The following is a 72,089-nucleotide window of genomic DNA, read 5'->3' as shown; positions in this document are numbered from 1 at the left end:
ACAACCAGAATTACTATAATAGTTTGTTTGTACAATTATATACAGTCGGTGCCCAAGTGTGGTTTTAAGTGTTATTCCTATTTTAATTTAACCCAATAAAAGTTATATTTTAAATTTTTCTATTCTATCTGTTTTCTCCCCCATCCATTTATTCCTTCGGGAATAATTAGTGTTACCCATTTAGATTAAATTTATTCTGAGACCTAGGAGTGCTATAAGTGTATACTTTTTCTTTTTTGCTGCAAGATATTTGAAGCTGCTGGTGCCTCTGGAGTCCCACGGACATCAAGTTGTAGAGTCCTCCAGAGTCTTGCAACTGTGCATAAACCTTCCATTCAGCCACCACTAACCAATGCTCACAAGCAGAAACGGCTACATTGGGCAGAAAAATACATGAAGACTAATTTTCAAACAGTCCTGTTCACTGATGAGTGCCGTGCAACCCTGGATGGTCCAGATGGATGGAGTAGTGTATGGTTGGTGGAGGGCCACCCTGTTCCAACAAGGCTGCGACGTCAGCAAGGCGGTGGTGGAGTCATGTTTTGGGCCAGAATCATGGGAAGAAAGCTGGTCATCCTCGAAGGTGTAAAGATGACCTCTGTAAAGTATGTGGAGTTCCTGACTGACCACTTCTTTCCCTGGTACAGAAGGAAAAACTATGCTTTCCGTAATAAAATCATCTTCATGCATGACAATGCATCGTCTCATGCTGCAAAGAATACCTCTGCATCAATGGCTGATATGGGGATAAAAGGAGAGAAAGTCATGGTGTGGCCTCCATCCTCCCCTGACCTCAATCCTATTGAGAACCTTTGGAGCATCCTCAAGCAAAAGATCTATGAGGGTGGGAGGCAGTTTACATCCAAACAGCAGCTCTGGGAGGCTATTCTGACATCTTGCAAACAAATTCAAGCAGAAACTGTCCAAGAACTCACAAGTTCAAAGGATGCAAGACTTGTGAAGCTGCTATCAAATAAGGGGTCCTATGTTAAAATGTAACATGACCTGTTAAAATATTTAAAAAGGTAAAAGGTTGTTCAAAGTTTGATTGAAATAGCTTTTGATTTCAGTAAATATGCTGCAAACACAAAAAATGACAATTTTCAGTTCTTTACAACCTATAAAGTATCTTGAAACTTACTGTGCGTAATAATTTGGAACAGTGCATTGTAAGTTTTTTTTTTTTTTAAAAAAATACTGTTATCATTAGGAGGTTTGTTCAATAAAATTTAAATTGTACTCTTAATAGTTGATAACATGAGAATTATGCTGACTGTTGTTTACATCAATTATTTAGGTAAATGAGAAAGATATCATTGGCATAATAATTTGGAACAGGGTGTATATATATATATATATATATATATATATATATATATATATATATATATATATAATTGAAGAAGGCTCCCAAGAAAGCCGAAACGTTGACTCTGTCTTTGATGACCTGTTGTTACTCTCAATAAAAATCCTTTGTGTCTTCAAAAAACCCTGAGAGTGCCCTTCACTTAAAAAGTATTAATATATATATATATATATATATATATATATATATATATAATATATATATACACACATATATTATATATATATATATATATATACTGTATATATAAATAATATATATATATATATATATATATATATATATATATATATATATACACTGTATATATGTATTTATGAATAAATAGAACATATTCTATGTGAATAACATTGGAATGTGAAATAATATTTTCATGTCGGGTTAGCTCAATTGAGAAAATACCGGTGAGTAGGGTGTTTCTATGGCTTCTATGGGGGAATATGTTAATAAGGTCACAATATTCTAACTTTGGCTTTTTGCACGCGTTGGGTTAGCACACAAGCAAAAACTTTTTCCTTTCAACTCATAATACGCTTGCTGTCCGACGCATGTAAAAAGCTTACTTCTAAGGAAGTTATCAGGCGAACAGGAGCGATAAATAACACTCCACTCCAGCCCTTAACGTGTAAAAAAAAGAAAATTTACTCGGCTAGATTTAGAGTTTTGTCGGTAACGACCCGCGTAGCTAACGCATGCTTTTTTTTCCCCGCACCTTTTAAATACCGCTGGTATTTAGAGTTCACAGAATGGCTGCATTTTCAGTGCGTTAGGCTCCAAAAAGGGAGCGTAGAGCATAATTTACCGCCACTGCAACTCTAAATACCAGCGTTGCTTACGGACGCGGCCAGCTTCAAAAACATGCTCGTGCAAGATTCCCTTATGGGAAACAATGGGGCTGTTTGAGCTGAAAAAAACCTAACACCTGCAAAAAAGCAGCGTTCAGCTCCTAACGCAGCCCCATTGTTTCCTATGGGGAAACACTTCCTAAGTCTGCACCTTACACCCTAACATGTACCCCGAGTCTAAACACCCCTAACCTTACACTTATTAACCCCTAATCTGCCGCCCCCGCTATCGCTGACCCCTGCATATTATTATTAACCCCTAATCTGCCGCTCCGTACACCGCCGCAACCTACGTTATCCCTATGTACCCCTAATCTGCTGCCCCTAACACTGCCGACCCCTATATTATATTTATTAACCCCTAATCTGCCGCCCCCAACGTCGCCTCCACCTACCTACAATAATTAACCCCTAATCTGCCGACCGGACCGCACCGCTACTCTAATAAATGTATAAACCCCTAAAGCTAAGTCTAACCCTAACACTAACACCCCCCTAAGTTAAATATAATTTAAATCTAACGAAATAAATGAACTCTTATTAAATAAATTATTCCTATTTAAAGCTAAATACTTACCTGTAATATAATTCCTAATATAGCTACAATATAAATTATAATTATATTGTAGCTATTTTAGGATTAATATTTATTTTACAGGCAACTTTGTATTTATTTTAACCAGGTACAATAGCTATTAAATAGTTAAGAACTATTTAATAGCTACCTAGTTAAAATAATTACAAAATTACCTGTAAAATAAATCCTAACCTAAGTTACAATTAAACCTAACACTACACTATCAATAAATAAATTAAATAAACTACCTACAATTATCTACAATTAAACCTAACACTACACTATCAATAAATGAATTAAATACAATACCTACAAATAAATACAATGAAATAAACTAACTAAAGTACAAAAAATAAAAAAGAACTAAGTTACAAAAAATAAAGAAAATATTTACAAACATTAGAAAAATATTACAACAATTTTAAACTAATTACACCTACTCTGAGCCCCCTAATAAAATAACAAAGACCCCCAAAATTAAAAAATGCATTACCCTATTCTAAAAATAAAATAGAAAAGCTCTTTTACCTTACCAGCCCCGAAAAGTGCCCTTTGCGGGCATGCCCCAAAGAATTCAGCTCTTTTGCCTGTAAAAAAAAAACATACAATACCCCCCCCAACATTACAACCCACCACCCACATACCCCTAATCTAACCCAAACCCCCCTTAAATAAACCTAACACTAAGCCCCTGAAGATCTCCCTACCTTGTCTTCACCACGCTGGGTTCACCGATCGATCCAGAAGCGCCTCCGATGTCTTGATCCAAGCCCCAGCGGGCGGCTGAAGATGTCCATGATCCGGCTGAAGTCTTCATCCAAGCGGGAGCTGAAGAGGTCCATGATCCGACTGAAGTCTTCTATCAAGCGGCATCTTCAATCTTCTTTCTTCCGGATCCATGTAGTTCATCCCGCCGGTGCGGAACATCCATCTTCACCGACGACTTCCCGACGAATGACGGTTCCTTTAAGGGACGTCATCCAAGATCAGCCAATCAGATTCAAGTTCAATCTGATTGGCTGATCGGATCAGCCAATCAGATTGAGCTCGCATTCTATTGGCTGATCGGAACAGCCAATAGAATGCGAGCTCAATCTGATTGGCTGATCGGATCAGCCAATCAGATTGAACTTGAATCTGATTGGCTGATTCCATCAGCCAATCAGAATTTTCCTACCTTAATTCCGATTGGCTGATAGAATCCTATCAGCCTATAGGAATTCGAGGGACGCCATCTTGGATGACGTCCCTTAAAGGAACCGTCATTCGTCGGGAAGTCGTCGGTGAAGATGGATGTTCCGCGTCGGCGGGATGAACTACATGGATCCGGAAGAAAGAAGATTGAAGATGCCGCTTGATAGAAGACTTCAGTCGGATTAAGGACCTCTTCAGCTCCCGCTTGGATGAAGACTTCAGCCGGATCATGGACATCTTCAGCCCCCCGTTTGGGCTTGGATCAAGACATCGGAGGCTCTTCTGGATCGATCGGTGAACCCAGCGTGGTGAAGACAAGGTAGGGAGATCTTCAGGGGCTTAGTGTTAGGTTTATTTAAGGGGGGTTTGGGTTAGATTAGGGGTATGTGGGTGGTGGGTTGTAATGTTGGGGGGGTATTGTATGGTTTTTTTTACAGGCAAAAGAGCTGAATTCTTTGGGGCATGCCCCGCAAAGGGCCCTGTTCAGGGCTGGTAAGGTAAAAGAGCTTTGAACTATTGTAATTTAGAATAGGGTAGGGCATTTTTTTATTTTGGGGGTCTTTGTTATTTTATTAGGGGGCTTAGAGTAGGTGTAATTAGTTTAAAATTGTTGTAATATTTTTCTAATGTTTATAAATATTTTTTTTATTTTTTGTAACTTAGTTCTTTTTTATTTTTTGTACTTAAGTTAGTTTATTTCATTGTATTTATTTGTAGGTATTGTATTTAATTAATTTATTGATAGTGTAGTGTTAGGTTTAATTGTAGATAATTGTAGGTAGTTTATTTAATTTATTTATTGATAGTGTAGTGTTAGGTTTAATTGTAACTTAGGTTAGGATTTATTTTACAGGTAATTTTGTAATAATTTTAACTAGGTAACTATTAAATAGTTATTAACTATTTAATAGCTATTGTACCTGGTTAAAATAATTACAAAGTTGCCTGTAAAATAAATATTAATCCTAAAATAGCTACAATATAATAATAATTTATATTGTAGCTATATTAGGGTTTATTTTACAGGTATTTAGCTTTAAATAGGAATAATTTATTTAATAAGAGTTAATTTATTTTGTTAGATTTAAATTATATTTAAGTTAGGGGGGTGTTAGTGTTAGGGTTAGACTTAGCTTTAGGGGTTAATACATTTATTATAGTAGCGGTGTGGTCCGGTCGGCAGATTAGGGGTTAATAATTGTAGGTAGGTGGAGGCGACGTTGGGGGCGGCAGATTAGGGGTTAATAAATATAATATAGGGGTCGGCTGTGTTAGGAGCAGCAGATTAGGGGTACATAGGTATAATGTAGGTTGCGGCAGTGTACGGAGCGGCAGATTAGGGGTTAAAAAAAATATGCAGGTGTCAGCGATAGTGGCGGCGGCAGATTAGGGGTTAATAAATATTATGTAGGTGTCGGCGGTATTAGGGGCAGCAGATTAGGGGTACATAGGGATAACGTAGGTGGCGGCGGTGTGCGGTCGGCAGATTAGGGGTTAAAAATTTTTAATAGAGTGGCGGCGATGTGGGGGGGCCTCGGTTTAGGGGTACATAGGTAGTTTATGGGTGTTAGTGTACTTTAGAGCACAGTAGTTAAGAGCTTCATGAACCGGCGTTAGCCCAGAAAGCTCTTAACTCTTGTTTTTTTTCTGCGGCTGGAGTTTTGTCGTTAGATTTCTAACGCTCACTTCAGCCACGACTCTAAATACCGGCGTTAGAAAGATCCCATTGAAAAGATAGGATACGCAATTGACGTAAGGGGATCTGCAGTATGGAAAAGTCGCGTCTGCAAAGTGAGCGTTAGACCCTTACCTACAAGGCTCTAAGTACCAGCGGTAGCCCAAAACCAGCGTTAGGAGCCTCTAACGCTGGTTTTGACGGCTAACACCAAACTCTAAATCTAGCCGACTGAAAATAATCTTGACAATAAATAGTTCTGCAAACTACGAAATGCAATGCACTACTGCACCAAGTCCTTTTTTTAAGTTGATTTGCTACTGCTTAATTTCTAATTTACCTAAAGAATTTAATTTCCCTTTTACTCATAAAATAAATTGTAATGTGAATGATTTTTATTATGCAAAATGAAGAGAGTTGGTAGCCGCAAAACATTTAAAAAAATCCCTTTACTCATTAGACATAGGGATCCAGATGATCACATGATTAAGGGAACTTCCCCGAAACATTTTTGACTCTTCTTGATAAATTGGATTTGTATTTTGACTCTTGGCTTGACTGGGTTTTCCTTGAGACTTTACTCTGACAATTTGGATTCAAATTGTATTTGTCTGGGCTTTTTTGACCTTAATAATGTACCCTCTACTCCCCTTTCTGTTTATTTGTTATTGCCCTGCATGTTCTGTCCCTGTTTTGTTACCCTATTTAAATTCTAGTGTTCCTTCTGTGTGCAATATATATTCTCCATTTCATGAAAACAGCACACCAGTTCTCTTGAGCACTATAGAATTCATCTAAATTATTTAACCAAACTTACTTAAAGCTAATTAGTTATGCTCTAAGTATGTACAGTACCTTTTAATTTGTCTTTCTATAATCATCTGTTTAATTTGCATTGTCGGTTATTGATTTAAAGGTACAGTCAAGTCCAAAATGAACTTTCATGATGCAGATAGGGCATGCAATTTTAAACAACTTTCCAATTTCCTTTTATCACCAGTTTTGCTTTTTTTTTTCCTCTTGGTATTCTTAGTTGAAAGCTAAACCTAGGTAGACTCATATGCTAATTTCTTAGACCTAAAAGGCCGCCTCTTATGTGAATCCATTTTGTCAGTTTTTCACCACTAGAGGGTGTTAGTTTATGTGTCTCATATAGATAACATTGTGCTCACGCACGTGAAGCTACCTGAGTAAGCACTGATTGGCTAAAATGCAAATCTGTCAAAAGAACTGAAATAAGGGGGCAGTTTACAGAGGCTTAGATACAAGGTAATCACAGAGGTAAAAAGTGTATTTATATAACTGTGTTGGTTATGCAAAACTGGGGAATGGGTAATAAAGGGATTATCTATCTTTTAAAACAACAAAACTTCTGGTGTGACTGTCCCTTTAAGCAACTTTGAGAGAGAGTTTTACACTTTTTGAGGTATCACTCTCTTACTCTTGTCTCCTACTTTGCTACTGTGTGTTTAAACTTGCAGTATTTTGGTCAGAGTATTTGGTAAGCGGGGCCATATCCACTGATTCTAACCACACTAGCATTTGGGAAACAAGAGCATTTCCACCTGATGCTGGTGAAGACGTAAATGAAAACATTGGATTCTATTTTTCCCCTCTTTGGTATTATTATAAGTTTTACATTGTTGACATTTAACCCTTTCATGACAGGGTTAATTTGTCTACATCGGAACAACGTTCCGATGTAAACAAATTGAAATACTGCGATCGTGCACGCGATTGCGAGATTTTAATGATGGGATTGGGTCAGGGTTTTTTCCCTATGATGCTAGGCACACCCTACAGACCGCGATCACATCCTGGAAGCGCTGTTTAGTTAAATGTTCCTTTAAAGGGACAGCGTACTGTAAAAGAACAACTAGGTAAAAAGGAGAGAGATGTGTGCTAAGCTACTTAACCAAACTCCTAGGGCACTAATAGATCCTCTAACAATTAGGTAAAAATGAGTATAGTCAAAGAGAAATGCTTAGGAGCGCTAAATAGCTAAAGGTTAAAAAGACATTAGGAGGTGAACCAAAAAAGTTATACACCACAAGCTAGTAAAAGCAATAGTTTTATGTTTCTAAAATAAGCTAAAATAAGTTGTTAGCTTATTTTAGAAATATAAAACTATTGCTTTTACTAGCTTGTGGTGTATAACTTTTTTGGTTCACCTCCTAATGTCTTTTTAACCTTTAGCTATTTAGCGCTCCTAAGCATTTCTCTTTGACTGTACTGTAAAAGAACTTAGAGAGAGCAATTGGAAATTAACATTGTATTAATTTTCTCGCCTTCCATCTCACCTACCTCCCACTGGGAGTGTAATTTCTTCTGCTGGCTAAGTTTACACAAATTTTAGCCTATACTTTCAGTATAGGAAGGAATAGCAAAAGCAAAATCAGCTATTTCAATTGCTGAAATAAAGGTACATTGGATATTTGTAAACAATTGTAGGGCAAACTGTCCCTTTAAGTTTGGTACCATTTTAAATACAACATTGGGCCATTTACCTATTATTTCTGCTAAAAAATATCCAGTTTTTCTTAATGATATATTCGTGTATTTTCTGTACTATGTCTCAAAATATGTGGCCCTTCTGGTGTCACTCTCTTTTGTTTTTATTTTATATTTTTACTAATTTCTTTTTAATTTACCTACTTTTAATTGTTTCATTTATTTCTGTTTTGAAGCATTTTTTTTCTCTAAAAACTATTCTTCAAGATATCACCGTCAGTCATACTATTTATTTTATCATCTTGAAAATGAGCCTTTTGATATATTTGTGAATCACTGATAGTGATGGCAGCTAGAAGTATTTATAACATTATTTACATCAACATTTTTAAAGAAATTTGTACTTTTAATGTCATCATTCCCAATATATATGTAGGTTGAATTGTATTGTATTTTGTCTGTATTCCAAGGTAAACTTTATATTCTGTTTATTATTTTGTAAATATTGCATTAATTATAATTATTGGCTTATTTTCTGATCAAATCATATATAGGTCTTCAATGTAGAGACAATAGGCAACCAGGTTTCCCAATAGTAAATTGTTCTTCAAAATCTGCCAAGAATAGAGTGGCATAACTGCCAGCACGCCTGGTACCCATCACCATGTCACTAATTTGTAGAAAATACTGATTTTCAAACAAGAAATATTTTTAATTTACTATCCCTTGTTTTAAATCGTTAGTTGGATATTCCATCAGTTGTTTTATGTATTTAATTACTGGAAGAGAGAGGGTTTTTTAAAGAGTGGGTTGGTTATTTAATTCATGGTAACATTCCTCAAGGTAATCTCTTTTGATCACTATAACCTCCTTTATCTGCTGGTTTATGACTATATATTTATTGTTAACTAGTTATCTATCTATTTTTAGATTATTTATATATAATTCTATTAATGCAGAAAATAATTGTATGGGTGTAGATTTACATTGGACCAGATTAAATGAATCAAAAAAATTGAGCATGAACAAAACATTAAAGCATAATTGAACCACATAAACTGGATATTCTACATATAGTCAAATTGAAGAAGTAATCTCTGGTGGGTGCAAAGTGGTACAAAGCTCTAATACTACAAATGTGGCATCTGAAGTGATATCACTATGCCCTGGAAACCCACAAATCCCAGGCAGCAGCAAGGAGCTGGATAAAAGGAAGTATTTAAAACACTCAAAGTTTTTTTATTTAAAATGTGGGTTTTCTACCCCTTTAAATGACCATTAAACTCAATATTTCAACAATGCATAACATTTCATCATTAAAAGTGAAAAATTACTGCAATACACATTATTTGTTTTGCTACCTTTTGCTGTAAAATACATATGACATTTGTTCTTGTTCCACTTTCTCCCAGAGAGGCTTGGGTTAATACTTTAATCATAATAGGAAAAGCATTCTTAGCTATAGCAGTCACCATATTTGCTAGTTTAGGTGTTACAATTATTGTTCTTTTGTTCTGGGGAACAGGGAAATCAGTGAAAAGAATATAAAATAATATGCTTATTTGACAAAATAAATCTGCATTATTCATTGCAAAAATCTTTGTCTCTTTATGCCCTAAAAACTGTCAAGACCCACCATTTGAAAGTCATGTGTCTACTCTTAGAAGCAGTGTGCGTCATGGAGGTATAAAGTATAAGCATATTTTAAAACGATAAAATAAAAAGATATACTTATTTTTTAATGAGGAATTCTAGGCACTTATAACAGGCAATGAAAAAGGCTTAGAGACCAGAAGCCCCCTTTTAAATACAAGCTCCTATATAAAATTTAAATGGCCATGGGAGCCCCTATGTACTGATCAAATGTATATGAATATACCAATGACCCTTTTATATATATAAAAAAAGCTAGTTCTTAATGGAAGTTCCCACATGTAATCATAAATAGATAAAACAATATTTGAATTTGCGGAAAAAAATAATATATGTGTAGATTTCTCACTGAAAAATGACTATGATTTAAACATGGGCAGCATCTAAAAACTCTAGAAAAGCTCAGTACATGGTGTGGAAATGGATCAGAAGTTAAGGGGTTAACAAATATAATGCATAATTAACTTAACTTTTACTTTAAAATTATACATGTATCCGCAAAGTTGTGACCTGCCAATTGACTTCTGTGTTGGAAAAAGTCTGGTTTAACTGAGCCATGTCAAGTTGGCCAAAATTCCAGCTAACCTCAAGAATTTAAGCTGTTAAAAAATGAAAATGCCTTTAAAAGTAGCCAAACTTAGCTGAATTCTCGTCCAGCTTGTTTAAACCATTTTCTGATTGGCTGTTAAGCATTTTTTCTGTCTCAAAGGAATTTTGAATAGTCCTTTGAAATTGACTTAGTAGCAAGCACACAGCTAAGGACAAATATATGTATTAAATAATGGTGTATTAGAAAAATGCTAAAACCATTTTAAAACCATTTTAAAACGTAATACATTTAATTATTTTAAACATTAAACTGTAAACAACATGAAATTGAGAGTTCATTTTTTAATTTCATGTGCAATTCAGTAATATTTCAATTTAAATTTAATTATAATTTTTAGTATTGTATCTATATTCATATTCATATATCTGAATGTGTTTTTTTCTAAAACCAAGTCAATATGTTCATCAGAGGCTAAGTAAATTTGTAGTCGAAATTACCATCCTTTGTCAAAGACACAATGGAGGTTTTGCAGAGATTAGAAATCATTAGAAAACAAGAAGACACAATGGAGGTTTTGCAGAGATTAGAAATCATTTGAAAACAAGAAGACACATGCTTAATTATAGTAGATGTAGAATCTCTGTATGCCTCGGTTGAACATAAATTGTGTATGGAAGATTTCAAATATTTTCTTCATTGGAGCTCTATAGAGGATGGTTCACATGACATATTTATTCTCAAACTGTTGAAATTTGTTCCAGAACAAAAAATCTTTTGTTTTTGGTAATCAGTTTTTGATACAAGTAAGAGGAACGACAATAGGGAAGGCATGTGCCCCCACCTATGCCAACTTATATTTAGTATGGTGGGAGGCTGAAAAAAGTAAAATACCTGACAGTTAAAATTCCAATGTGGATAAGGTACATTGACGACGTGTTCTTCATTTGGGTAGGCACAAATGGTGAACTATCAATTTTTCTTAAACATTTAAGTAACAATAACCTTAAAGGGACACTCAAGTCAAAATTAAACTTTATTGATTCATTTAAAGCAGCAATTTTAAACAACTTTCCCATTTACTTCCATTAATAAAATGTGCAAAATATTTTTATATTTACACTTTTTGAGTCACCAGCTCCTACTGAGTATGTGCAAGAATTCATAGAATATACGTACATGCATTTGTGATTGGCTTATGGCTGCCACGTGATACAGGGGGGAGTGGCAATAGACATAACTTTGAAATTTGTCATAAAAAAATCTACTTCTCATTTGAAATTCAGACTAAGTGCTTTTTCATTGTCTCGCTTTCATGCATTTGTTGGTAATGCAAATACAGTTTTTTATAAAGGGGAGTGTTTACTATAACTTTAATAATATGAAAGGTATAGGGTGTTTTTGTGGCATGAATGCATAACATGTACAGTTTATTTAGGTTTTTAAGATTTGAAAGAGAACTACCCCCCCAACAAACAAACAAACAATGTGAAATGAATGCTGCATCCTCCGACAATTGTTTCAGGCTCGCCTGAAACGTAAGTTAAGAAGCAGCGGTCATAAGACCGCTGCTCCTTAACTTCTCCTTTTAGGTGGCGGACTGAAATCATCCCGATCCGAATGGGATGATTGACCGTCCCTGATAGCAGCCCATTGACCGCCACTGAGCAGGGGGCGGCATTGCACAAGCATTTTACCAGACATGCTTGTGCAATGTTAAATGTTAAATGCTGACAGCTCATGTCCGCTCAACCATTAATACATCTACCCCATAGACTTTGTTTTACCCAGTCTTTAACAAGTGAAATTATTTGAAATTGTTACAAGAAGGGCTGATCATCTTTGAGTTAAATACAAAGGTTTTATTCAATGGGGAAAGAATATTGACATATTCTAAGGCAAACTTATACATGACTCAAATATAGTACAAACATTATAATTATTTTCCTTAAGGGCTTCCGAAAAAAAAAACCCAAAAAAACATTTGTTTCCTTATTTTTGTGTAACTTATAATTTTATACATATTTGTAGTGTTCAAACAGTTTATATATTGCAAAATTTAGTCTAGTCGCACACACATGACTATAAAGATTCTGTACACATATCCATATACACACAAAATGTATACAGTAATACGGAACACATATCCATAGACGCATTTATACAGAGATATAAAAAAATGCCTTATACAAAGATCAAGTACATGTATCCATATACATAAAAAATATTAAGTACATGTATAAGTATTCCCACATTCACACATGTATCTTAAGATAAATGACACATTTATTGGAGTGTTACAAATCTGGCTAAAATAGTGTAGATGTGTATAGCTTTCCCATGAGAAAAACATTACTGTGATGTAAAATAGACATACACCCGTGCGTTCATGTCAAAGAAAGTGACATGCTATTACAGGGGTCAAGTCCTACAAAAATAAGTGTGGGAACTCATCAAGACTTCAACCCCCCTCACAATTAATATTGTTTTATATACACACACATCACACTGTATTTATCTGTATATCATCTATACACTTTGGTTAATGAAAGCAAATTAAATCCAATGAAGGGTTGAAAGGTTGCCTTTGGGCCTAAGGATCCTACTCTGTCACAGAGTCTTGCCCACTAAAGGTGCAATAGTCCTATTTCTGCTGAGGGGAGCTAAATAACCTCAGAACAAGCCACACAGAAATGTAAGCACCATGTGTTCCAAACATTGCGGAGTGATCTAACAGCAGGACCGCTGAAAGGCTTGCATTTACTGTATTGAAGGAAGTGTTATTGCCCATTACTAGAGGATCTCACTATCCCTCTAACAGACTGTGCTCCAGTCCCTACCACCAGTAGCAGTAGCAGAAGCAGCAGCAGTGTTTACTGAAGAGTTACTGTTCTCTTTCCAAAGGTAACTTAGTTCCACCTGCAAAAGTAGTGCATGAACTCTGTTCCTGCTCAACATGACCCCTGCGCTATTAACTCTTTTAATGTAATAGCTTATGTTCCGTTGTAGGTAATAAATACAAGAGACCTGTTAGGTCATAAAAGCTCATGAAATAAAAAAAACCCTGCATTTGTTTGTTCATTTAAAGGTATCACAATCTACTAAAGGAATATTATCTGTGGGACCAATACAGCAACAACCCTTTTTCTGTTTAAATTATGTTGGAACTCTGCAATTTATCAACATTCTTTTTTCACAAGGGCTGAAGCTTGGCCCGAAACATGTTTGGCGTTGGGTTCTGAACACCTTGTTGCAGGCCTGCGACTAGCTTACATGGCTTACATGTTTTTTTTAAATATTTTTGAAAATAAAATTTACTCTTGTTTTTAAGAAAAAAAGGATTCTTCACAGCATTTCTCTTTTCTTCTGGAGCTGCGGGATGACAAAAATGTCTTTCTATATATATATATATACACACTGTATATATATATATACATACAGTATACACAAACACCACCAGTCCTAGCACTCACAGTGAACATAAAGTACCGGGGTGCACAACAAGTATTCCACAGATCCAAAATAAAGGAAGGCACTCTCCGGATTTAACAGTGGATATTTTAATCCCAAGTGACGTTTCGAGGTTTTATCCCTGTCTGCAGACCAACATTTAAACCAAACAAAAAAGCAAACTTATACTCTACTCGCCTTCTATACACCTGGTTCACATATGAGGCATGGCAAGCGTGCGGCACTGTGCATGCATCATCAGGCGTCATCCGTTGCTTAGCAACCTGCCGTGTAAACTAATACAACAAAAATACAATGTGCTACCATAGTTACAGTGTTACAATTAAAAGCAAATCACAGTAAGAGCTATATAAAAGACTAGTTAAGATACTGGGAACGTTAATCACCTTATCAACTGCTAGGATACTGAAACCTCTGAAACCTAGTCTTTTATATAGCCCTTACTGTGATTTGCTTTTAATTATTTTAATTGCTTTTAATTATAACATTGTAACTATGGTAGCACAACGGGTGCCGCCTGATGATGCACGCAAAGTGCAGCGCGCCTGTCGTGTATAGGAGGTGAGTAAGGTATAAGTTTGCTCCTTTGTTTGGTTTAAATGTTGGTCTGAAGACAGGGATAAAACCCTGAAATGTCACTTGGGGTTAAAATTACCCACTGTTAAATCCGGAGAGTGCCTTCCTTTATTCTGGATCTATATATGTGCACACATACTTATGCAGCTAAAAGCAATGTGATATCAAAAGTAATAACATAATCTTTGTTCCAGCTTTTTTTCTTTGAATTATGTTTAATTTAAAACATTTGTTTTATATGAAGATCCATTGCAATGCAATTCTTAATTGCTGAAGTATACTATGCTATATAAAAATGTATTTCCATTTAAATGGACAGTGTACTTTAATAGGTTCTTACTTTAAAATGTTTCAAATGAGTTGCTAAGTATAACATTTATGAGAAATTACTCCTTTATGTTTATTTTTGCATTTTAAAGAAATGTTTTTGTTCTTTCAAACCACAACCCAAAGTGGGTTGAGCTTGCAGGGTAATCAGATCTCCTTATTTTATCACTTTCTGGGCACACACATGCCTCTTTATATTATCTCTGTCTGTAAACCAAATCCCAATATCAATGTAAAATTGACATTTTATTGCTTATCTATTCTAGCTCCAACTGGGAATGTAATTTCCTCTGCTATCTATATTAACATAGCTTTTTCTTTAGGCAATACTTAAGTACAGAAATTTTTAGTATAGGTAGGGATACCACAGGCAAAATCAGCTATTTCAAATGCTGAAATAAAAGTAAAATTAGCTATTTATAAACAATTAAATAAACTACAGCAAGTTTAATGAATCTGACATCAATAGTGGGGAAGATATTTGAAGGGATTATAAGGGATTATATTGATGATCATATTCGTGTAAACAAGATTATGAGTTCTAATCAGCATGGTTTTATGAGAAATAGATTTTGTCAAACTAATCTAATTAGATTCTATGAGGAAGTAAGTAAAAATATAGATAAAGGGGAATCAGTTGATGTGATATACTTAGATTTTGCAAAGGCGTTTGATACAGTTTCACATGAGAGATCAATGCACAAAATTAAGGGACTGGGAATAGCTGAAAATTTTATTTTATGGATAAATAACTGGATAAAAGATAGGGAGCAATGAGTAGTAGTAAATGGATCATTCTCAGATTGCACAAAGGTAATCAGTGGAGTCCCCCAGGGATCAGTACTGAGCCCTATTCTTTTTAATATTTTTATAAATGACTTGGAGCAAGAATTAAATTGCAACATCTCTATTTTTGCAGATGATACTAAGTTAAGTAAGGTCATTAGGTCAGCGCAGGAGGAACTTTCGTTACAAAGGGACCTGCAAAAATTAGAAGTATGGGCAGGTAAATGGAAAATAATATTTAATAGGGGAAAATGCAAGGTTCTACATTTTGGAAGTAAAAATAAGCAGGCAACGTATTATTTAAATGGGACAATACTTTGCCAAACACAGGAGGAAAGGGATTTGGGGGTAGTAATAGATAACAACAATGCAGGGCAGCAGCTTCAAAGGCTTATAAGATACTAGCATGTATTAAAACAGGCATTGACCCAAGGGAGGAAAGTATAATTCTGTCACTATATAAAGCCCTACTAAAACCTCACCTTGAGTATGGAGTGCAGTTCTGGGGACCAATCACAAAAAAAGATATTGCAGAACTAGAAAAAGTTCAGAGAAGGGCCACAAAGCTAATAAGGGGATTGGAGAATTTAGCCAAACTGGGTCTGTTATCTTTAGAAAAAAGGCGCTTAAGAGGTGACATGATTACTTTATATAAATATATTCAAGGCCCATATACAGAGATGGCAGAAGCTCTGTTTATTCCAAGAAAATTGTTTGTGACCAGAGGTCACAATTTAAGGTTGGAGGAAAAGAGATTTAATCTCCTGCAACGGAAACATTGTTTCACTGTAAGAGAAATAAAATTGTGGAACTCATTACCAAAGGAGGTAGTGAATGCCAATACCCTAGATACATTTAAACATTGTTTGGATACATTTCTGTCTATAAACAAAATTCATGGATATGATTGCTAGTATTAAATGGGTCACCTTTTAGTGGGATTATTTAAGCTTAACTGGAGCTTTTTGTATATATTCTAGATTTGTATAGGTTAAACTCGATGGACTTCGGTCTTTTTTCAACCTCATCTACTATGTTACATTACTGGGAACAAATTAAAGGGGATACACATTTAGGGTAAGCTGTCAATTTAAAGCAGGGGTGACCACATTACATTTTACTCAGAGTTATATGAAGAATGACACCTCAAAATATAAATATATTGCAATAACACGTTTTAGTTAAAAATATTGACTATTAATCAATGTAATGTAACTGTTTATACTGCTTAAATTTATAGTGTATTAGTTAGGTAATGAAGCATACATATGTGTACCAAATTTGCTAACAAATTATTGACATCTGTTTTATACGCAGTGGTGCTAAGGGTCTACTAGAAGGGGCCCTCAGGCTGTATTTTAGGGTGGCGCTGCTTTAAAGTGATGGAAACTTTAGCTAATCAAACACCATATATGTAATCTATGCCTTTAAAAAAGTATGTAAGTATGTACTTTTTTTTTTATACATCAGTGAAAGGGGTTAAATCCGTGCCTCTAGTAATGCTTCGATTACATTGTTATGGCGGTCCACCGGGATAAACTTTTTTTTATGACAATTCCAATGAACATCTAATCAGTGTGTGTCATATTAAAGGAACATTAAACCCAATTTTTTTCTTTCATAATTCAGATAGAGAATACAATTTTAAACAAAATTCCAATTTGCTTCTATTATTTAATTAGCTTCATTCTTTAGATATCCTTTGTTTAAGAAATAGCAATGCACATGGGTGAGCCAATCACATGAGGCATCTGTGTGCAGGCACCAATCAGCACCTTCTGCGCCTATCTAGATATGCTTTTCAGCAAAGAATATCAAGAGAATGAAGCAAATTAGATAATAGAAGTAAATTAGAAAGTTGTTTAAAATTGCATTCTCTTTCTAAATCATGAAAGAAAAAATTTGGGTTTAATGTCCCTTAACCCCTTAATGACCACAGCACTTTTCCATTTTCTGTCCGTTTGGGACCAAGGCTATTTTTACATTTTTGAGGTGTTTGTGTTTAGCTGTAATTTTCCTCTTACTCATTTATTGTACCCACACATATTATATACCGTTTTTCTCGCCATTAAATGGACTTTCTAAAGATACCATTATTTTCATCATATCTTATAATTTACTATAAAAAAAAATATAAAATATGAGGAAAAATTGAAAACAAATACACTTTTTCTAACTTTGACCCCCAAAATATGTTACACATCTACAACCACCAAAAAACACCCATGCTAAATAGTTTCTAAATTTTGTCCTGAGTTTAGAAATACCCAATGTTTACATGTTCTTTGCTTTTTTTGCAAGTTATAGGGCCATAAATACAAATAGCACTTTGCTATTTCCAAACCATTTTTTTTTTCAAAATTAGCGCTAGTTACATTGGAACACTGATATCTTTCAGGAATCTCTGAATATCCATTGACATGTATATATTTTTTTTTAGTAGACATCCCAAAGTATTGATCTAGGCCCATTTTGGTATATTTCATGCCACCATTTCACCGCCAAATGCGATCAAATAAAAAAAATTGTTCATTTTTTCACAAATCTTTTCACAAACTTTAGGTTTCTCACTGAAATTATTTACAAACAGCATGTGCAATTATGGCACAAATGGTTGTAAATTGTTCTCTGGGATCCCCTTTGTTCAGAAATAGCAGACTTATATGGCTTTGGTGTTGCTTTTTGGTAATTAGAAGGCTGCTAAATGCCACTGCACACCACACGTGTATTATGCCCAGCAGTGAAGGGGTTAATTAGGGAGCATGTAGGGAGCTTTTTGGGGTAATTTTAGCTTTAGTGTAGTGTAGTAGACAACCCCAAGTATTGATCTAGGCCCATTTTGGTATATTTCATGCCACCATTTCACCGCCAAATGCGATCAAATTAAAAAAAACGTAACATTTTTCACAATTTTAGGTTTCTCACTGAAATCATTTACAAACAGCTTGTGCAGTTATGGCACAAATAGTTGTAAATGCTTCTCTGGGATCCCCTTTGTTCAGAAATAGCAGACATATATGGCTTTGGCGTTGCTTTTTGGTATTTAGAAGGCCGCTAAATGCCGCTGCGCATCACACGTGTATTATGGCTAGTAGTGAAGGGGTTAATTAGGTAGCTTGTAGGGAGCTTGCAGGGTTAATATCACATTTAGTGTAGAGCTCAGCCTCCCACCTGAACATCAGACCCCCTGATCCCTCCCAAACAGCTCTCTTCCCTCCCCCACCCCACAATTGTCCCCGCCATCTTAAGTACTGGCAGAAAGTCTGCCAGTACTAAAATAAAAGCTATATTTGTTTTTTTTGTGTGTTTTTAAAAAAAGCATATTTACATATGCTGCTGTGTACTATCCCCCCTTAGCCCCCAACCTCACTGATCCCCCCCAAACAGCTCTATAACCCTCCCACTCTAACTTAATCTGCGCCATCTTGGGTACTGGCAGCTGTCTGCCAGTACCCAGTTTAGAAGAAAACATGCTTTTTTTTTCATTTTTACTAAACTTTTCTGTAGTGTAGCTTCCCCCTACACCAAACCAACCCCCCCACCCCTCCACGATCTCTTTTTGTGCTTTTGCACAAACAAGATTTGGGCATTTCTTACTAAAAATAATTTCCGTAGTGTAGCGGTTCCCACCCGCTCCCGCCCGTGCACGCGCCCGCCCGCCACCCTCCGTGCACGAGCCCGCGCACGCCCCCTAACGGTCCCGCCCCCGATCCCGCCCCCCTTGACATCACAGCGCACACCGATGGCCGCCCACCCGCCTCCCACCCACCAACGATACTGGCCATCGATGTCCGGTGCAGAGAGGGCCACAGAGTGGCTCTCTCTGCACCGGAAGGCCATGTAAGGTTATTGCAGGATGCCTCCATATCGAGGCATCACTGCAATAACCGGAAAGCAGCTGGAAGCGAGCAGGATCGCTTCCAGCTGCTTTCCACACCGAGGACGTGCAGGGTACGTCCTCAGGCGTTAACTGCCTTTTTTTTGAGGACGTACCCTGCACGTCCTCGGTCATTAAGGGGTTAAGGTGTTAAAGGGAAGTTTGTGCACTCATGATCCAGATAGAGTATGCCATTTTAAAAGGACATTCCAGTCAAAATTTAGTGGGGCCTGTATCATGTCAGCAGTTAACAAATTGAGTCATTACCAGATGGTATAATCACCTTAGGCTCTCTGAGTATAAAATGCTGGTGCACGGTGCATACTTAAATACACTTTTAAAACAGCTATAGCTTTTATTAGAAGCATTTTTGCTAATACGTGGATATTGCAAAAATGCTTCTATGCAAAACAGAAATGCATCCATGGGGATTCCAATTTTGGCTGGAATATCCCTCTAAGATACTTTTAAATGTACTTCTGTTATCAAATGTATTTTATTCTCTTGGCATTCTTTGTTACAAATGCATATCTAGGTAGACTAAGGAGCATTGTTCACTACCTGCTAGCTGCTGATTGGTGGCTGCACATATACGCCTGTTTATTGGCTCACCAAAAATGTTCAACTACAGCCCAGGAAGGCATTGGTACTCAGTTTATATGCAATAATAAATATTTTTTACACATTATTGCAGCATATTTGTGCATTTTTATATCCATTTAAATCTCCCAAACCTGTTGAGCTTTATTCCTATAGTTATAGCTTTTCTTTCATGATTCTGATAGAGAATACAATTTTAAACAATATTCCAATTTACTTCTAGTATTTAATTTGCTTCATTCTTAAGATATCCTTTATTGAAGAAATAGCAATGCACATGGGTGAGCCCATCATGAGGCATCAATGTGCAGCCACCAATTAGCAACTACTGAGCATATTTAGAGATAATTTTGAACAAAGAATATCAAGAGATTGAAGATACTTAGATAATAGAAGTAAATTTGAAAGTTGTTTAAAATTGCATAGTCTTTCTAAATCATAAAAGAGAAAAAAAAATTTTTTATCTAATTTTGTCATAGAGGACATACAAGGGTTGTTCTCTACAATTTATACAATTAACCACAATATCCACCAAGCTCCATGGCCAGTTAAGCCTTTTTCCTATGTTTTATTTTGAAGTAATTGGAGTTTTTGGGTTCCATATAGCTTTAAATGAAGTTTGTGCACCTTTTGCTAGAGTGACAGGTAATGGGTCGGAGCCCGACACATACTAGTAATGCAAACAAGAATTTCTCACGAGTATTTTAACCTATACTCCACCTTTTAGTCAAACTCTGCAACATTGGACACACTAAAAATGTCACTGGTCTCTACAATGTCGTCAGTCTATGTCCGTGATGTGGGTGCCAGTAACCACAGAGGCTGACCACAGTGACACACACATTGTAAAAGATTAAAGGATCATAATTTGCAAACCATGATTAGGTTTATTTGCTGAGTACCTTATGTCAATATACAATACAAAGCTAGGGGATTGCAGAAGCATAGAAAGAGAATTTACACCGATATTCACAGACACAAATTTCCAAGTAAATTTCAACATTACTGGGAGTGAAATCATGGTCTAGACAAAGTCAAACTCGTTTTAAGAAAATACTTCACATAACTTCACTGCTTGCAAATTGTGGAATTTATAGATGTGTAACCCTCCCTTGTCACAGCAAGTTCTGCTCCATTATAAATATAAATATATATATTTATTTATTATTATATATATATATATTTTATATATAGAAAAATAACATTTGAATATAGTCATTTATTTATTTTGCTCTTTTGTAACATACTTAGCTTTTGTGTAAAAAAATGATGTGTCCCTCATTTCCCAGTGAAACCAAAACACAAATTCATGCCCTAGGTTTTCTTCAAAATGTCCAAACTAGCTACATAACAGACTGAGATTGCTTAGAGCAGCGGACAAATTAATTTACTGCTAGCCCTGATTGACTGAGAGATAAGACAACCATACATAAACATGGTTTTGTAGAAGTTTTGCAAATCATTAATTCATTAATACAGCAACAGTTTTATTGTGAATACTATGAAAATACTGAGTATAATTGCATAATGGAAGTAAATTTGAAAGTCTCTATCAACTGCATACTCTAGCTAAGTCATGAAAGTTTAAAAGGGACATAAAACCCAAAATGTTTCTATCATGAGTCAGTTAAAGAATACAAATTTAAACAAATTTCCAAATTACTTTTTACCAAATTCTTACTCTTTGTATCCTTTGTTAAAAAAATGTGTTTTTTTTGTCCCTTTAATTTTGATTCTATTGTTCCTGGATGTCACATGTGCAACAATAATAAATAATTATGAAGTTGATTTCTTGAGAAATAGTGAAATCTTTCCAGGTTTAACATATGTTGGACATGTGACAGCCATTCTTGAAGTTTAGGGATGTCTACGCTCTTCCAACAGTGCAAAATCAATTGTATGGTGATATTGGTTGAAATACGAAATGGTTTATGTATAAGCTTACAATCCAAGTTAGGGGGCTAGTTTATAAAGTGACAACTTAATTACTTTTAAAACTTTTTTAATGTAGATATTCTATAGTTTAGTGTTTAATTGCTGATACATTCAATGCCCCTTTAAATGAGATATATAGGGTATTTAATAGGACAGTGTCACATTTTTCCTTAATGTGTTTCCAATTACTTGTTATACCAGCTGAAGAGTTTAAAATATATGGGAAACAGCACCATTTATTTTGTATATGAAATTGTTGTCTCTGATAATTCAAACCCCAACCCAATTAAATGGGCTGAGCTTTAAGGGAGGGCATATCTCATTAGCTTATGTATATATTAACACAATCCTAATTATCTTATCTTTCACTGTTTACACAGTGAGATCAACACTTAAGAAAAACAATAGGAATATGATTTTGTCTAAATCTTCTTGTTTACGAGGGGGTGGAGCTAGCTCTGGAACTGAATGGCCGCACATCACTGCAGCTCCGGCTATTTGATATAGAATATTTTTTTTGGCTGTTCAGACTCCTAAACTTTGTCAACATCGATAATCCAGAAGCTATGGAGGCCTAAATGCTAGATTTAAAAGAGCAGAATAAGATTCAGCGATACTACATGATTTTCTGATAGGCCGTGTCGCATATTACCTCCCAAACAACTGGGTTACTGAGTAATTCAACTAGATAATATTGACCAAATGGATATCGATGCAGTAATGCAAAAGTTTGAAGAGGACATCTGCGAAATTATAGAAGATAATTTCTTAGGTCTGAACGTCCTAATAGTGCAACTCTTAAAAAAAGTCTCCACTTCACATGGCTTTCAAGATGGCGGTGAAGCCCGGGGGCCATTAACAGCCAGGCAGAACCTCCTGTTACAACCCCAGGACTCCAAAGTCAAGTCACTTACTGCTGTACTGCAGAATTGACTGAATCTTTGGATTCCCATGAGCGAAGATTTCAAACTGAGACAGAAATGCACTTCTACTCAGGTGACAGAAATGATTGAACCTATAATGGCGGCCGCCTCTCAGATGTTAACTGATCCTTTATCTATTCCGATCATGGGTCTACCAGAGGTATGGAAGGCACAGAACACCCCGACAAATACCCGCCAAGAGATTACACGCCTGATCACGATCTGAAGGGCAAGAGACCGCAAAGCAGGCTAACAATGCCGGACCATGGGTATGTGGCGACGGGTCTGGAGGCAATCGGAATTGTGGAACTGGTCGCATCCGCAGATGGCTCAGGAGAAGCGTCTACATTCATGTCGACCTACTTTGCTGATTTGGTCTCTTTACTCCAATTCCGGGTAGACGGTTGGTATCCTGCAGGCCTAGGTCACAAAAGCGATATGTGGAGCCCTCACCTCAGTTTTTCTATGTCCCCTCATCAAACGCAGCTACTGGAGACCTGGGTATCGTATGCTATAGACATAGGCTGAAGACTTTGTTGCACGGCTATTGAAAACAGCCTTTAACCGCTCATAAGGAATATATTATGGGACTTCACTGTTTATCCTTAAGGGACAGTAAAAAGACTTCCACATAAGTTAACATGGCCTCACGGCTTCTAGCTTAAGGAATCTGTCATTTTTATAGTTGTTGGTCTTATATGAATGTTTTATGGTTCTGTCATGTTGACAGCCTTTTGTGTTACTTGTTCAGGATATAGCCTTGCTTTCAGTGTTATTAGGCATTTATAGCACAGTTATTTATATCAGTTTTATGCTCAGGGACTTGCTTTCCCAGTGTACCTGATAGAAGTGATTTTGTAAATGTTACTGCTGATACTATGCATAATGTCACTCACACTAGATTCTAGGAAGGTTTTTAACCTGTGTTTTATGTTATATATTTCCTTACATGTTTTTGTACATCCTGATAAGAAATACTAGAGTGTTTTCTGCCTACAGTTAGCTCTTTCTTCTAGATGTTTACACATATGGCAGTTCCATAGTCCAGCTGTGTATTTTACGCTGATCTACCACTGAACATATATTGAGGCCAAGTGCTATTCATAAATATATTTCTGGAGCTGGAACTGCTTAACTGTGATAATTGCTATGCTGTCTAATAGACCTACCTTGAGAGTGATACCCATATATCATTTACGTATTAGCCATAAGAGAACATCATACACCTAAAAATTTATACCAAAGGTTTAAGTAATTCTATAGTTACAATTTGGACTCTGCTCCACTTTTATTTTATATTATGCTATATCTACACAAGGGAATCCAGACATGGGTCTAATAGGTGGGGGAGATACGGTAGAGTAAATGGAATCCTATGTGACGATACACTGTCTTATTTTGCTTAAAGTACTTAGCAATGCCCCTAGTATAATTCATTCTATTAATATGAAATGGCTCCAGCCTTGAAGATTTGGTTTTATGAGACTATTTAGCTGCTACTAATACACCTATCCATTACCCACCTATGGAGAGAATGTACTTTATCATGTTATTGACTTTTAGAGTGGTCCCTGACTGTGATAGTATAATTGCCTGCCCTGCTTTCCGTGGCCAGGATGGTGGAGCATGTAGTTTTAATTGCTGACACTAATTAGGGGACACATTTTGAATACCAACTTTCACCATTGAAGGGGAGTCAGCAATTTGTCGTAGTTCTATCTTTCCAATAGTCATTAGTTTAATCCCTATGACTTAGGTCGATATTGGTTTATAGGATCTTTTCATGTCGAGATACGAAGTAGCCCTAGTAAAACCTTGTTTATATCCCTCTTACCTAGTATACTAGGACTAAAAGCTTCTAGATTCAGATTTAATACTAAAACGTCCAGGCATTGGATAGACTGAGGGAATAGTTACACACCAAAATAACTATCCTGAGTGGGACCTATATTACATAGTAGCTGCGAATGCAGGTTGTTATAACGTTGATAGTTTTCTATATACTATACTGCAGACACAATACTTTATGATGGTGTCTGATATGATAATCTTTTCAGCAAGTGTGTGTGTTAGTTTCATGATATATGCAGCATTTATCTTTTATTTCGTTGTGAGGAGGTGCAAGTAGGTTTTTATATTGTTTTCTATTTAAATTCTACCTTCTATACAAGTATTCTAAATATGGTACACTAAAGTTGTTAACCCCTGGATAAATGTAGATACACATATGTAAATTTCCATGCTACTGATATTATGTACAGCGCTACTCCCCCGCAAGGTTAAATGTGGAAGCACCATTTCCTATTATTACACTATTGCCACATACAATTGGTTGTAATATGTTGTATTGTTGATATTCCTTTGGATGCTAGCAACTTTAATATGCTTTGCTCCCTATATTGATTCCCTATATCGAAGAAGAATGTTTAGAAAATTATATTTGAAAAAAATAGGAGAAGTGTCTCCCCTCACCCTTTCCCACTCTGCTTGTCAGAGTGGGTCATATCCAACACCCCTTTTCCGTCCTGTCCAGTGGTGACAACAATCCCAGAGGGGAGATACAATTTCCATCCCTTCCCATATCAGTTTAGTGCCAATAAAATCCTGGAGAGGTGGTTTCTCTAACTGAGTATCTGCTGTGTCTAAGACTCCATGCCTGGCCTCTCTTCCTCCTTGCAATGTCATATATATATTCTCTGCTAACCCAGCCTGAAAAGTTTGTCTCTCGGCTCCGCCCCCCTCACGCCCTTTTCCCTTTCTCCCTTACACCTTTGAGCTTACTTTGTAAGAGAAGGAAAATGAATCCTATGGAAATTTCTCCTCATATTATTACTAAATATGCTGATACTCATATACTGATATTTATAATCGTAATTATACGTGACATACTGTTGTCTTGTTACTTTGCTGCCCCACATTTTAGTTGTGTCACGATCATGTATCATATTACTAAGGGTCCAAAAGCGACCCTATATGGCCTTATTTGTTCCATAACCCCTACTATATCCTTGAACCCCTACATATTAACATTAAAGGTCCGAGAGGGACCGTCGTCTATTACAGGAGAGGTACATTTTTCTAGTTTATTTTCATACTCTGCATTAAGGGGAATCGATAAGTCTACATTGCCTCATAAATGGCGACCACATAAATATAAAAAGAGGTTTGATAAAGTGTACATGGGTTTACTATCTTTCAAAGATTATGTTTACATTTCATGTCGTGTTTTATTCAAAATGTATAAATTGTGCATATGCAATATGCTTTATCACCAAGATATTAATGTTTAGATTTATACTTATGTAAATGTTGGCATTGTAACCTTACTACTGTTCATATATTATATAACTTCAATAAAAACTCTTTGAAGAAAAAAAATAAAATCTTCTTGTTTACATAACTTTTCTATGACCAATACTTAAAGGGATAGTCTAGACAAAATTACACTTTCATGATTCAGATAGAGCAAGCAATTTTAAGCAACTTTCTAATTTACTCCTATTACCATTTTTTCTTGTTTCTCTTGCTATCTTTATTTTAAAAAGCAGAAAAATAAGCTGAGGAGCCAGCCTAGTTTTGGCTCAGCAACCTGGATAACGCTTGCTGATTGATGGCTACATTTAGCCACCAATTAGCAAGTGCAACTCAGGTGCTGAACCAAAATTGGGCTGGCTCCTAAGATTACATTATTGCTTTTTCAAATAAAGATACCAAGAGAATGAAGACAATTTTAAAATATGAGTAAATTAGAAAGTTGCTTAAAATTGCATGCTCTATCTGAATCATGAAAGTTTAATTTTTACTATATTATTCCTTTAACCCCTTAATGACAACTGACGTACCAGGTACGTCATGCATTAACAAGCAGTTAATGATAATAGACGTACCTGGTACGTCAGTTGTCTAACAGAGTGCTGGAAGTTCTGAGGGTATTGCAGTGATGCCTCGATATGGAGGCATCCTGCAATACCCCTTTACAAGCCTCCGATGTGGCCCTCTCTGCACTGGAGCATCGTTGGTGGGTGGGAGCGAAACAGGGAGGCGGGTGGGCGGCCTGCAATGGGCCCGTGATCATGTGGAGGGGGGCTGGATCAGAGGCGGGAGTACCCGGGGGCGCGCACTGATGGGCGTACGTGCACAGGGGGCGGCGGGCGGGTGCGTGCACGGGGCGGGAGCGGGTGGGAACCGCTACCCTACAGAAAAGTAAAATAATACATTGGGAGAAAAAGGGGGGAAATTGTATTTATAAAGTAATAGAAGGGTTCTGGGAGGGGGTGTGGGGTGTGGGGGGGGTAGCTACACTACAGAAAGTAGCTTAAAATTAAAGAATCTTTTTTTTTTACTTAACTGGGTACTGGCAGACAGCTGCCAGTACCCAAGATGGCGTCCATTAGGCTAGAGGGGGAGGGTTAGAGAACTGTTTGATGGAGGATCCATGATATTGGGGGCTAAGGGGGATTCTACACAGCAGCATATGTAAATATGCTATAAAAAAACAAAAAAAAACAAATATACCTTTTATATTAGTACTGGCAGACTTTCTGCCAGTACTTAAGATGGTGGGAACAATTGTGGGGTGGGGGAGGGAAGAGAGCTGTTTGGGAGGGATCAGGGGGTCTGATGTTTCAGCTGGGAGGCTGATCTCTACACTAAAGCTAAAATTAACCCTGCAAACTCCCTACAAGCTACCTAATTAACCCCTTCACTGCTAATAATAATACACGTGTGATGCACAGCGGCATTTAGCGGCCTTCTAATTATCAAAAGCAACACCAAAGCCACATATGTTTGCTATTTATGAACAAAGGGGATCCCAGAGAAGCATTTACAACCATTTGTGCCATAATTGCACAAGCTGTTTGTAAATAATTTCAGTGAGAAACCTAAAGTTTGTGAAAAAGGAAACAATTTATTTTTATTTGATCGCATTTGGCGGTGAAATGGTGGCATGAAATATACCAAAATGGGCCTAGATCCATACTGGGATGTCTTCTTAAAAAAAAAATGTCAAGGGATATTCAGGGATTCCTGAAAGATATCAGTGTCCCAATGTAACTAGCGCTAATTTTGATAAAAAGTGGTTTGGAAATAGCAAAGTGCTACTTGTATTTATGGCCCTATAACTTGCACAAAAAGCAAGAACATGTTAACATTGGGTATTTCTAAACTCAGGACAAAATTTAGAAACTATTTAGCATGGGTGTTTTTTGGTGGTTGCAGATGTGTAACAGATTTTGGGGCTAAAAGTTAGAAAAAGTGTTTTTTTTTTCCATTTTTTCCTCATATTTTATAATTTTTTATAGTAAATTAAAAGATATGATGAAAATAATGATATCTTTAGAAAGTCCATTTAATGGCGAGAAAAATGGTATATAATATGTGTGGGTACAGTAAATGAGTAAGAGGAAAATTACAGCTAAACACAAACACCGCAAAAATGTAAACATAGCCTTTGTCACAAACGGACAGAAAATGGAAAAGTACTGTTGTCATTAAGGGGTTAAGTATTATAGTTTTCAGTATATGTAAGAAACAACATGCAAAATCAGCTATTTAAAATTACATAATAAAGGTAAAGGAGTCATTTATAAAAATGTAATACACTCCAGCAGGTAAATGGATTACTGGAAACACATTAAAGGGGAGAAAAGGAGAAAGAAAAATCTCAGTACACTGTCCCTTTAAGTGCAGTGTTGTTGATCTAACCCTGCTTCATGCCCCATTGTGACCTTTTATTATTACAGGATCTCATTTACATCTTGCCTTTGATTGGATAAAGCCAAAAAGATAAGATAAACATACTAAAGGTGCTCTACAATGGCTAAACCCTTTCTAAATATAGTCTACAAGGAGTGAATCCCCGTCATGTAATGTAATTTAGTGTTTCCATAAAATCAATTTATATTATTTCTAATATGAAGTTTTCATAAGCAACTTATAATGACAGTGGAATGCATCTAGTGGGTAGGAATGTGGGCTCAGAAGCCAAAGTCAGTGTGGGTGCTACTAGGCAGACAAGTTTGCAAAATGTGATGAATGCGAGCTTTAGACCTCAATTGGGCACACAAGTGGGCCATGATACAGTGATGAAAGTATGATCGAGTGGTGTGCTGAATGTGTCTGATTCAAGGATTGCCGTGTCTGATATGGGGAATGTGGGCCAGCGTGGATTGGATGTGACTGAGGATTCAGTGAGAACAGCTGTGGCTAGTGAACGTAGAGTGGTGTTGCAGGGGAGTCACTCAGGTGGGCAGGATAGCAGGAAGAGGCCCTAAGACCACTGTCCTCTTCTCAGAGTACTCTTCATCTTTGTGCTTCTTCAAAGGGAGCTGTTGTGTCGCAGGCTAAAGTTGTTTTTGTCATGGAGGTATCAGGCCAAAGGATGGAGAACATGGCACAACTGGCGTGTGGTGCTCCATTTAATGTCTTCCTCTGTCCCTATAGTTCCCGGAACATCGCAGCAGACAGTATCCAGCGGTGAGTCTATCCCTAACACATTTGTCCACATACATAGTGACTCTAAATCTAGCAGCTCAGGGGCTGAAAGTGATGAGGCATTAGGACTAGTAAGCAGAGATAAGCGTAAGAAGCTAGTGATGGCTCAAAAGCAGAATAAGGCGGGGGGGGGGGGGGGTTTATATAAATCCCTGATAGGACCTATCCTTGAGTATGGAGTGCCGTTCATAGGACCAATCTAAAAAAAAAGACATTGCAGAATTAGAAAAGTTTCGGAGAAGGGTCACAAAGCTAATGAGGGGAATGGATAATTTAAGCTATGAGGAGAGGTTAGACAAACTGGGTCTTTTACTCTAGAAAAAAGCCCTTGAGAGGTGACATGATTACTTTATGTAAATATAATATTCAAGGCCCATATACAAAAATTGTTTGCCAGAAGTTCACAATTTAAGGCTGGAAAAAGGGATATTTAATCTCCTGCAACTTAAATGTTTTTTCACTGTAAGAACAATACAATTGTTGAATTCATTACCTAAAGAAATTAGTAAATGTCAATACCTTATATATATTTAAAAAATATTTTAGACATATTTCTGGCTAGGAACAGAATTCAAGTATATGATTGCTTGTGTTAAATTTGTCTTTTTTAATGGGATTAATTTAAGCTCAACTGGAACTTTTTTGTAAGTATATTGAGATTTATACATTGAACTCAATGGACTTCTGTCTTTTTTCAACCTCATCTATTATGTATAATATAGGTATTAGAGCCTTTTTATATTTAGTAAGCCACAAATAATGTAGTGTAAGGTTACTTAACCTGGAGCAAGCTTAAGAGTTGATGTTTGTGATTCTGAGATGGGAGTGTGGGTAGAAACAAGATTTTGTGTGATTTCTCTCCATGCTGGAGAGATTTTGAATATAAGGTCCTTAGCAACAAGTTTGGTTGCAGTGATATTGCACCCTCAGTTTCTTTCTCTGCTGTGACCAGATACGGACAGTTATAAATGGGTTACTAGCATGTGCAATCAGTGGCATGTGGAATATATCAGTGTTAAAGTGATGGTAAAGTCACCCAAATTGCTTTACATATAGTTATAAAGCTTAAGCTTCTGTGGTTAAATGTATCCTATTCCAAAACACATTATTTCTATATTCCAAAATGTGCATTATTTCTCCTGCTTGCCTTTCCACAAGCAATGTTTTTATATATTTTGACAAGAGAGTGGTACAGGATTTGTACTGCCTGCAATGTACATGTCAATAAAATTGTGTTCTAAGGCTGCAACCTGACACATTGTTCTATCAACGGTGCTTTAGCATTTTGATATAAATGCACATAAAGGGAGATTTATGAATGAGCCAAAAGCCAATGAGACGGGGGGGGGGGGGAGGCAGTAGGTCCAGGCCAACAGAGAGGCTAAGTCCAGAGATGGGCACCAACAGGCCCGGAGGTTGAATGGGAGGCCTAGCATTCGTCAGGAGCAAGATGTCACTGAGGCTGGTGGTGCAGAGAGGCATCTGGAAGCTTTGCCCACGGCACGGCTGAACATGGCTCCAGCTGATTATGTCATGGGGATGCATCATCTTGGGGAGGCGGGTGCACTGGGGGACACAGGCACTCATCCAGGGATGGGACCACAATGGAAGAGGGTGGTAAGTGGCCAGAGGCTCTTTGTATTGAGAGGTGGAGGGGTTTTGGGGGCTGACAATCGCTGCTGGGGAGTAAGTGCCGGGAAGTGGCAGTAGTAGATGGAGTCTCACATGGGGCAGGGTGGAGGGGTGACAGGAGAGGGGTCAGGGTGATCAAGGGGCCTACTTGGGATGCATTGGGATGAGATGCTGATTGGGGAGTAACCGAACAGGGATGCAAGGGGGAACAGTCTGTAAAGAACTAAGTTGGGGGGAGGGGTTGGTTAGTAGGGGGGACATTTTTGGGAATGGGTCCTTCAGGGTGAGGTTCATTGGATACATGAGGTAGGGAGATTGGGCACTTGTCTGCGAGCAGACTGGAGGAAAAGGCAGGGGTGGTGGTAATTGGTTTAGTTCGTAAAGTTCTTTAGTCATCAAAGGAGGGCAGGGACTGCCATTTCCCCAACTTGGACCAGAGTGGAGAGTTCCTATTACATGAGTATACATGGTAGGGGACAATCGACTGCCAGGAGAGGGATCACCAGGAAGCTGATAGAAGCCATCATTGAGGACCCGGCTAGGGGTCATGAGGCTACCATTCGGGGCAATGGACACACGAGTGAGGCAGCGGCAGGACTGGTGGAGGGACAGGTGATGTAGCTGCTGGAGCTTTGCCTGGTGTGAGTGGTGTGATGACTGGAGATAGGGAAATTGTGTTAGCAGTTTTAAAGGGTTTGATTTCTGCTTTGGAGAGATCAGGTGGGACAGGGGTCTGTCGCGGTGCCTTGGGCCCCGCTAGGGACGTTATTGTTGGCCAGAGGTTCCACAGTGGGGGTAACTTCAGGGAGCGTGAGGGCCATGGTAGCTACGATTCTGAGTGGGGGTTGTAAAACTTTGCGAGTACTGGAAGGGGCATTAAGGAGGCCATGCCTGTTTTCAGTGGGGCCTTTGGGGATACACTTAACTAGTGAGTTCAGGGAGAAGAGGGAGTTTCTGGAGATATTCTCACTTCTTCCCTTGGTTCAGGTTTTGGAAGTGAAGGAAGAGGTTAAGAAGAAAGGAAAGAAGGAAGAGAAGGAGCGCAAGAAACGTTGGAGAAAGCTGCCCAAAACGTTTGGTAACCGGTCGAGAGCTTTCTGGATCCTGGCCAGTGTGGTGAGAGAAAAATTCCCGGAGCATGGGTCTTCAACGAAATATCTAGTGCATATAGGACATATGGAGTGATGACATGGTGGTGGTATGATGAGAGGTTTAGGCAGAGGATGGTGGTGAGGCCAGAAATGCGCTGGTATGACAGTTGGGTTCCCAGGGGTAATTAGTCTGGTGAGAGAAGCGTTGGTGCCAAAAACACATGGAGGGCTTGCACCCAAGTATGGCAGCAGTGGTGTGATTTGGCAGGGGGTGAACACATAAGCAGGAACAGGGATTGTTACTTGGGATACCTTTTGGATTGGGTAAAAGATTGGGGTGAAGAAAGGCTATCATTTTCAGAAAGTCGGAAGAGGGCCCTTGTTTTCCTTTTTCAGCTAGTTGGGTGGGTGGACATGACTAAAGTTTTCGTAGTAAGGATGGCAATAAGGGGATTGTGCAGGGCTTATGCTGATAGGAAGACACCGGTTACCTTTGCCCTCCTTCAAGGGGTGGTAGATAGTTTGAAGGGTTTTTGTTTTTTGGATTTTGAAGAAATATTGTTTAAAATGGCTTTTGTGCTGGCATTTATGATTTCTGAGTTAGTGGGAAAAAACAGAAGTGATCAGGGTGTTTTGGGTTGGAGGGATGTTTTTCTGAAGGATGGTCTAGTTAAAGAGGTTGAAGACAGAGCAGGTGGAAAAAGGGATTGTAGTTTCTTTATGTGAGATTGGAGGAGCATGTTGCCCTGTGCCTATTGTTAGTGAGTTTTTCAGTCTTCACTGCCTTACGGAAAAGGCCATTCAATATGTTGACTACAGGAAAAGGGAGTACCTTTCTCAAATGTCATTCTATGTACAAGATACAACTGATTTACTAATACAGCTAACATACTTAAAACCTTCTACTTGGAAGGTTACAGCATATTTTGAATCTCTTTATACCTGCATAAACCATGATTTGGGTTTAAAAGCAGTGAAATGGTTCATAACAATGGGTTCAGAAGAAGATAAAACACATGATGAGTTTATCCTACAATTGTTGAGCTTTGTCCTGAACTATAATTTCTTCACTTTTGATAATTGCTTCTACCTCCAGACTAGAGGTACAGCAATGGTCACAGCATGTGCCCCACCTATGCTAACCTATTTCTAGGGTGATGGGAGCACAACTGTCTTTTCTGACAACAAATCAGAATTCTTGGAAAAAAATCCCCCTCTGGTTACGCTACATAGATGATGTGCTATTTTTCTGGGAGGGAAAAAAAGAAGAAATTTGAATCAAAATAACTTGAATATTAAATTATCCTATGAAGCTAATCAACAAGCAATAACTTTTCTAGATCTTCAAATCAATAAAACTACTGAAGGTAATTCCAGAGGAAAAAGACAGCAACTTTATAGCTCCAGTGCCCATGCTCTGAATGCCATCAGAGCACTTCCAACAGGAGAATTCTTGCGCATGAGACGCAATTGCTCAACTGATCAAAACGATCAAAATGAGCCAATGAACTCAAAGAGAGATTAGTTTTGAGAGGTTATAGCAAAAGAGCCATAAAGAAGACAGAACTTAAAGCTAGATCTACCCCTAGAAACAAACTATTAAAGAAGAAACAAAGCAAATTATCAAAAGAACAGATCAGATTAATTTCCACTTACAACCCTGACAGTAAAAAAGTCCTAAGAATTTTACAGGACAATTAACACATATTAAGATTTTAGGGGAAAGGGTCCATGTGGGCTTAAGAAGAGCTAGAAACCTAAAAGACTTATATAGTCCCAGTCACTTGGAAGGACCCAAAACAGCAAGTGCCTTAACCCATGGCTCTTTCAAATGTGGACACTGCAGCACATGCAACTTCATGATCAAATCTCATGAAATCTCAGAAGGGGTGATTTACGTTCTAAAGTGTAAATGTGACGAGGTTTATGTAGGAATGACGACTAGCAAAATAAGAACCAGACTATAGGAACATTTGAGAAATATTAAAAATCCAAAGACAAATAAGCAGGAAAAAGGGTTACATCTGTAGCAAGGCATTTTTATTGACACATGGTTCAAAACAATCTGACCTAAATTGTTTGGGAATTCAAAAAATAAAATTGGGAACAAGAGAAAGGTGATATTGAAAAAACATTCCTCCATGCAGAAAGTAGATGGATTTCTCTGCTAAACTCAGTACAACCATCCGGACTTAATGAACAAAATAATATTATACCTTTCCTCTAAGAGCCGAGTGAATGCTAAGAACCATTTTAGTCATAAGTAACTCTCTTAGTGCGATTCACTTAGGTGTTGTATGCTAGACATGAACTAATTTGCAATCAGCTATGCAGACATTCACTTTAAGTGCAATCTGGTGTATATTTGAATTCGTTTGGATGATCAGTTATCTTGAATTTCTTATCATAAATTATATACATAAATATCACATCATAATGTGATCAGGACACTTATTTTCCAGTCATCATAATGAAGCGCATAATTTCATTATCATACATGTTGGGTACAGTAAGCTTCCTGTTTAAGTTAACTCTCTAACCATATCTTCCTCTTTGTGCTCATATTATACAGCATTCAGTTGTAACAATTAACACTAAGTCACATTATATTTTTTGTTTTTTAGCCATTGATTGACTTTGTATTCATTCCCTTCTCTCACTTTCAATGAGTTCACATTCTCCTTCACATCCCCCCTTTTTAACTTTATATTTCTAAAATGGTTTTTCACTTATTCTTCTTCTCACTAACATTAAGCTTATATAATTAATCTTGCACTTCAAATTATTTATATAAACTTTTCATATAAATCAGTATTATGCTAGTAACTTAAGTTACAGTCACTTATTTTATTTCTGTATCATACTTACGTTGTTTAGGGGTTATAAGAATTATAACAATCACCCCCCTCTCTGTTTTCATCATTTTCTCACTATTTAGTAATCACATCATCTCCACGCGTTATTATGGTCACCATCCCCCTCCAAGCCTCACACTAAATTTATATATCTTTCTTACTTAATAGTTCCAATTGTCCAAATAATAAACTTACATGCATTCTTTTTATTCCTAAAATCAGATTTCTATTAGATGAAAGTTTATACAGGGAGTGCAGAATTATTAGGCAAATGAGTATTTTGACCACATCATCCTCTTTATGCATGTTGTCTTACTCCAAGCTGTATAGGCTCGAAAGCATACTACCAATTAAGCATATTAGGTGATGTGCATCTCTGTAATGAGAAGGGGTGTGGTCTAATGACATCAACACCCTATATCAGGTGTGCATAATTATTAGGCAACTTCCTTTCCTTTGGCAAAATGGGTCAAAAGAAGGACTTGACAGGCTCAGAAAAGTAAAAAATAATGAGATATCTTGCAGAGGGATGCAGCACTCTTAAAATTGCAAAGCTTCTGAAGAGTGATCATCGAACAATCAAGCGTTTCATTCAAAATAGTCAACAGGGTCGCAAGAAGCGTGTGGAAAAACCAAGGCGCAAAATAACTGCCCATGAACTGAGAAAAGTCAAGCGTGCAGCTGCCAAGATGCCACTTGCCACCAGTTTGGCCATATTTCAGAGCTGCAACATCACTGGAGTGCCCAAAAGCACAAGGTGTGCAATACTCAGAGCCAAGGTAAGAAAGGCTGAAAGACGACCACCACTGAACAAAACACACAAGCTGAAACGTCAAGACTGGGCCAAGAAATATCTCAAGACTGATTTTTCTAAGGTTTTATGGACTGATGAAATGAGAGTGAGTCTTGATGGGCCAGATGGATGGGCCCGTGGCTGGATTGGTAAAGGGCAGAGAGCTCCAGTCCGACTCAGACGCCAGCAAGGTGGAGGTGGAGTACTGGTTTGGGCTGGTATCATCAAAGATGAGCTTGTGGGGCCTTTTCGGGTTGAGGATGGAGTCAAGCTCAACTCCCAGTCCTACTGCCAGTTTCTGGAAGACACCTTCTTCAAGCAGTGGTACAGGAAGAAGTCTGCATCCTTCAAGAAAAACATGATTTTCATGCAGGACAATGCTCCATCACACGCGTCCAAGTACTCCACAGCGTGGCTGGCAAGAAAGGGTATAAAAGAAGAAAATCTAATGACATGGCCTCCTTGTTCACCTGGGGGTCGATCCGATAAAAATCGTCGCCCGCAAAAGCCGGCGACGCCAATAATTGCGCAGATTTGGTATCCTATATACGGCGTAAGCTAGAAGTTACGCGCGTATATTTCTGCCGTCGCCCGCAGTTTTTTGGGCCATAGGCAGGTATACCAAACCCGCGCAGTTTGGTATCCAATATGCAGCGTAAGGACTTACGTGGCGAAAATGGAGAAAACTTACTCCATTTTCACCTCGCCACAAAAAGCAGCCGTAAGAAGCCTTACACTGACTATTGGAGCCCCGTAACTTCCTAAACTGGCTGCTAAAATAAACCTAACACCTAACGCATGCGCAATGTCTATCTCCCTGTCAACCGCGATCTGCTTAAATAAACCTAACACCTAACGCATGCGCAATGTCTATCTCCCTGTCAACCGCGATCCCCCCCCCCCCCCGAAATCCCTAATAAAGTTATTACCCCCTAAAACGCCGCTCCCGGACCCCGCCGCCATCTACATAAACTAACCCCCTACTGTGAGCCCCTAAAACCGCCGCCATCTACCTTATCTATCCCGTAATCTGACCCCTTACACCGCTGCCACCTATATAAAAATTATTAACCCCTAATTTAATCTACCTACCCGCCGCCAGCTATGTTATCTATATTAACCCTAAGTATATTATAGTTAATATAGTTATTACATTATATATATTAACTATATTAACCCTAATTATATTAGGGTTAATATAGTTAATATAGTTACTATAGTATTTATATTAACTATATTAACTCTATCTAACCCTAACACCCCTAACTAAATTTATATTAAATTAATCTAATTCATTTATAAACTAAAATATTCCTATTTAAATCTAAATACTTACCTATAAAATAAACCCTAAGATAGCTACAATATAATTAATAATTACATTATAGCTATGTTAGGGTTAATATTTATTTTACAGGTAAATAGTTAATTATTTTAACTATGTATAATAGATATTAAATAGTTATTAACTATTTAATATCTACCTAGTTAAAATAATTACCCAATTACCTGTAAAATAAATCCTAACCTAAGTTACAAATACACCTACACTATCAATAAATTTAATAAACTACAAACATCTATCTAAAAATACAATTAAATTAACTAAACTAAATTACAAAAAAAAACAAACACTAAATTACAAAAAATAAAAAAAAGATTACAAGATTTTTAAGCTAATTACACCTATTCTAAGCCCCCTAATAAAATAATAAACCCCCAAAATAAAAAAAATTCCCTGCCCTATTCTAAATTAAACAAATTTCAAAGCTCTTTACCTTACCAGCCCTTAAAAGGGCCTTTTGTGGGGCATGCCCCAAAGAATTCAGCTCTTTTGCATTCAACAAATACAATCCCCCCCCCCCCCCATTACAACCCACCACCCACATACCCCTATTCTAAACCCACCCAAACCCCCCTTAAAAAAGCCTAACACTACCCCCCTGAAGATCTCCCTACCTTGTCTTCACCACACCGGGCCGAACTCCTGATCCGATCCGGGCGATGTCGTCCTCCAAGCGGCAAAGAAGAATTCTTCCTCCGGCGATGTCTTCCTCCAAGCGGCAAAGAAGAATTCTTTCTCCGGCGACGTCTTCCTCCAAGCGGCAGCAAAGTCTTCATTCTTCCGGCGGCATCTTCAATCTTCTTTCTTCGCTCCGCCGCCGCGGAGCATCCATCCCGGCCGACTGCTGAACTTGGAATGAGGTACCTTTAAATGACGTCATCCAAGATGGCGTCCGCCGAATTCCGATTGGCTGATAGGATTCTATCAGCCAATCGGAATTAAGTTAAAAAAATCTGATTGGCTGATTGAATCAGCCAATCAGATTCAAGTTCAATCCGATTGGCTGATCCAATCAGCCAATCAGATTGAGCTCGCATTCTATTGGCTGATCGGAACAGCCAATAGAATGCAAGCTCAATCTGATTGGCTGATTGGATCAGCCAATCGGATTGAACTTGAATCTGATTGGCTGATTCAATCAGCCAATCAGATTTTTTTAACTTAATTCCGATTGGCTGATAGAATCCTATCAGCCAATCGGAATTCGGCGGACGCCATCTTGGATGACGTCATTTAAAGGTACCTCATTCCAAGTTCAGCAGTCGGCCGGGATGGATGCTCCGCGGCGGCGGAGCGAAGAAAGAAGATTGAAGATGCCGCCGGAAGAATGAAGACTTTGCTGCCGCTTGGAGGAAGACGTCGCCGGAGAAAGAATTCTTCTTTGCCGCTTGGAGGAAGACATCGCCGGAGGAAGAATTCTTCTTTGCCGCTTGGAGGACGACATCGCCCGGATCGGATCAGGAGTTCGGCCCGGTGTGGTGAAGACAAGGTAGGGAGATCTTCAGGGGGGTAGTGTTAGGCTTTTTTAAGGGGGGTTTGGGTGGGTTTAGAATAGGGGTATGTGGGTGGTGGGTTGTAATGGGGGGGGGGGATTGTATTTGTTGAATGCAAAAGAGCTGAATTCTTTGGGGCATGCCCCACAAAAGGCCCTTTTAAGGGCTGGTAAGGTAAAGAGCTTTGAAATTTGTTTAATTTAGAATAGGGCAGGGAATTTTTTTTATTTTGGGGGTTTATTATTTTATTAGGGGGCTTAGAATAGGTGTAATTAGCTTAAAAATCTTGTAATCTTTTTTTTATTTTTTGTAATTTAGTGTTTGTTTTTTTTTGTAATTTAGTTTAGTTAATTTAATTGTATTTTTAGATAGATGTATTTTTAGATAGATGTTTGTAGTTTATTAAATTTATTGATAGTGTAGGTGTATTTGTAACTTAGGTTAGGATTTATTTTACAGGTAATTGGGTAATTATTTTAAATAGGTAGATATTAAATAGTTAATAACTATTTAATATCTATTATACCTAGTTAAAATAATTAACAATTTACCTGTAAAATAAATATAAACCCTAACATAGCTATAATGTAATTATTAATTATATTGTAGCTATCTTAGGGTTTATTTTATAGGTAAGTATTTAGATTTAAATAGGAATATTTTAGTTTATAAATGAATTAGATTAATTTAATATAAATTTAGTTAGGGGTGTTAGGGTTAGATAGAGTTAATATAGTTAATATAAATACTATAGTAACTATATTAACTATATTAACCCTAATATAATTAGGGTTAATATAGTTAATATATATAATGTAATACCTATATTAACTATAATATACTTAGGGTTAATATAGATAATATAGCTGGCGGCGGGGTAGGTAGATTAAATTAGGGGTTAATCATTTTAATAGAGATGGCGGCGGTGTAAGGGGCTTACATTAGGGGTTAATAATTTTAATATAGATGGCGTCGGTGTTAGGGGCTCACTTTAGGGGGTTATAGATATAATATAGCTGGCGGCGGGGTACGGGAGCGGCGGTTTAGGGGTTAATAACTTTATTAGGTTGCGGCGGGGTACGGGAGCGGCGGTTTAGGGGTTAATAGCTTTTTTATTGTTAGGCTAGTGAGGGGGGGTAGCGGATAGAGGGTTAGACGTGTCGGGCTATGTTAGGGAGGCGTGTTAGACAGTGCGGGCTATGTTAGGGAGGCGTGTTAGACAGTGCGGGTGTTTTAGACTTTAGTCAGGTTTTATAGGCGCCAGCAGATTCTAACGTGCCGCAAGTCACTGGCGACGCCAGAAATTTGTACTTACGCAGATTTCTGGACATCGCTGGTTTGTGAGACTTACGGCACGTTAGCATCTGACGGCGACTTATATGGGATGGCTCGAGTTGCGAGCTGAAACTGCGGGCGACGCCGGTCTCCTCGCTTGCGCCGCAAACTGCGATCTATATCGGATCGCGCCCCTGATCTGAACCCCATTGAGAACCTGTGGTCCATCATCAAATGTGAGATTTACAAGGAGGGAAAACAGTACACCTCTCTGAACAGTGTCTGGGAGGCTGTGGTTGCTGCTGCACACAATGTTGATGGTGAACAGATCAAAACACTGACAGAATCCATGGATGGCAGGCTTTTGAGTGTCCTTGCAAAGAAAGGTGGCTATATTGGTCACTGATTTGTTTTTGTTTTGTTTTTGAATGTCAGAAATGTAAATTTGTGAATGTTGAGATGTTATATTGGTTTCACTGGTAAAAATAAATAATTGAAATGGGTATATATTTGTTTTTTGTTAAGTTGCCTAATAATTATGCACAGTAATAGTCACCTGCACACACGGATATCCCCCTAAAATAGCTATAACTAAAAACAAACTAAAAACTACTTCCAAAACTATTCAGCTTTGATATTAATGAGTTTTTTGGGTTCATTGAGAACATGGTTGTTGTTTAATAATAAAATTAATCCTCAAAAATACAACTTGCCTAATAATTCTGCACTCCCTGTAATTATTGGTTAAAATGTTTCTATATTTCTGGTATAACTCTATTGGGAATTTGCTAGCAATATGAGTCATTATAAGCTAAAGCAGTATGACATTAAACATTTTCATAAATATCTAACATCGTAGTTTGACCGCATAAATAATTCTGTCAACCAAGGCTTTTAAATATATTTTTATGAACATAGCTCAATGACAAAAATTGCATTCCCAACACCTATTATCGAAGGTACTTAAACTATACTGTAGCCCATTATTCCTTAAAAGGAAAGGATGCTTCAGATTTCAAACGGATCCTATACCAAAGATGACGTATAAAATTGTGGGCGTGTCCTAGATGCATACGCTATAAAAAGAGGACACATCAGCAGCGCGTTCACCCTTTGAAAAAGCCGGAAACAACTAAACATGTTAGGGATTTTGAGAGGAGTCTTAGGAGTTCCTGTGTTTTAATTGCCTTAGGCAATCTTTTCTGTAGTCTGATGTATTAATTGTGAGACGCTATTAGATGCCATATTCATATTGACTACGCACTCATGTCAGGAGGCATTTAACTAATTGGTTAATGTTTGAGTCACACACATACCATATGTTTGACCGCTACACTCTCATCTCTGGTATATTGATATTACTCTTACATTGTAGCCGTTAGTTGCTTTATATATGTGGAATAGTAATTAATCACTGTAGGATTTTATTTGTTACAATTATAACACTATCAGAACCCAGTTATGAGTAACGATTTGTACACTCCAACATAGTATCAACACACTATACCACAATTGGTTGTCTATCCAAACTTATTTTTCAAAGGGCTACGAGGAACATTTTATTCTGATACAGCTGCTTACTAATATCCACAATTGGAAAAATAACAGTTATTGTGCTGATCAGGAGACTTGTCCCCGTAACCTATTTATAGGTTATACTTGTACACACATAATTAACCCTTTGGATCAAGTGTGACCCTTACTGCATTTTCCTAATGTTATTATCTAGAATATAACTAGATTCATAGCCTCCTCTTGAACGATTGTCTTTGTATTTGACAACGGCTCTTTCACAATCAGACTACACACATTGCCTTAGTGTTTAATATTTGTAAATTCCTAATTTTAGATCACATTAAAAGTTATGTTTTACTTATTCTTCATGGTTCACACCCCCATGAGAGAGTTGATTTTGTGATTACAGAAATTTGATTTCCATAACAAATTACACAAACTGTGTAGTGACTCCTCCATAGGGGGTTTCTGTATCCCTTTCTTTTTTTCTGTTATTTGTTTTTATTGCGTTAAATGGGTTAAAGGAATGACGAAACAGTGTGGGGTCAAGAGAAAAGCCTGGATGACAGGGTTATTTGACCCTACTCGAAAGGAGTTCAGGAGGTTAAGCAGAGGACAAGTGGGGTGGGTTTTAGGAAGGGGTTTATAAGCCCCTGACAGAAAGTTGTTTCTTCTCTTTCAATCTGGAGCAACACGATGAGGAAATTTTCCCACCCTCCCTCCCTTGACATTACCAAATGAGGAGTGTGTTGTCACAGATGTGGCGGGGTTCTTGCTTTGGTCTTTAGAGGCTTACACCTGTTGTGAAGAGGCTGGTACCTTCTTTTAGGTTAGCAGGGGGAGAGATTAATTGTAAATGCCCTGCCCCCTCAATTGGGTCAGGCTTGTGAATCGGGGAAGGGCAAGCACTGGAATTGAGTTATGCAAGTTAATGTTTTAAATTGTAAATTTGGTTATGTTAATAAAGAAGCTGTAGCCTTTTCATTCCCAAGAGACTGTTATTTGTTGTTGTTGTCTTAAATGGAAGAGGAATGACTTAATGTGGGTCAAGCAGGATGGGGTTAAATATAACAAATATACAATACTTGTCTAATAGAAACTCTGCTTGTGCGCTAAATTCATCAGGAGTAAAATAATTCTGTAGGTTTGCTAAAGCTGACACAGGAGTAAAATAATTCTGTAGGTGCGCTAAAGCTGAAATAATTCTGTAGTGTGCTAAAACAGAAAGGATTTAATTAATTCTGTAGGTGTTCTAAAGCTGACAGGAGTAAAATAATTCTGTAGGTGTGCTAAAGCAGATAGGAGTAAAATAATTCTGTAGGTGTGCTAAAGCTGACAGGAGCAAAATAATTCTGTAGGTATGCTAAAGCAGATAGGAGTATAATAATTCTGTAGGTGTTCTAAAGCAGATAGGAGTAAATTAATTCTGTAGGTGTGCTAAAGCAGACAGGAGCAAAATAATTCTGTAGGTGTGCTAAAGCTGACATGAGCAAAATAATTCTGTAGGTGTGCTAAAGCAGACAGGGGCAAAATAATTCTGTAGGTGTGCTAAAGCAGACAGGAGCAAAATAATTCTGTAGGTGTACTAAAGCAGACAGGAGCAAAATAATTATGTAGGTGTGCTAAAGCAGACATGAATAAAATAATTCTGTAGGTGTGCTAAAGCAGACAGGAATAAAATAATGATGTAGGTGTGCTAAAGCAGACAGGAGCAAAATAATTCTGTAGGTGTGCTAAAGCAGACAGGAATAAAATAATTCTGTAGGTGTGCTAAAGCAGACAGGAATAAAATAATTCTGTAGGTGTGCTAAAGCAGACAGGAATAAAATAATGATGTAGGTGTGCTAAAGCAGACAGGAATAAAATAATGATGTAGGTGTGCTAAAGCAGACAGGAATACATTAATTCTGTAGGTGTGCTAAAGCTGAGAGGAGTAAAATAATTCTGTAGGTGCGCTAAAGCTGATAGGAGTAAAATAATTATGTAGGTGCGCTAAAGCAGACAGGAGCAAAATAATTCTGTAGGTGTGCTAAAGCAGACAGGAATAAAATAATTCTGTAGGTGTGCTAAAGTAGACAGGAATAAAATAATTCTGTAGGTGTTCTAAAGCAGACAGGAATAAAATAATTCTGTAGGTGTGCTAAAGCAGACAGGAGCAAAATAATTCTGTAGGTGTGCTAAAGCAGACTGTAGCAAAATAATTCTGTAGGTGTGCTAAAGCAGACAGGAGCAAAATAATTCTGTAGGTGTGCTAAAGCAGACAGGAATAAAATAATTCTGTAGGTGTGCTAAAGCAGACAGGAGCAAAATAATTCTGTAGGTGTGCTAAAGCAGACATGAATAAAATAATTCTGTAGGTGTGCTAAAGCAGACAGGAATAAAATAATGATGTAGGTGTGCTAAAGCAGACAGGAATACATTAATTCTGTAGGTGTGCTAAAGCTGATAGGAATAAAATAATTCCTGTAGGTGTGCTAAAGCAGACAGGAGTAAAATAATTCTGTAGGTGCGCTAAAGCAGACAGGAATAAAATAATTCTGTAGGTGTGCTAAAGCAGACAGGAATAAAATAATTCTGTAGGTGTGCTAAAGCAGACAGGAATAAAATAATTCTGTAGGTGTGCTAAAGCAGACAGGAATACATTAATTCTGTAGGTGTGCTAAAGCTGATAGGAATAAAATAATTCTGTAGGTGTGCTAAAGCAGACAGGAGTAAAATAATTCTGTAGGTGCGCTAAAGCAGACAGGAATAAAATAATTCTGTAGGTGTGCTAAAGCAGACAGGAATAAAATAATTCTGTAGGTGTGCTAAAGCAGACAGGAATAAAATAATTCTGTAGGTGTGCTAAAGCAGACAGGAATAAAATAATTCTGTAGGTGTGCTAAAGCAGACAGGAATAAAATAATTCTGTAGGTGCGCTAAAGCAGACAGGAATACATTAATTCTGTAGGTGTGCTAAAGCTGATAGGAATAAAATAATTCTGTAGGTGCGCTAAAGCAGACAGGAGCAAAATAATTCTGTATTAGTAGAAGCTAATTAAATACTGTGGTAAGCACCAGTGAGAGGGGGTAAGAAACCAAACAATGTTACTAAAGCAGTGTTACACATAACAACATTAGTGAGCCTGGGATGTCAACTAGTGACTCCCTAACTGTAGGCAGCTAATTAGGGAGTGAGAAGAAAACACTAACTTTGTAATTAATGTGTATTACATATGTGTAAATATTCAGTGAAAACGCTGCAAGTTTTTTTTTTTTTTCATTTTTAGCAGCTTTGGCAGGAAAATAGGCGATGCATATATATTGGAAACTTTATCTACATCTAAAGCTTTAGTTAAATAGACCACTTTTGTTTTTCGCTACACTGCCCCTTTAATAGAATATTTTGATAAAACATAAATTACAGCGCTCATATATATTTTTAAAAAAATAAAAAAGTAGGCAAATCGAGTCAATAAATACACTGTATAAAAACTAAGGTTCAAAGAAAAATTATACTCGGACTGTAATATTATATAGAAAAATAGTTTTAAGGGAGCTGCTGAATTTTTTTTTAATTAAATTGAGTTTTAAGTCAAAAATGTGTATAATATAATTAGAGGTGCAGACCCTATGGAAAAATATAGTATAAAAAAATAGAGAAAGATAATAAGGATAAGTAGGCCTTATAAAAAGATAGGGAATTCAGCACTCTCTACACATAAAGGGCAACAACAAATTGTTATACCAATATAGAAACAAAGTATGCGGAGTAACAAGTGTGTGGATCCAGTACAGGAAAAAGACAAAAACCTGAGAAACAAGCATATGTTCAAAGCACTAAAAATGTATTACTCAACAAAGTCATCATAGTGAAATAGAAAATCAAACACTCATTGTGAATATACAAAATAGATAAAAAAAATTGAAATGAATGAGACGTCTCATGGGAAATATAGCAAACATATCAATATAGAAGGCTAATAAGGCATAGCTTCGATATAAATAAATTACAACTCCTCATTCAGAGGACAGCCCCAATACGTATTAAAGGGAACTGCTGTCATGAATATAACGTGGAGGATCTATGTAATTAACTCAAAACTGAAGCTCACAATATAAATGCAATAGCCAATGATAGCAGCTGTGTGTACACGCAAAAACATACAAGTTAGAAAAGGAGAAAGTTTCAGGAATTCGATATATCTCAAGCCAGACACAACACCAAAATGAGAGGACAGTCCCAAAATGTAAAGGGATAATACTGTCTTGATATATAAAGAGGATCTATGTGTGTGGCAGAAGTATATAACGTAATTAGAGCAGAGATGTGATATCAAAACATAAGTCACAGATAGTAACAGATAAACAAGTTACTTATTAATTTTAACCCTTATAGGGGATAATCTCAATACTCAGTACATCCAGGTGGTCTGTAAGAAAGATTCAATGTCCAGGTATCCACTTTTATATACGGTAGGAAGCATCACATTCCTCTACCTATAGGACAAATAAATCAACACAGCTCACAACTTCAGGAAAGTTCAGTTAGCAGAGTTGCTGCTGTTTCCAAATGATGCACATTCAGCGTAGCGTGCAGAAAAGGGGCTACAGCGAACCCAACTTTGTTTCCAAATTGCAGCGTGTACAATGGCGAATCCCATAGAGTTGGCATCTCATCAAAAGAACAGCTGTTGCAGCTGCCTACGCGCGTTTCATCCCCTTGACTGACAGGGACTTCCTCAGGGCTGACGTCACTGTGAAAGGCTTGGCCATTTATAGGCCGTGTAGAACACGCCTCCGGGAAGAGATGCAAATGTTAAATGCAACTATAAGGTAATAAAACTTAATTAAAGTGCACAAATACAACATATAACAATTTTAAAATAATAAAGATTGTGACAAAAAAAAATAATTATTAGTGCAAATGAATGAAATTACAGTATTAGGGGAACAGCTGAGAGACGAAAGACATCCCTCCGGTCGCAGATTCTGCAGACTCAGAGAAAACTTCCAATATAGTAGAGACAACATATGTTAAAAAAGTATTGATTTAAATTTGTTCCCTGAAAAAGGCCTAAAGAAAGAAAGAATGTAATAAAAGATTCTTCAAAGTTGAAAATATATTTTATTTTAGAAAACGCAGACTAGAACCATGGACCTTGAAACCAAGTTTTGATAAAATTTACTTCAAACTGACGTCTTAACCCACTAGGCTATATAGAATCATAACATTAGTCTAAATTAAACCTCAATTAGAGAGAAAATCTCATGTTACAAAGATAGATCTTCAGGCGAAAACACTCACTCAGAGGTTAAGAAAAAAAGGGAAATCCAACAAGTATGTATTGATTATCTGTAGTACTATTTTTTGCTGTGGGAAATATTTAATAGCTTACTACAGAACTAGCCACAAGACGTAAGAATAATATCCAGTTCCAAAACTATTCCACATCGTCCAAACACAAACAGAATCAAGATGGAAGACACTTCTATCTTATATCATTTATTGAGGGTAATCGAACCTATAGCCGGAAAAATTGGAAGAGAAAGTGACTCTAAATGTTGACGTATTAGCCCACTAGACTAAATAAACGATTTAACACGTATGGTGAAAATCGCATAGAAAACAACTTTAGGATCCTGAAACCTAAATACTCAAATTGACCAACAAAGAATTTATTAAAAATCAAAATGTATTAGGTCTAAATATACAAGATCAAAAGTACTACAGTAAGTGTAGCTGTTGAAAGAAAAATAATCTATATGGAATAGTCTAGATTATATTCAAAGATTAGAATGTAAAATTAGTCACAATTGAGAGCCACTAATTATATATAAATACAGAGGGATAGATTTATTTTATACATAATACCAATTCTTAAGGTCTTTCAAAAGGACTTTTAGGCCATAAATACAACAAGATATCCCATAATAAATCATTATTGTTTACAGCTCGAATTATAAAAATGGAGCAAATTCAAGTTTTTCATTCAAACCATGAGGTGTGTAGACGATAAGTCCAACCAGTTTCTTTTTGGAGGAGACATTTATCCTGGTCTCCTCCTCTCTTATGTGTTAACCCAATGTCAATGCCAATGAATTTAAGAAGCTCAAAATTTGAGTCATGATACATTTGAAAATGACGTGCGACACTACTAGTCTCTTTATTGTTTTTGACATCATCACGATGTTCTCTTACTCGATCAAGAAGTTGTCTTTTGGTCTTACCTACGTAAAACATAGGACAAGGACAAGACAATAAATAGACGACTCCAAAAGTTTGGCAGTTTATTGGATAATTGATACAATAGTTTTTACCGACAGTTGAAAAACTGTCGGTTCTAACTATGTATTTACAAGAAACACATTTTCCACAAGGAAAACTTCCTTTATGAGACTGGTGCATTGTTAGCCAATTCTGTTTAGGAGTTTTTACGAAATGGCTTTCTACCAGACAGTCTTTAATACTCATTGCTTTTCTGGCAGTCAAAAGTGGGCGATCTCCCACCTTTGTTGCCAATTTTCTATCAGCTAGTAAAAAGTGCCAATTTTTTTCCAAAATGTATCTAATTTTGTCCCAATGGCAATTATACTGTGTAATGAATCTAAGATTAGATTGTTCGACAGACTTTTCTTTCATAGAGAATAAAACTTCTTCTCTTTTCAATTTTCTTCCCCGGCTGAGGGAACTAGTAAGTAGTTTCTTCGAGTAACCACGTGAAAGGAATCTCTGTTTCATTTTTTTAGCATGAAAATCAAAGCTAGAATTAGTCGAGCAGTTTCTGCGTAGACGCAAAAACTGTCCATAGGGAATGCCTTTCTTTAATGAGAAAGGATGATTACTTTGCGCTTGAAGTAAACTATTGGTGGCAGTAGGTTTACGATAAATCTCTGTTTGGAGATATCTACCTTGTTTCTTAATTAAAATGTCTAAAAAAGATAATTTAGAGAAATCAGCCTCATATGTCAAAAGAATATTGTAATTATTTTGGTTTAAAGTTTTAACAAAGGATTCCAAACTTTTAAGGTCCCCCTTCCAAAGCATAAATACATCGTCCACATAACGCAGCCAAAGTTGAACAGATTGTTCAACAATATCATTGTGGGTACCAAAAACCTCAGATAATTCCCAAATGCCTAAATGAAGACAGGCATACGTGGGGGCACAAGTGGCCCCCATAGCTGTACCTTGTATCTGCTTGAAGAATTTACCATCAAACCAGAAGACATTGTTTTCCAGAAATTTTTTTTTTATTTATTTATTTTTTTATTTAATTTTTTTTTTTAATTTATTTTGTATATTCACAATGAGTGTTTGATTTTCTATTCCACTATGATGACTTTGTTGAGTAATACATTTTTAGTGCTTTGAACATATGCTTGTTTCTCAGGTTTTTGTCTTTTTCCTGTACTGGATCCACACACTTGTTACTCCGCATACTTTGTTTCTATATTGGTATAACAATTTTTTGTTGCCCTTTATGTGTAGAGAGTGCTGAATTCCCTATCTTTTTTATAAGGCCTACTTATCCTTATTATCTTTCTCTATTTTTTGATACTGTAATATTATATATATATATATATATATATATATATATATATATATATATATATATATATATATATATCAAAAAAGAAAGGCACTCTCCATTGTTATAAGTAAATAAAGTTTTACTGTAGTTAACGTTTTCGGGGTTGTCCCCGTCCTCAGACTTACACACAAATACAATCAAACCAACTTTATGTGTTACCTGCACCAATGTGTAATCCCGACTGCGTAACGTCCCCTCTGCGCAACTGCGCATGCGCAAGAGTTCATACGGCAGCCCTGGAAGTTAAAAATATCAAAAAGCAAAAGTTAAAAGGCACGGCAGAATCTGTCAATCCTAGTATTGTCCGCAAACATAACTAGTAAGGCATATATGTTGTCGTCCGTAATGTGTTAGTCACTGTCCCTTATATGTGTTATATTATGCAAAATCACTCTCTATATATGTGATAGGCCCATCGTTAGTGTGTCGGGTAATCTACTTGTTACCTGTATCAGAGACATCTCAGTATACCCTAAGCTTATTTCCTTGCTCAGAGCTATTGGAATAAACAAAATAATGGAACTGAGTTGATCTGTGATAGTGTTTAGCACTATTCCTGTGAACACCTCTTTCCATGCCAATGAGTGTCATTAATTATAACGGGGCGTAAGTAAAGGGATAACTGCGTGCCAATGTATAGTTCAGCTGGTCCATCCATATTCACTTCAGGCTCTACCTGAATATATCTCATGGCTACATATGTAATAGGCAATATCTAAGTCATAATACACAAAAACTAGAAACAACACGATAATAGGTTGCTGGGCAGGCATACATAAATAACAGGAACCTGACATAAATGTGTCACAACTGAATAGCTGTCCCTCCTAGCTAGGCAGGTTTAATTGTAAAACATTATGTTCAAATGTCACTGGCCATCTTATTGAGAAAATTCCTATGCCCTAATCTAGAACACCACTGTTATATTCTCTACATGGCAATATAATGTCTGAATAAGAAAACCAGACCATTCTTAGTTGGATAAATCATATCCCTACACTTTAGGAATCATGACAAGTTATAGCAGATAATTGTTGTTTAACCACAGAATGCTAAATAATTAATAAATTGGGTTGAACCAGCGTAGATAAGTTTTAAGCAAAATATGTACTAATTACAATTAAAGAAAACACTGCATGTCAAGGTGTACATTGAGCCCTTTTGGTACTAGTGTCTCCAGTCTAAAAATCCATTGGCTTTCCCTCTGCAGCAGTAACCTACCTCTATTACCACCCCTCAGTAGAGTGAGGACATGGTCAATGATGATGAACCTAAGGTCAGTCACAGTATGTCATCCCTGGACAAAATGTCTGGCAACAGGCTGGTCAGATTTGCCACAATTTATAGCTGTTCTTATAGCTGACCTATGGTTAGCCATTCTGGTTCGTGCGTCATCTTGGGTTTTACCCACATAAAATTTCCCACATGGGCAGTGGAGCATATAAACCACATACTTAGTCGTGCAAGTGACCCTGTGTCTGATTTCAAATGTTCTATTCGACCATGGATGTGTAAAAAATTTGCTCTGGGTCATCCCACTGCATGTGGTGCATCCACTACATTGGAAGCACCCACTTTTTGTGGTGTTTAACCATGTCCTAGGAGTATAGCTAGGTCTATTATCTGGGCGCATCAGAAAATCTCGTAAGGAGGCCGCCCTCCTGTAACCAACCATGGGCAAATCCATGCCCTCACATGGTAAGGCATTGTCTGTGGAAATAATGTTCCAATGATCACATAAGGATGTTGGTAGGTCCACCTTCTCAGGAGTGAAGGTTGCTGTAAAAAACGATCTCTATTGGATTTAGTTAATTCTTTCATCTTTAATGCTTGAACTTGTGTCATATTCAATACTTCCCTATATGACTTCACCATTTGTTGATCCTTATATCCACATACCACAAACTTATTCCTCATTTCTTCAAGTTGTACCTTTTTTGTGGCTTCATCACTATTATTCCATAGCCACTCTCTTGAACTGGGACTTCGGTAGAGCCCTTTTGAGGTATGGGGGATGGCAGTTTGTACCGTGTAGGATGGAGTTCCTGTCAGTAGCTTTTTGGAATAATGAGGTTTGTAATCTCCCATCAGATTTATAAATTCGTAGATCCAGAAAGTCCACCATTTGTGAATCAATGGTGATCTTAAACTTTAGAATATCATTTGCTGTGTTTAGTTCATCAAACCACTGGTCTAGCTCCTCCTGTTTGCCTCTCCAGATCAGGAACAGATCATCAATGTATCTATGAAACATTCCTATTTGCTGGTCTTGGTAAAGAGTGGTACCCCGGGTCTCAAATTGTGCCATATAGAGATTGGCATAAGATGGGGCCACATTGGACCCCATCGTGGTGCCCCGATACTTGGAGGTAAAAGTTGTTTTCAAACCTAAAGTAGTTACATTTTAGGCAGTAATCCAATAGTTGAAGAATAACATCTATTGGTGGTCCAATATATGGGTATAAGAGCAGACTTTCACGTATAGCCGCCATCCCCTCCACATGGGGTATGGCGGTGTATAAGCTAGTTACAACAAGTGTAACCAACAACTCATCTCCCACTAAATCATCTATGTCTCGCAATAGTTTGACCAGTTCAATGGAATCAAGTATAAAGTAATCCATTTGTCGAACCAATGGTTGAAGTATGTCATCCAGAAAGGTAGCTAGTGTCTGCAGGATCGAGCCCCGTGCTGACACTATAGGCCAACCAGGTGGTCTTAAGGGGTCCTTATCAGTGATGTGCAGTCACTAGAGGCAGGTGAGGCAGTGCTTCACCTCTCATATGGGCAAACATAAATAATTTTTTTATTGGCTTTAAAAAAATAAAAAAATTGCTATTTTTTCCCCCCAGCATTTTTTTTCTCACAGCTATATGTTGTGCAATGGAGAGGCACAAGCAGGTCTGCCCACCATTACACAACATGCTGCGCCATCTACTGGATGAAAGTGGTTAAGATCATTGCATGGCCCATTATCTGCTTATTTGAGGCAGTCCCATTTGGGCTGACCCAATCCAGTGAGAGGCATTAGTAAGTGGAATTTAGGGTTGGGGCTGGATGTTAAATCACATAAAACAAAACAAAAACGGAAAAAAACAACTTTCTTTTTTTTTTTGCTGTCCTGTGAAGCTGACAGCTTTGCTAAAGTGAAAAAGAGAGTTCTGTTCAGTGGAATGTTCCACTGTCACTTCCTGAATGCTTACAGAGCAGGAAAGGGAGAAAGGCAGAGAGAGCAGTGTTTCAGCCACATTTTATTGTAGTAAGTGCTGCAGCCGTAGATTTTACTGAAATGCATTCTGTTAGTGAAAATGATAATTTAATGAATGTGGTTTAGTGTTTTTGTTGAATTGTGTTCAGATACAGCTCATTAAAGGGGGGGGGGGGGACAGTAAGTGAGCATAACCCAATACTGACAGGAAGTCAAAGGGTCAATTCAAATTTAAATCCATAATTTAAAACCCAGAGTTTGAAGTTAAGTGTGCAGTGTCCACATTATTTAAATTAAAGTTTTTAACATTGAATATTGCTAAGCCTCCCTTTTTCATGGTTATTTGATTTAATTAGGTACAAACTCCATATATGTTCTGTCTGTTCAGTCAGAGGATGCAGTATCTATTTTTATTTTTCTCTGTGTCTCCATTTATTTAAAGACTGCTGTTAACTTGTAATTCACAAATCAATTGAAAGCTGTTGCATTGTGTTTTTAATAAGTGCTGCTTTTATACAAGTTTATATTAATAAAAGGAGATGAGTCATTTAAAAAATATATGTAATTATTGCAGTTAAATGTTTTTAGAAATAATGCCACTGTAAAGTAACTGGTTAAACACATAGTCAAAGGGAGACATTTAAAATTAAACTTTCATGATTGAGGTAGAGCATGCTATTTTAATAGACTTTTCTAGTTATTTATATTTTGAGAATTAGCATCAACTGTTACTGGCCCCATGTTAGCAAATCAAATTAGTTTTTGAAAGGAACATGAAAGTCATAATTACATTTCCATCATTCAGAATGAAATTGCACAAAAAAAAAAAAAACTTTCTATTTTACTTTTATTATTATGTACTTCATTCTTTTGGTATCCTTTGGTGTCTTTTGTTGAAGAGCATACCTAAGTGGGATGTGCACGTGCATATGAACACCATATTGCAGCAGCTGTGTTGGCAGTATTGATAACTTTGTGTAAAACTTGTATGGTAAATTATTTCTATTTTTACAATACAGTAGTGAGTAGAGAAGAGATTGTGTATCATTCTAATTGCTTAGTAACTGGCACTGTGCCACAGAATTGTGTGTGTCAGTGAGCAGAGTGTGTGTGGGTGTCAGTGAGCAGAGTATGTGTGCTTTATTCTCCAGGTAATCAATACATTTCTGATGAGCTAATGCTTTAGTGCAGTGTTTCTCAACAATGGTCCTCAAGTACCCCCAACAGGCCAGGTTTTCATTATAGCCAAATCAGTGCACAGGTGAAGTAATCAGCTGATCAGTAACTCAGTGGTTACTAACTTTCTCTCACCCATCACCTGATTATGTCACCTGTGCACTGGTTCAGCTATCATTTAAACCTGCCCTGCTGGGGGTACTTGCAGCCCTCTGTACATGTGTTTCTCCGGCGTATCATATCTAGTGCCTCACCAGCCTCTGACCTCACTGCACATCACTGGTCCTTATGCACCTTAGGTAAAGTATAGATGATGGGAGTGATTGGAAACTCAACCATTAGATACTCACAGGTCGTTTTCTTCAAGATTCCATTATCCAGCATAACTTCCAAATAGTCATCAATGGTTTTTTTGAACTCCATTGTAGGGTCCTTTGGTAGTTTGCGGTATGTATTGGGGTCATTAAGTTGGGATAAAATTTTAACCCTGTAGTTTTCATAGTCATGAAGGACCAATGCTCCCCCTTTGTCCGCATCTCTTATGACCAATTTAGGATTATCTTTCAAGCTCTTTAGCGCGATCCATTCTTCCTTATTAAGATTGTTCCTTGTTGTATATATATATATATATATATATATATATATATATATATATATATATCCCTTTTGTGACCGATTTGATTTGTCTATATAGGAAAAACGTTACGATGTAAACAAACTGAAATCCGCAATCGTGCATGCGATCGCAAGATTTTGATAATAGGATCAGGTCAGGGGGGGCGAGCCTACAATACTAGGCACGCCCACCAGGCCCTGATCTTATTCTGGAAGCACTGTTTACTTCAGTACAGCCAAATGGCTAGGACGTTCCATGCCATCCTAACAGAGCTAAAGCCCAGCGCAGTTAGGATGGCATGGAACGTCCTAACATCAGTAAAAGGATATATAAATAGACGTAGGAAAACATAGTAGAAACGGCACACACCAACAGGTAACTACCCTGGTGCACTGCTATAATAAGTATACAATAAGTCCCAAGGAGCCCCACACATGGCAACTGCATATAGAGATTCCCAAAGCAGGCACATCAAACAGGGATTTGTATCCAAACAAGCCTTTAATGGTAAAGCAAAAAGCCTAATCCAAACATGTAGTCTCTCACCGGAGCATTTCTCAAAGGAGGCCATGCATACTTAACAACTAATACAAAATACACTGCTTATATAACCACCACCCATACAAACTATGTCAGCAGTGGTGGGCCATCATAACCAGGTATCCGGGCACCATGCGGTGGAACACCTCCGTAACCTCGGCACTGGCGTATGACGCAATCACACCTCGACCGTACTACATGCGTGCTACGTGACCATTACCATGGTAATGTTGTAAACCAAGCGTAGTTCCATAACCACAGCAGGGAGCATGGATAACCGATCATGATGAAACATCCACAGAAGCTGTCATAGTGTTATACCACATAATATGCGCAAACTATTAACAAGTGAATCAAATATTTCAAACATATAAAATGCAGCTTAAATAGAAAAGCTATAGACACCATCCATACACGCAGGTATCAAAGTGTCTAACATATCCTGAGTCAGTTTGCCATAATAAAACAATAGAAGTAATCACCATACTTAAATTATGATGAAACCTCATATTCTAACATTAAAAGTCAACCTCTATGCTTTACAATATACATAAAGTTAGTCTGGTAGTGATGACACCATTTATACCCACTGGTATCAAAGTGTCTCCACAGACCAGGCTAATATTCCATGATAACTATAACTAATGGTCATTTAGACTATCATAAGGTATTGCATTATAATTCCAACCAATGTATCATTTAATAGCTATACCCCTTCTAATGCCCTAACCGCTAGCATATATGCTCCATGTTTTAAGGTGTAGGTAGAAACAACATGGCTTATAACCATCATGGATGTCCTTTCCAATAACAACAGGTGAAATCAATATTCACATTTAATCCCTTTGTGGATACTGTGTCCAATGAAAAGATCCATCTTGACTCTCGACGCAGTAGAGCCAATCCTCTGCCACCACCCCTACTGGGGTGTGGGACATGAACAATTAGTATTGTCCTCAACATTGAGATAGGGTGACCTGCCTTCAAGAAGTGTCTGGCCACAGGCTGGTCTGATTGACCCTTATCCAGTGCCTGTCGTATGGCTGACTTATGATTTGCGAGTCTTTCGCGGAAGGTCGTCACCGTTTTGCCTACATAGTAAAAAGAGCATGGACAGATGATGATGTATATCACGACATCCGATGTGCAAGTGAGTCTGTGCCTGATATTTTACCGCTTGTTGGTATGAGGAAGATTAAATGTACTCCCAGTCAGTAGATTATTGCAGGTTACACAGCTCCCACAGCGGAAGCAGCCCTTCTTGCCCCTGGGTAAACATGTCTGCTTTTCATAACAGAAAAACGGTGACCTCCTTCCGCAAAATACTCGCAAATCATAAGTAGCCATACGACAGGCACTGGATAAGGGTCGATCAGACCAGCCTGTGGCCAGACACTTCTTGAAGGCAGGTCACTTTATCTCAATGTTGAGGGCAATACTAATTGATGATGTCCCATGCCCCAGTAGGGGTGGTGACAGAGGATTGCTCTACTGTGTCGAGAGTCAAGATGGATCTTTTCATCGGACACAGTATCCCCAAAGGGATTAAATGCGAATATTGATTTCACCTGTTGCTATCGCAAAGGACATCCATGATGGTTATAAGCCATGTTGTTTCTACCTACACCTTGAAACATGGATCATATATGCTAGAGGTAAGGGCATTAGAAGGGATATGGCTATTAAATGATACATTGGTTGGAATTATAATGCAATACCTTATGATAGTCTAAATGACCATTAGTAATTAGTCTGTGGAGACACTTTCATACCAGTGGGTATAAATGGTGTCATCACTACCAGACTAACTTTATGTATATTGTAAAGCATAGAGGTTGACTTTTAATGTTAGAATGTGAGGTATCATCATAATTTAAGTATGGTGATTACTTCTATTGTATTATTATGGCAAACTGACTCAGGATATGTTAGATACTTTGATACCTGCGTGTATAGATGGTGTCAATAGCTTTTCTATTTAAGCTGCATTTTATATGTTTGAAATATTTGATTCACTTGTTTATAGTTTGCGCATATTATGTGGTATAACACTATGGCAGCTTCTGTGGATGTTTCATCATGATCAGTTATCCATGCTCCCTGCTGTGGTTACGGAACTACGCTTGGTTTACAACGTTACCATGGTAACGGTCATGTAGCATGCATGTAGTACGGACAAGGTGTGATTATGTCATACGCCAGTGCCGAGGTTACGGAGGTGTTCTACCGCATGGTACCCGGATACCTGGTTATGATGGCCCACAGCTGCTGACATAGTTTGTATGGGTGGTGGGTATATAAGCACTGTATTTTGTATTAGTTGTTAAGTCTGCACGGCCTCCATTGAGAAAGGCTCCGGTGAGAGCCGAAACGTTTGGATTAGGCTTTTTGCTTTACCATTAAAGGCTCGTTTGGATACAAATCCCTGTTTGATGTGCCTGCTTTGGGGATCTCTATACGCAGTTGCCATGCGTGGGTTTTCTTGGGACTTATGATATATATATATATATATATATATATATATATATATATATATATATATATACAGGTGTGTGTGTGCGTGCATGTGTGTGTATATTTACCCTTTTAAAATGTACTGTTACGCATGCTGTTTTTTTGTTTTGTTTTTTGTTATAGAGGGAATAAATATGGTATGCAAGAACATTTTAAATATATTAGCTTTATTAAAAAATATATAATTCATTTTTTATTGTTTTACAGACTTCAATGGAACCTAAAAGAAAAACTTGCAGCATACATGGATGAAATTAAAAAGGAAGTATTTGAAGACAGGTGTATAAGTAAAAAGATAACATATGTATTTAGGTATATTTGTTTTCCTTGTTAGAAATGATATTACAGCAGGATTTTAAACTCTTTTGATTTTTCTCTGGATTGTTGAATGACCTAAAAAAAGGAATATTATATTGACACCTAAACAAGTCCGGCCCCGTACACGGAGAAACGTAGGAGGAGGAGCCCTGGGTGGAGTTAGAAGGTGGGGCATAAAGGGTCTAGTATTTAAGAGAGCGGGCATGTTTTGGCGTCATTGTGTTAATTAAACAAGTAAAGGGGCTAGTGCATGACTATTTTGCACGGCCAATGGAGATCGAAGAATTACTGGGCAGATTGAAGTCTGTAGCAGGAGAAACGGGTCCATCTGGGCTGAAGGACCAGTTAGCAGGATTCCTGGGGACTGAAGAGGAATTAGTTTGTGAGGCCCCTGCTACGGTGAGATCCTGCCCCAAGCGGCCAATGGAGATCGAAGAATTACTGGGCAGATTGAAGTCCGTAGCAGGAGAAACGGGTCCATCTTGGCTGAAGGACCAGTTAGCAGGATTCCTGGGGACTGAAGAGGAATTAGTTTGTGAGGCCCCTGCTACGGTGAGATCCCGCCCCAAGCGGCGCTCCTGGCCTCCAGAGCATCTCAGTCCTGAGCAGAGCCAAGGAGGAGTCCTAGTGGTGATACAAGAAGAACTGCACAACGCACATCGGCAGCTGCGAGGATTGCTACTGAGAAGCTGACATCGGGATCGCAGAGGGAGGATCGTCAGGCCATCACAGTGATCACAGACATCCACGTGGCTCCTACAGATGTCCCAGGTGATGAAAAGATTCAGGAGTTGATACACAGCCTTGTTAGGCCTGAGAAGGGGTTTCTAGCTGGCTCAAAGGGTCAGGATGTTGCAGACAGCTCAATGAAGCCTGGTTGCCATTTAGGGTTTGCAGAAAGGGGTTTCAGCACAGGGATGGGAGGATGTTATGTTTACTGACATGGTTCATTTGTTCATTGTGGTGGCAGCAGGTGACAGTAGTTCCCCTTTACACCCTGGGTTTGGTGCAGGCCCCCCTAAGGTTATGGAAAAGGGTGGTTTTGGGTCCCATTTAAGTGAAGGGGTCCTTGTTGTTGAATCCAGTCCTGTTACAACTGTTTTGTGGGGGGATATTAGAGCTGGGAGATCCCAAGCCAGGGTTCCCCTGTCCCTGCCTGCACATTCTCATAAAAGGAGATTGTTGAATAGGGGGCCACCTGGGAGAAGTGTCCCTAGCATGTATTTAGATAATGTGGCTATTGAATATTTCCCTAGCTCCTCAGATGGGGAAGATGTTGCCCCCTCTTCCCGGGGTGTGAGGAATTTGGGCCCAGGGCGGGGTTTAAATAAAGGTAAAAATTTGCTACCTATGCATATTGCTAGTTTTGGGGTGGGACATGGGATGGTGCAACGTCCTGCATCCAATATAATGATGAATATTGGTGATAATCAAAATGTTTCAACAGCAGGTGTGGTGGCGGGCTCTATGAGCTCCTTAGTGGACCAGCAATTGGAGGTTGGATGTTCAGACGGTGGAGAGGAGGACTCCTTCCGCTTGGCAGACTCATGGACTGAGTCTATTTGTTTGGAAACGGCTCGGAGTTGGGCGAGTCTCTATCATCCATGAGGAAAGAGAACAGCAGAGTCTCTATGGAAGTGCGCAAATGATCACAGCGTGTAGATAAGAAGGCGGATTCAGCGACCAATGATCCAGGCAGCTCTCTTAGAAGTATAAGATGAACATCGGGAACCTGTGGATGACAGATAGAAGAGGCGCCTCATGGGACAAGTATCCTCTTCTATCTGTCATCCACAGGTTCCCGATCTCTATCATCCATGGGGCTTATGCAAAATGCTTCAAGAAAGGGAGGGCACCTGGTAAGTCCAATCTACCTGAAAAAGGGGGTGGCCCCAATCAAGGTGGAAAAGATGGAGCACTGGTTAGGTCGCTACGCCAGTAAAAGCCCTAGTCATTGACCCGGTGTCTTTTGCTTTATTTAGTAAATTATGGGATGTTTTGCAGGGGGTGTGCTTTTTCAGATGGCTTTTTCATTAGCCTTCTTTGGTGCTTTCTGCATATCTGAGTGAATTAATAGCAATCAGTGGTCGCATGGGGGTTTGGGTGTGTCTGACGTGGTGGTTATGGACTCGCAGGTGTCCATCTTTTTGCATAGATCCAAGACAGATCAGTTGAAAAGAGGCAGATCAGTAATTTTAATCCCTTCTGGAGTTCCTATTTGCCTCTGCCTAGCGTTGCTGAGATTTATTGGGTTAGGCCAATGGTGGTTGGTTTATTGTTGGTGCATGAAGACGGTGTTGGGGAAGGCACTTAGAAGTTTGGGTTTGAATTCTGGGGAATTTGGTTCCCACTAATTTAGGATTGGGGCTGCCACTGAGGCAGCAGTTTTGGGTTTAGGTGATGATGTCATTCGGGGGGGTTAGAAGGTGGCATTCTAATAGGTTCCATTCTTATGTTCAACCTCAGTTGAGGGTTTAATTGTTCTTTAGTTTGCTTTACTCTTTTCTAGGTCCAATTCGTGTTTGGGTGGTGGGCCATTCTTTTATATACTGGGCCCGAAGAGCAGCCACAAACAAGGAGGATGGCCTTCAGCTAGGTTTTAGCAGAGATAAGGTTTTGTTACGGTGGTTTGGAATGCGTGTCTTTCGTTGGGACCAAGTTTTGTCGTCGGTGGTGGGATATGCTAAACAGTTTCCTCCTCCCAATATACTGTTTGTGCATTCCGGGGGCAATGATTTGGGAGTTTTGCCTCAGAAGGAGCTGGTTAGGATGATAAAGAAGGATTTGTTGAGATTGCTGGAGTTATTCTCTGAGTTATTAATTGTGTAGTGGAACATTGTACCGGTTTGATCTGGCTCCCAGTCTGGGATCAGTCTTGGTTGAACAACAGTAGAAGGAAAGTTAATAAGTTGGTGGCTTCCTTTATGAAAGGGATTAATGGGGCCTTTGTACATCATGATGATTTGGAAGATGTTGGGAATGGGGAATTCTATATGGGGAGACAATTTTCACCTGTTAGCCCAGTTTTTGGTGGGGTGCTAATCATCATCATTTTCAGACCAAGGCAAAAAGCTGTTTGGTAGCCTTTCTGAAGGGTGGGAGAGCTAGGTAATTAGCTCATTGGGCATGGGGTCCCTTGGAGCTTGTTAGAAGGTTAAAAAAGGAATGGACTTAGCATCTTGCTATGTCCAGCTGAAGCTGAAATACGGCCTGGTAAAATTAATCTTGAAACGGTTTAAAAAAGTTAGACAAATTGGGCTAGCACTAAAACAAGTTTTTTGCTTGAATTGCAATAAGTTATTAGGTGTTTTTTCAAAGTTGTTAATTTATAACTGATATTTAAATAAGTGTTATTTAATAAACAGGCCTGGCCAGATTTTATACCAAAAAGTATGTGTCTGTTATTCATATATATTTAAAGGTTAAAAAAAATAAAACTAAAAAAATAAGCTACTTCGTGCTGAATACAAATGGATTTTTGAACTAGATAGCATCCATCCTAAAGGTCTAAATGCAGACTTCGAAATTGCACACGTATTATAGTCTCCCTCTCAGACTAAAATGTACCTAATCATTCTCCCTTGTGTAAGCTCCCCGAAACTCCAATTGGGTTCACATCTTGTCTTCTCCTGGTGTGTACCTGAAAGGTCTCCATACTACTGTGACTAACGAACCCTTAAGCTCCATCACATATAGCCAGTTTCATAATACACCTTAAGCCATTTTACACCTTAAGCTACATAAACTTAATATATCAAGCTGTATTATTTTTAATCCACAGAGGTTATATTTTCTTTCAGAATACACCTTTGAGACATATCCACACCATGCATTTGTACGCAACCTTAAACCTTAATTCCTTTATTTTATTTAATATTCTATGTAATATGCATAGGTAAGTTTATATCATAAATATTACTTATTGGTATCACTTAGTAACATAACATCTGGATTTTTCATAAAGGCTTTAGGTAAACTCATCATCATCGACAAGTAATATTCCCATGCAATTATGTCTATATATTTGTATATCCTACACACTACCATATACTATTATTAGGATATGTTGTCTGTTTCTACTATGTGTCTCACCAACTCGGGCTGGTTTCCTTTTTTAAGTGTTTTTTTTAATTGTGCTATCTGTAATCATGGCAATGGTTTAGCTGTGCTTTTCATCTGACATAGGAACTAATTGTATAATCCTATTGTATGCTATATATCTCTTAAATTCTTTTAACATGTTATAATTTTAAAAAATGGTATATTTTTCTAAATTCTGTCAATCTCTTCTTGCAAGCTAACAGTCTCCCTCGTGTAATGCATTGTCACAAAAACCCTTAACACTTAATTCAATTTCACCATTTCTTTCAGCAATCTCTTAGTAGTGGGGTAAAGACAATTTTACACATTTGTATGATATATATATAATGATCAAGAAAGGAATAAAAGTCTGTTGACTCAATGATGTTTTGCTGGAAAAAACTTGTTTTATTGCGAAAGTCCAAAACAAGTTGAAGTAAGCAAAAGTGAACAAAGTAAAGTACAAACAGGTCACAGTGAGGGACGCCTAACGCGTTTCGCGCATGCGTAGATGCGCTTCTTCAGAGGCCTCTGAAGAAGCGCATCTACGCATGCGCGAAACGCGTTAGGCGTCCCTCACTGTGACCTGTTTGTACTTTACTTTGTTCACTTTTGCTTACTTCAACTTGTTTTGGACTTTCGCAATAAAACAAGTTTTTTCCAGCAAAACATCATTGAGTCAACAGACTTTTACTCCTTTCTTGATCATTGTTCTATAGCGGAGGATATACCGCATACTGTTCTGTTGCATCAGTAGCCCAACCAGCGTTGATTTCCGGGAGTGCCCGGAACTACAATACCCACAATCCACCTAGTGACGTCACGGGGAGCGCAAGAGCACACCACGCTACCAGAGCCGGATCTCCAAGCACGCCAAGAAGGACCCACACGCTGCACCCCCACGGAAGGGTTTCCACGCCAGTCCGAGGAGAAGTACAGCAGTGCGCCCAGGCACCCCACCAAGTCTTGTGGAGGGTAAGAGATCTTCCGGATAAGTTTACTATGACTGTATATATCTCTGCACTTAGACACCCGTGACATCTAGGCTGGAGTGGCATCTACACGATTACCTAAATACGGAGCCTAAACACCAGGAACCAACGCTGGGACTTTTGTACTTACTGCACACTGACTGTTGTCCCTGAGAAATACGGATTTTATTGGGACTGATTCCCTGGAAACAAGAGGGTGTTATACTTATACTACTTATAGCCCCCTCGGGGAATCCTTATACTGAACACTTGCTTTGCTCTTTTGATTATTTTGATATATATATATCTTTTATCTGTAATAACATTAACAAATATATGTCTTTTGATAACTGCCCATAGCGTAAACCAATTGCACAACTCCAAAATGGCGTAATAAGCCTTATATACATAAAATTGTATTATTGTTCCTTAACACATTTTTTTAAATTTTTTATTCAGGAATATAAATGCCTGCTATATTATTTGTACTCATATTTTAAGAAATTCAACTACCTGTATAAGTCATAAATACGCCAGGTACTATGTGATGCGTAATGACACGAAAAGATGACACCCCCCCCACACACGACACTGGCTAAACAAGTATTTAAAATATTGAGATCACTCTCAGCTGGTATAGTCTTGACAAAGGCCTCGTTGCAGGCTGAAATGCGTAGACCACTCTTAAATACGACATACCAGCCTGAGTTTTTCTATAATACGGTGAGCACATTTTCAATTGTATTTTTATTATTGTGCTTTTTTTGTGCAGCCCTCTGTTTTTTCCTTCACACGTTACATCTTATTGGATCCACACTAAGAATTATTTGTTGCACTTTGGATATCCTATCTTAACTTGCCACCTTATCAGACTGTCTTATCCTCACTTGTTAACTGCAAAGTCCCACTACACCTAGGATCCGTTTACACTTTCCACATATGGGACATTAAATAAGTAACTTTTTCTGGAAATTTCCACATATGGGACATTGAATATGTAACTTTTTTCTGGAAATTTCACTATATATCCCTAATTTTGGGACACATCACCCATATTTTTATTTTTTCCCCTTTTTTTCCATGGATATTTATATATCCTCTGTGCACAACTTTTAAATATACTTTTTTAAGATTGGCCAATCTTTTGTGCTAAGTTCTAATCCATGACATTAACAGTATCTGTTTATTATCCACGATCTATACAATACTTGTTGATTATCAGTGTATAACTCTATTGATGTTATATAACATTAGCATCATTTTTTAATCTGTATTTTATTAAATATATATTTTTTAACGTGTGAGCTGTTCTACCATAATGCACAACATAGTCGCAGTTACATTTGTAAATTTTTAACTTTGTTATCATAATACGCTTTGCTAGATACACTTGTTATATATATTTCAGCTACATATCTGAGCAACGTCGGCTATACTGGAATCATACTCTAGCATCTTTTGCTTAACCGTTCCATAAATATTATTGTTTTACATCTAGTCATTCTCTATCAGCTCTTTCAATAGCACCAGGATACTATCTTAATTGAACTACTCTTGTGATATAATGCAACCCCTAACCACAGCGTTGAATGCTCTGCTTATAGTATACGTAAGCCTCTGCTGGAGGTGCTCCTTCACCCACACACTTATTCCATATAAAATTGAGGTTTTGTCATGGGCTGGGAAATTGACAACTCAAATGGTCAATTCCGGCCCCATACACGGATGAACATAGGAGGAGGGGCCCTTTGACCTTTTAGGAGAAGGCTGCCCTGGGTGGAGTTAGGAGGTGGGGGATAAGGGGTCCAGTATTTAAGGGAGCGGGCATGTTTTGGCGCAATTGCGTTAATTAAACAAGTAAAGGGGCTAGTGCATGACTATTTTCCCTCCATCCCTATTGGGTTGTGGTTGTATTTGTCACAGTTGGGGTGCTAGTCATCATCATTTTCAGACCAAGGCAAAAAGCTGTTTGGTAGCCTCCCAGAGGGATGGGAGAGCTAGATAATTAGCTCCTTGGCCATGGGTTCCTTGGAGCTTGTTAGAAGGTTAAAAAAGGAACGGACTTAGCATCTTGTTATGTCCAGCTGAAGCTGAAATACGGCATTGTCAAATTAATCTTGAAATGGTTAAAATAAGTTAGACAAATTGGGCTAGCACAAAAACAAGATTTTTGCTTGAATTGCAATAACAAGTTAATTTACAAATGATATTTAAATAAGTGTTATTTAATAAGCAGGCTCTGGCCAGATTTTATACCAAAGATTATGTGTCTGTTTTTATTCATATATATTTGAAGGTTAAGATTTAGGTTTTGTCATGGGCCAGGACATTTACAACTCAAATGGTCATACTATCTAAAAATAATCAATACCTTATTTAGGATATTGAATTTATTTTGTTCATTTTTTACATTATGTTCTGTATTTATAATAATTTAATTATTTTCCCCCCCAGAGTCATATTGATTGCACAACACAACCGTCAGCCTTTACCCATACCCCAAGAGGAAAGTAACATTTGCTGTATTAGATGCTATACTAGAGGCTGACATGAGAAAATGTGGAATACATTGGCAAAAGAGTAGATGATAATTAATAGAAAAGAGGGTATACCTGGAGGGTATACCTGGTGGTCCAAGCCCTCAAATTGTCCTGCTATGACTACCTAATAAAAGTCATTATGATGTGTTGAGGTTGATAACTGCACAGCTTATGTCTACAGCTCAAAAAAATGTATTGTTTATGTGAACTATATCAAGAACTGTGTTCTAAACAGAGAACATTTCAAGCACTTACACCAAGCTGCAAGAACCTATAGTAGGAGACAGCTCTGCCGGGTAACACATTTGCAGGAAAGGGTTAACTTTTTTTACAAACATAAAACACAGGGCTAGCCTAAATAATAACATCTCATATTCCTTCACATACAAAAGTATGCTTAACATTCACTTTGAATTAAGGCTAGCGTTCATGTGATAATATATAACCTTACTGTACAATTATTAAAACTCTACTCAGTTGATAAAATATAATACACTCCCATCAAGTAAAGGTGGCATGTAGAACATCACATACCACCTTAAGGAAATAGATAGGACGCAGAGCAGCCACAACTCCTATGTATGTGGTAAGGAATTGTCAGGGTGCCAAGAATCAGACAGACTAGAAGTGCAAAAATAATCACACCTTTATTAATAGCAAAAAATAATAAAAAGTCCACAAGTCAAATAACAAGCCAGGAATAAAAAACCAGAGCTGGTAGTTAGACGAGCCGAGTCAGGACCCAAAGCGAGTAGTCAGATGAGCCAGAATCAGGAACAAGGAAACAGCAGAGTCAGGAACAAGCCAGGGATCAGGAGCCAGGAGGGACGTCAGATAGCCAGGTAATATACAGGAGCTCTCACAAACAGGTCTGAGACAACGCAAAGGCAAAGCATACTGAACAGAGGCCCTTTAAATAATAAGTGATGACATCACAATTCTGAGACAGCATCCTGTCTCACACGGATGATGCACACCAGTCTGGCCATAAAAGGAAGTGCAGGAAATGAGCAGCATCCCCCACAATGCACCATAGTCTGCAAGAGAGGTGAGTAAAATGGCTGCCAGCAGCACATGGCAAACAAAACAGGTAAAAACCCTGACAGTACCCTCCCCTCAACGACCCCTCCCCGCGGGAGGACAAAAGGCTTATTGGGGAAACGGGCATGGAAGGCATGGAAGAGGACGGGAGCATTAACATCAGAGGAGGGAACCCATGAACGCTCCTTCAGACCGTAGCCCCTCCAGTGAACCAAATACTGTACGCGGCCCCTGGACATACGAGAGTCAATAATGCTGCTGACCTCATACTCCTCATGGTTGTAGACAAAGATAGGATGGGGACGAGGCAAAACAGTGGTAAACCGATTACAAACCAATGGTTTCAAGAGGGAGACATGAAAAACATTGGAGATGCGCAATGCAGGAGGAAGGTCAAGAGCGTAAACCACAGGATTGACCCGTCGGAGTATTCAAAAAGGACCGAAATAACAGGGAGCCAGTTTATTGGAAGGCACACGAAGGTTCAAGTTGCGGGAGGACAGCACGGGCAGACGCCTACGATCAGCCTGGAACTTTTGGCGCTGCATAGAACGATGAAGGCAATCCTGAATCTGCACCCACGTGGAACGGAGTTGCCGGAGATGCTCCTCCAAAGCCGGAATACCCTGAGACATGAATGAATCGGGCAACAAGAATGGTTGAAACCCATAATTCGCCATGAACGGGGATAACTTGGAGGTAGCATTAATAGCACTATTATGAGCAAACTCAGCCCAAGGTAACAGTTCAGACCAATTATTGTGGTGATCTGAGACATAGCAACGGAGGAACTGTTCCAGAGCTTGATTAGACTGTTCTGCAGCCCCATTGGATTGAGGGTGATATGCCGAGGAGAAAAAAGCTGGATCCCCATTTGAGCACAAAAGGAACGCCAAAATCTGGAGACAAACTGGCTACCCCGGTCCGACACTTTCTCCTTGGGTAACCCATGTAAACGGAAGACCTCCCGGTCTCCTGAGCGGTAGGCAACTTCTTCAAGGGAATGCAATGTGACATTTTAGAAAAACGGTCAACCACCATAAGGATAACGGTATTGCCATTGGAAACAGGGAGCTCGACAATGAAGTCCATGAAAAGATGTGTCCAAGGACGCTCACCATTAGCAATAGGTTGAAGAAGACCCACAGGAAGACGTCAAGGAGTCTTATTCTGTGCACAAACTGAGCAGGAGGCAACATACACAGCAACATCAGAACGAAGACCTGGCCACCAGAATTGTCGAGTGACAGACAAAATCATTTGGTTTTTGCCTGGGTGACCTGCAGCTTTTGGATAGTGGTAAGTGTGCAAAAGTTTAGTTTGAAGATTCTCCGGAACAAAGCACTTACCACTATGTTTCTCAGAAGGTGCATTGGTTTGTGCAGCTAGGATCTCCTCCCCCAAGGGAGAAGTCAAATTAGTACGTATGGTAGCCAAAATATGGTCAGGAGGTATAACTCTGTCCTCCTTGGAAAGAGGCGAAAATTGTCGAGAGAGGGCATCAGCCCTAACATTCTTACTACCAGGCAGGTAGGAGACCACAAAATTAAACCGAGACAAAAATAGCGCCCATCTGGGGTGACAAACGTTTTGCTTCAGAAAGATAAGTTAAATTCTTGTGGTCAGTAAGAATGAGCACTGGCACGCTAGTACCCTCGAGAAGATGCCTCCATTCCTTGAGTGCCAAAATTATAGCCAGTAATTCCCTATTGCCAATTTCATTATTGCTCTCCGCTGGAGACAATTTCTTAGAGAAGAAACCAAACGGATGCAAGGAACAGTCAGGCGTAGGACGTTGAGACAAGAGGGCCCCTACTCCAGTCTCAGACGCATCGACCTCAAGAACGAAAGGCAGGACAGGGTTAGGATGAGCCAGAACTGGAGAGGCAGCAAAGGCAGTCTTAAGACTATCAAAGGCCTTAATAGCAGTAGGTGACCAATGGAGTGGATCATTCTCTTTACGGGTCATGTCTGTGATAGGTTTGACCAAGGAAGTAAAGTTTTTAATAAACTTTCGATAGTAATTGGCGAACCCCAAAAAACATTGAATAGACCGAAGACCAACTGGGCGAGGCCACTGCAGAACTGCAGATAACTTGTCAGGATCCATGGAGAACCCTGCAACGGAGATAACATAACCTAGGAAGGTTACTTGAGTGTGATGGAACTCACACTTCTCGAGTTTACAAAACAGGCCGTTCTCACGTAGTCTCTGAAGAACCCGTGTAACATCAGAACGATGAGCCTCAAGTGTGGGTGAGTGTATGAGGATGTCGTCTAAGTACACCACAACACACTGTTGGAACATATCTCGTAGGACATCATTTATAAATTCCTGGAAAACAGCAGGAGCATTACATAGGCCAAAGGGCATTACAAGATACTCATAATGCCCGCTCCTGGTGTTAAATGCTGTGTTCCATTTGTGGCCCTCCTTGATCCTAACAAGATTGTACGCTCCTCTCAAATCAAGTTTAGTAAAGACCATAGCTCCCTTGAGGCGGTCAAAGAGTTCCGTACTGAGCGGAATAGGGTAAGCATTCTTAATGGTAAGATGATTAAGACCCCTATAATCGATGCATGGTCTTAACTCGCCACCCTTTTTCTTCACAAAGAAGAAGCCAGCCCCTGCAGGAGAGCAGGATTTGCGGATGATCCCCCGTGACAGAGCATCAGCAACATACTCCTCCATAGCACAATTCTCCGCAACAGACAGAGGGTAAACCCGGCCCCAAGGAGGAATGGCTCTGGGTTGCAGGTCTATGGCACAATCGTAAGACCGGTGAGGAGGCAACGTACCGGCACGCACCTTGTCAAAAACGTCTAGGAACTCTCGGTACTCCTCTGGCAATTGAGATACCGAAGAAGTGCACAAGACTTTAACTGGTTTCTGAAGACAAGTGGAAATACATTGCGGAGACCACGACAAAATTTCGGACCTGCACCAATCGAGACAGGGATTGTGCTTTTGGAGCCAGGGATAACCCAGAACAACTGGAAAATGTGGAGAGTTTATCACCTGGAACTGGAGGGTTTCAAAATGGAGAGCCCCAATAGCCATAGATAATGGAGCAGTTTCGTGAGTAACAAGTGCAGTCTGAAGGGGCCTGCCATCAATGGCCTCAATAGCAAGTGGAACGGACCGAGGCAAAACAGGAATGGAGTGTTTAGATACAAAAGCACTGTCAATGAAATAGCCCACAGCACCGGAGTCAACAAGAGCCTGGGTGACTATGGCGGAGTCCACCCAGGAAAGGACAACCGTGACCAAAGGTTTCTCCTTTAGCGGTTCCGGAGATGAGGATAAACCACCCAAGGTCTGCCCCCGACAGGACCTTAGGTGTGAGCGTTTCCCGGCCGTGTAGGACAAGACTTCAAAAGGTGGCCCTGTAACCCACAATAGAGGCAGAGCCCCTTCCTTCTCCTAAAGGCCCTCTCTGCCGCAGAGAGACACGTGAATCCCAGCTGCATCGGCTCAGCAGTACCTGGTGACTTGGGACCAGGAGGCAAGGGAGGAGAGGGAGGCATGGGTGGGAACAAACACATAAGAGACAACGGAACAGGAGGCTTCCGCAAGTGTTTCTTGAAAGAGGGCCTCTCACTTAGTCTGATGTCAATTAGGATCAAAAAAGACACCAATGCCTCAAAATCCTCTGGTAAATCTCTGGCAGCAACTTCGTCTTTAATCGCATCAGAGAGCCCATGAAAGAAGGCGGCAACAAGGGCTTCATTGTTCCAACCTACCTCTGCGGCAAGTGTACGGAACTCAATGGCATACTGAGCAACAGATCTTGTACCTTGCTGAATGGGCATGATTCATTTAGCAGCAGAGGAGGAGTGAGCCGGAACATCAAATACACTTCGAAAGGAGGCCACAAATTCAGGGTAATTTGAAATCACAGGTTTATTAGTCTCCCACAAGGGATTAGCCCAGGCAAGAGCTGTGTCAGAGAGTAATGAGATGAGAAATTCAACCTTAGCTCTGTATGAGGGAAACGCCTGAGGTAACATCTCAAAGTAAATGCCCACCTGGTTCAAAAACCCTCTGTACTGATTAGGATCGCCTCCATATCGCTGAGGTAGAGGTGCAGAACCGGACATGCTCCTGGTAGGACTAGGTGCAGCAGCGGAAACAGGAGCAGCCATAACTTGCGGGACATTTTGGTCCAAATGTGCAGTGCGAGTCAGCAGGTTTTTCAGGGCTAGTGCAAATTGATCCAAGCGGTGATCCTGTTCATCAATCCTGGAAAATATGGCAGGTAAAGGTGGATTATCAGCACCATCAGGATTCATGGCCTTTGCATAATGTCAGGTTGCCAGGAATCAGACTGAGACTAGAAGTGCAAAAATAATCACACCTTTATTAATAGCAATGTAATATAAATAATAAAAAGTCCACAAGTCAAATAACAAGAATCAAAAACCAGAGCTGGTAGTCAGACGAGCTGAGTCAGGAGCCAAAGCGAGTAGTCAGACGAGCCGGAATCAGGAACAAGGAAAACAGCAGAGTCAGGAACAAGCCAGGGATCAGGAGCCAGGAGGGACGTCAGATAGCCAGGTAATATACAGGAGCTCTCACAAACAGGTCTGAGACAACACAAAGGCAAAGCATACTGAACAGAGGCCCTTTAAATAATAAGTGATGACATCACAATTCTGAGACTGCATCCTGTCTCACACGGATGATGCACACCAGTCTGGCCATAAAAGGAAGTGCAGGAAATGAGCAGCATCCCCCACAATGCACCATAGTCTGCAAGAGAGGTGAGTAAAATGGCTGCCAGCAGCACATGGCAAACAAAACAGGTAAAAACCCTAAGAGGAATATGCTAATTTCATTAAGTTAACTGAACTCAGGTGCGCAAGGGGTTAGAGTGGTGGTGGTTTAGCCGAATTTGTGGTTGTGTAACATTGCCCAGGTCATCAGGTCAGGGTATATCTTCACACATTATTCATAGTGCATATTAAAATCCCATCTGTGGTGGGAATAAAGTTGACATTCTGAATAAATGTAAAGTGTTGTGGATTTACCATCTAAGGACAAGAAAACCCCTATAGTTTATTTTGATGGTATAATTAATTATTATTTGTGATATTTAGAAGAACAATAGTTTTCATATTTAATATTCCTTTGCTTTTAATTTGTATATGTTTATTAATGGAACACTATAATTTATTGTATAGTTTATCTACACATTTTCCAACAGAAAATGTGAACTGTGTTTTTTACTGCAAGTGATATCACATATGAACAGCTGTTTTAGTCTCTGGAGCAGAGGATTCTGGGTACGGATAAGCTTTGGTCATGTACAAATAAAAAAATTACAATACAGTTGAGTTTAAAAGGGTGAAAGTTAAAATGACGTATGGTCAGTAAGTGTTCCTGTGTGTTGCATCTATATGTATATGTCTATCTAAATGTGCTTGAAGGTTCCTCTCTATAAAATACTTAAATTAATTGTGAAATAAATATTTGCTACAGTGTGATGAAGCTGATCACTGGTAAAGAAAAGGTCTTGACAAAAAGGCCTCTTCACAGCATCTTTAATAAGGTTGCTAGGTAACGGACTCTAAAACAACATTTTTATTAAAACTGCAAGTCACCTTTACTAAGTGTTTAAGGAGGGAACAAATTGCTAGATGTTTTTTTTTAATAAAGGCTCAGTTTTAAAGGTACATAAAATAAGTTAGGATAGAGACAAAATATAATATGTACTTTCATTACTTTACCTGCAAATGTATACTGCAGTGCCTCACCATTAACCATTTCTTTTAAGTTTCTGAATTGTACAGCTCAAACTCCCCCTAACACAATTCCTTCTATGGCTGCATCTATATCCACCTTGGATTTGGTAGAATGCAAGACTTTAACACTCATCTGCTGGAGCATGCCTAGAAGCAAATAAGCTGCTGTGAACTCAGTTGAAATGCAATGCCTGTGTTTCTGATGCTAAACACTGAGAAGGGGGGTGGATCAGACCACTCCAGACAGCACGGCTATGTAAGTAATTTGCCTTTTTTTTTTTTTTATTATTTTAAAATACTTGCCAGCAATTCTTAAACAATTTTTTTTATGCAAACTATTTTTCCTTTTTTGCTTATTTTTTTGCTTTCAGGATAAGCACAGATCTCAAAGTGTTTTATGGCAGTTTAATGTCTTGGATAGGCTATCCTCATCTAAATTTGTTAAAAACAAAACAAAACAAAGGGCTT

The sequence above is a fragment of the Bombina bombina genome, chromosome 7 (assembly GCF_027579735.1).
Source record: "Bombina bombina isolate aBomBom1 chromosome 7, aBomBom1.pri, whole genome shotgun sequence".
Lineage (NCBI taxonomy): Eukaryota > Metazoa > Chordata > Amphibia > Anura > Bombinatoridae > Bombina > Bombina bombina.
The sequence above is the reverse complement of the archived record's forward strand: the minus strand, read 5'-3'. Positions refer to the sequence as shown.